This window comes from Elaeis guineensis, chromosome 10 (assembly GCF_000442705.2).
Source record: "Elaeis guineensis isolate ETL-2024a chromosome 10, EG11, whole genome shotgun sequence".
NCBI classification, from domain to species: Eukaryota; Viridiplantae; Streptophyta; class Magnoliopsida; order Arecales; family Arecaceae; genus Elaeis; species Elaeis guineensis.
Window position 1 is genome coordinate 29,439,715 of NC_026002.2, and position 66,495 is coordinate 29,506,209.

Genomic DNA, 66,495 nt, shown 5'->3' on the forward strand with positions numbered 1-66,495 from the left:
TAAAAGTCTTTGATCGACTTATATTTAAACTCGATTTTTGATCTATCTCAAGATGTTAAAAATCTTTGATCGGCTTATATTTAAACTCAACCTTTGATCGGCCTCGAAATGTTAAAAGTCTTTGATCAGCTTATATTGAAACTCGACCTTTGATCAATCTCGGGATGTTAAAAGCCTTTGATCAGCTTATATTAAAACTCAATCTTTGATCGGCCTCGAGATGTTAAAAGCCTTTGATCGGTTTATATTTAAACTCGGCCTTTGATCGGCTTCGAGATGTTAAAAGCCTTTGATCGGCTTATATTTAAACTCGACCTTTGATCGATCTTGAGATGTTAAAAGTCTTTGATCAGCTCATATTGAAACTCGGCCTTTGATTGGCCTCGAGATGTTAAAAGCCTTTGATCGGCTTATATTGAAACTCGGTCTTTGATCGGCCTTAAGATATTAAAAGCCTTTGATCGACTTATATTTAAACTCGATTTTTGATTATCTTCGAGATGTTAAAAATCTTTGATCAGCTTATATTTAAACTCAGCCTTTAATCGGCCTCGAGATGTTAAAAGTCTTTGATCAGCTTATATTGAAATTCGACCTTTGATTGATCTTGAGATGTTAAAAGCCTTTGATCGACCTCAAGATGTTAAAAGCCTTTGATCGGCTTATATTAAAACTCGGCCTTTAATCGATCTTGAGATGTTAAAAATCTTTAATCGATTTATATTTAAACTTGACCTTTGATCGGCCTCGAGATGTTAAAAACTTTTGATCGGCTTATATTCAAACTCGACCTTTGATCGGCCTTGAGATGTTAAAAGTCTTTGATTGGCTTATATTTAAATTCAATCTTTGGTTGGCTTAGAAATTCTAAAAGCCCGAGATCAACTATAACTATTCCTATTCTAGTGTCGAAGGAAAAAAGAAGGTACCAGTGCATAACCTGAGAACTTAAGTCATATAGCTACTCCCTCAATCTGATTCTTAAACTTGAGAGTAGGGGGTAGCATTATGAAGATTGAAATTTTATTAAGACAAAGCTTTTATATTTTACGGCGGTCATGTGGAGTCAGTATGATTTAGAAAATGACAACATAAAAAAATATATGAACGCATAGTTGGAAAAGTTGTAACTTTATTCCAACAAGAAGCGCTTATAAAAGTCTAGTCAACTTTTTGTCTAACATTACAAGATGAAGAAAAGACAAAACAAAAAAAAAAAGTTGACTACTTGGCTGGTGGGGCATCGCTGGCTCATTGCACTTCATTGACCTCAGAAACTGCCCTTTCATCAAGATCTTCGACGCGCCACGCTCTGTGGGGAATCACGAATTCGAAAAATATGTAAGTATTCCCTCGCTTCTCGCATAGCTGCATCAAGGCATCTTTCATGTCCATTTCGAGATTGGACAGCTCTGACAAATCAAGTAGTGGGTACAAAATTCGAATTGCATTCTGACAAAAGCTGTAGCCGGAATGGTGCCCGACAGTAAAGGTTGTGTGGATCGTTGATTGAGAACTATCCATTAGCTGCTCATGATATTAGGAGAAAGAAGCTCTTTCTCCTCCTGCTGGAGATCGACCTTCTAGTTTTCGCTCTCCCAATCGAGATCTTTCATCATGGGAGACTGAAAGAAGCTTTTTTGAGCCGATGTTGGCGATGGGAGCCGTGTTAGATTTGTGTCCAAGAAGTCAATTGTTGGTTGACATATTTTATAATTTCAGAGCTTAATCTTATACTTATAATATTTTTATTATTAATAAAGGACTTTTACATTTTAATCATATTTATATGTGCATGATTTATCCTAGAAATTAACAAAGATGATTTTTGTATATTCTTAGTGTTGAGAATTTGAGACATACATTAATTAGTGATTAATTTCTGAATGCTTCTGATCAAAAGATCGTCATAGAAGACAGTAATCAATCCATTCGAAATCGATGCACAGTTCACCTCTTTTATGGGCAGATGAGTCTCAGATCTGCAGTGTAAGGATACTGGAGTGAGGGTGCGGGTGGTTGTTAGAAAATAACTTACATTGAGAGTGACCAATACAAAAAATCATTTGAATGTCTACTCACTCGTCAGTGATCTTCTCGATGCTGCAGTGGTGTGAGTGATCCTTTGACCTGCTGTGTCATTGGCTATTCGCAGTGAGGCTATTGAGTTTGACTGCACGTTCTCTTGATCTCTAGCCATTTGGGTCCTTACTGTGTATGTTAGCTACAGTAGGTTCAAGTTCGCTATTTGGAGTAGGATGCATCTAGATGGAATCTATCTATCTCGGTAGAAAAGAAGAAGTCCTATGTGATTTGCGAGATTGAGTTCAGAAAGTCTTTGGCCAAAGCAAGTATGAATGTTAGAAAAGAGTTTTCACAAGATTCACAAATGAACTCGAATCGAGCCAATCTTACATATGACTGATGACGGGATCTGACGAGTTCTTCATGACCTCTGTCAAGTTAAAACTCACGATAGAAGAATTGAATCATATGATAACTGCACCTAGAGGTTCACACTTTCATTCTATTAGATTGCCACTACATATTGCTAGGTGTCACTGATGGATTGTGGGACTCATCGGATGTCGTCTTGATGATCGATGACTCTCGAAGGATAGAGTTGAAATTGTTCCAATCCATCGAAAGGAGTTTTGATGATATTGTGATGGAAATCACAATATATTTCACTACCAGATAAAATAGAACCTATGGAGTCACACATTAAGGGATCTAATCTTGAATTTATCAATTGGGCTTATGAAGTTCTAATTGGGTTAAGATTTATTAAAATCTTATTGGGTTTAAGAGAACCATGCTAGCACATGATTAAACTTAATTCTTCTAAGGACTTCGATTGGATCAAGTCCATTGTATTGAACCTAACCTAAATCCATTAAGGTTTAGTTGGGTGCCTAATTGTGAGTCCAAGAGGATCGAATTAAGTCAATGAGTTGGCTAAATTATCTCCTTATTTATTTCTTGATATTATGTGTAGAATTATAGGAAAGAAGAGATAGCGCCATGCATCTCTTTTGAAAAGTCCAAGGGGCCCCAACCTTGGATTGGCATGAGGAAGAGAGAGGGGCCCACCCCCTCTCTTGCATTGATGTGGAAGGAGAGAGAGAGGGGCTACGCCCCCTCTCTTATGCATGAAAAATCCTAAGGGGCGCCAAGTGTTGGCGCCCCAACTATCTGCCCTCTATTATTAGGGACGTCCACTCAGTCTGTCTTATCTGACTGGGGTGCCTCATATGCTTGCCAAAAGAGGTTGAGATCTTACCAATTAAGTTTGATTTTAATAAAAAATAATCAGATTAAAAAGGTAAAAATCTTTATGAGATAAGGACTAGCCTTTTTTAAGTTAATTGGTTCTTGATTTGGATCAAGGAAGGTTCTGTATAAAGAGATAGTCTCTTAGGATTTGGAAGAATAGAATTTTGAGAAATCAAAACTCTTCTCTCTCCTCTCCATGCCTGACCCTCTCTCTCTCTTTTCTTTTCCATGCCCAAGGATTGGGTGTCCATTTTCCATATGCCAAGAAGAGGAAGGATCTCTTCTACAGTAGGGAATGTTGAGAAGAAGGCTGCAGTTCAACAGTTGAAGTTGTAGTCAAGATCATTTACTAATCAAGGTTCAAAAAGGCAAAGATTCTACTTGGAGAAAAAAGATCTACTGCGAGAAGAAAGATTCAAAGCTGATCTCAATAGATAAAGGTCGGATACGCATGCGGCTCAAGGATCTTCGAATCTGAGATCATCGGAAGCGATGTATTTCTATCCGCGCAAAGGTATTGAGATTTGATCTCATCTTTATTTTATTTTTATATTATATGCATGTATTTATTTCTGGGCTTAGGTAGGATTAGATGAGATCTAATATATGTGGGGTTAAAAGATTTAATCCGATTCATTTTTTCACTTCTCTTAAAAAGTTTTTTGAAATCCATGTATGCATCCTATCCGATTTTTTGACAAACCGTCACCTGGATACATCGCTGTTGTACGTCCTTAGGAGCGACGGTGATCTTCTTACTATTCAATGCCTTTTGCAACTTTGAAATTTTCTCTCTGATGTTGCGGAGTTCATCTTGAAGTTGCAATGTCTGCTTGGACCTCGCTCATCCAAATTCTCTATACTTGATCAGGGACTCCAAGGAGTAGATTTCTTCATGGGTAGAGTCAAGCTGATGACGATATACGATCAATTTCATCGTCACACCTCAAGACTTCTTTTTCGCTGCGTTGGATATCCTCTGTATCTCTTCGACCAATTGTGTCTTCTCGACGCTGTGTGCTACAACTCCCCGTCGAACCTCTCGTTGAAGTCTACTGACTTCTTTTTTGACCTCATCAAGTTTCTTTTGAGCCTTTTGAAGTCTCTTTCTCTGATCGACGGTCTTTTCTTCAAAGAATTTAAGTTTCTTCTCCAGGCTCTTAATATGACCTTTAATATTAACCGCTATTATCGGAGGAAGAAGAGTGACCAGTAAAAGAGCAGCAGCTATCAGGCCGACGTCGCAAGCATCATTCGCCAACTATGCAAACAATTGAAAGCGATAAATTCAAAAAGCTCATAATTTCATTTCATTAAATAAAAGTTTCTTACAGAGATTAAAAAAAAAAGAAAGGAGGTAAAAAGTACAAGCATTCAATCCCCAACCTTCTCTTGGGAAGTTATATCCGAAGGAGGCTCGGAGGGACCTGCATCAGCAGTTGAAGAGGAGGGCGGTTCAGTAACATTCTCCTTCTCGAAAATGGAGAGCTCGGAGGCAGTGTGAACTTCCTCGCCATCTTCATCTTCATCTTCATAGTCCAAGAAGGCGAGATCAAGCTCCGGATGCTCCTCCTTTATCGACTTTCGGCAGTCGACTCAATCTTCTTTATGAGCCTGATGAAAAATCTTCTCGCTGAAGACCAGATGACTGTCGTGGTATTCTTCAGATGCCTTGAAAATCTCAACCGCTCGAGCCATCTCCTCAGCGAAGGTAGGTGATGCCTTGAATTCCTCAATGGAAGAGTGCTTGGCATCTTGAATGCGCTCCTTAGTCCTTCTCTCCGCCTCTTTCTCCTTCTCCAGGACGAGGGCGAGATCGGACTCCACTTGCCCGAGGGCCCCCTGGAGATTCTTGGCCTCAGCCTCTAGTTCTTTAATTTTCGTCCGAGCTATCTAGGCGTCCATCTCGACTTTCTTCTCAACCTTTCGTGCCTGTGCCTCTTTGACCAAGCGGTCTGACAAATTGACAAGAACATGGAGTAGCTACATTTCAAATCGATTGAGTTAGAAGAAATATGATGATTAAAAAAGGAGGCATGACAGGATAAATGTTATACCTAGTGAACCATGGTCAAAGACAGTTTCCTCAGATTGAAAATGCTCATTCTGTTTATCTGCTCCAACTTTGCTGGAATTATGGAGTTTTCGATAGTTTTTTGGACTGCCTTCCAGTCTTGAAAAAATAGACTATCCAAAATATTATCGAAAAGGACCTCATCATCGTCAGCCTCCTTAGAAGACCCGATCCAAGTAGAGGTCTTAGAAGGCTGAGCTCGCACGACGATCCCTTCTCGAAAGTCGGCAATCAGGGTTGGAGTAGGTGTGGGGGTTGCCAAAACTACTTCGACCTCCGAAGAGACTGCTTGATCGACAGTGATAGGCTCTTGACCGAGTTCAGTAAATTTTAGCTTTTTCTTCCTCTCGATTCCAGCAGCCCGAGTCTTCCTCTTTTGTGGAAGAGAGGCCTTCAATTTCACAATATCCTTTGCCGAGGATTTTATTTCTATAATTGTTCAACAAATGTCAGGTTGAAGATATATATATATATATAAGTATAAACAACCCCACTCACTCCTGGGTCGCTAGTGGAAAGCTCTGCAAAAAAAAAAGATTCATCGGATAAAAGCTCATCCAGATAAGGAGATCCCTAAGCCCTTTCTTTTCCTTGACACTCAACTCTACGGGCTTCAAGGATGAAGCTTCGATCCGACCCCCGTCTGAAAGCCCCCAGTCATCTATTAAAGCATAAGAAACAAAAAAAAATTGGCTCTTCCATTTATGAATGGACGAAGGAGCGCTAGAGACCAGAAAAGAGACACTCCTCTGAGAGAAAACATACAGCCAGTCGGCGTATGGGTGTTTTTTCAATTTGAAGAAAGCTTGAAAAAGAAGAATTGAAGGTCGGACTTCCGTCCGAGAGTAAAGTACAAGAAATCCTATGATGTATCTAAAGGAGTTTGGAGATACAGCACAGAGAGCAATCCCATAGAACCTAAAAAGCTCAAAGATGAAGGAAAAAATAGGAAATCTAAGACTTGCCCGAAGATTTTCCTCGTACACTGTTAATCGGCTTGGAGGTGGACTGTGAACTCGAGCAACAGAATCAGGAAGTTCAAGATGGAATTCATCCGGAATAGAGTATTGATTTCGAAGCAACTCCAGGTCACCCAAGGTCAACTCGATTTGGATCTCTCCAGGTCCGACCAAAGGATTGATTTTAGACCTAGGGTTTTTCGGATCCTTCACTTTCTCTCGCATGGGACTCTCGCTCACGGAGTTTTTGGAACCCACCATGAAAATAGAAACCTTAGGAGAAATGAAAGGAAGAAAAAATCAAGAAGAAGGTAAGAGGGACTTACCTTCGAGTAAGAAATCAAAAGAAAGCAACTATCTTTTGAGAGCTCTTCACACGGTGGAGAAAGAAGAAAATCTGTCTGTGGGAGCTTTGGAGCAAGAAAAATGATAAAAGGAGAAAAGATTTTACCAAAATCAGCACAAGAGGAAATAAAACAAAGAAAGCCATCCCTTTAAATAGAGGGATGCACGTCTTTCGAAGGACATCAAGTTGGTACGAATTCCTAAAACAGACCACGCATTAGGCCTTCGTTAGCTCAAAACTGGCCGATGGTCTCCACATTTAATGCGTCTTAGCAGAGAAGAGTGGCATCTGCGTAGATTTCAAAAATTTCATTATTAGTTCGATAACTTTTTCGTCTGAAAAATCATGTGCAGATATTTGATTTAAAAAGAGCTCTTCACATCTCCGACCATTCAGAATACCAAGATAAGTACTCCCATAGTCCGATCAGAGCTCGGATTAGAGAGTAGGGGGATATCTGTTAGGAGTAATTTGCAATGGGCCGATGATGTATGAAAATTCAAATCCATTATGATCCATCGGATCCATATTAGAGCCTCTCAAGTGGCATAATTGTTGTGGCTCATCCGACCCTTAGTCAACGTGTGCCCGGTCCGACCCTTGATCTATCATTTTTTGATTCGAGCTCTAGTCGGATAGCTCTTTACTCAAATCCAGAACGAAAAAGATTTGGTTCGACCCTTGATCAAAGAATTTGCTGGTCGATCTCCAGTCGAATCCGATCCCTACACAGCTTGCATATCAGAAAAATCTCTGATCAGCATAACAACTGCGAGTCGGTTAGTCTTTCGGATCAATCCATCTAACCGAGCTTTGATCGAAAAACTATCAGTCCCAACTCTTAGTCGGCATGCCATACTCTCTGATCTTTCCTCGGAAGCAGATTGATCAGTTTCAGATTCAAAAGGTAGATACCAATTGGCCATAGCTGTTAATACTATTTGGCCTTAGCTGTCAATACTATCTGGGTGTAACTGTCTGATCCTGAGAATCTTTCAGATGTAACAACATGATCCTGAGAATCATAACTAAATAATCACATCAAATTCGGCCAGTCTGTCTACTAAAAATGGTTACACAGTCGTCTCCTCTATAAATACTCAAATCCCGAGGATCCAGATAAGTAATCCATCTCAGAGAGCTAAAATTCTGCTTCTTTGTTTGCGCATTCTGACTTGAGCGTCAGAGGGTCCTCACCAGAGCACAATCCTCCATTTAGGACTTTTTTACAGGTTGCTTCAGTGCTGTGTTTCCTTGTCTTCCGGCGTCAATCAGAAACAAGCCGCAACACTACTAGTGCACAAGGAATCTCAAGTATATGCACATGTGAATTTTCTATTCAAACTACACACACATATATATATATATGTGTGTGTGTGTGTGTGTGTGTGTGTGTGTTATTTTTGTAAACCATTTACTCATTAGGGCCTTGCATTGATCTTGAACACAGTTGTTGAATAAATTGGGAGAGATACTGTGCTGACCCATTTGAGCATCCCAGCTGCTTGTTTCACCCACCCTGAGATTAGTAATGTTGGCATGACAGAGGTATATTCATGTCTCTAATATGAAGTTTAGAAAAGGAACTTCTCCCTTGATGTTGCGTGTATTTCCAGACTAGTCTATTTATTATGGATGTTCCGATGAGAACAAAGTCACAAACCCCTCTGCAAATGGGCATGCATTTGTTGAGGAGTCTTACTTATTGGAACATTGCTCATCTAATTTCTCTGAGGCATTCAGGATTGAGATTGCTCGGATGTTTACTTTTTTCTATTTTTTAATTTGAAGTTAATCATTTGGCATTACATAGCGAGCTCTGCCATTTCTTGATATGCATGTGATCCCAGACTTAAGAAATTATCTTGCCATGAATCTCAAACGCTTTATATTCTTTTGTTCTGATGATTGAAACATTCTCAGAGGAGTGTCCTGAACCAAGTCTTTCTAGAATGCTATTGAATATACTTTTGGAGTAATATTTAACTTCAGTTTGGTCACAATCAGATAAGCCATGCAGATTCACAAGTTTTGTCACACTCTCTTTGGTACTTGAATCATGTTGTTTGGTGAGTTACGATTTAAGTATTCTTTTCCCAATAAATATGTCAGCCCCGAGAGTAGAGTATAGAACAAGGTTTTGCATCATCAAATTTTCATAAAAAGAATGACAATCTATTTTTTCATCAATTTAATGATATCTAGGCATTTAAATCCTTGACAATGCATCTTTTTACCTACCGAAAGTATTGTGTGATTGTTTTGAGGTATCATATCTGAGCTTATATTGCAGGCGCAAGCAAGGGAGAAGGCTCAGCTGGAGGAATTTGAAGTATTTGTTGCTAAGACAAGTTTTAAGGCTAATAGAAAAGCTCTAGCAGAAAATGAAGGAGAGGGGCTTGCTAAGGTGACATTTCAACTCCCGTCTATGTGCATTTTTGTTATATGTGATGCTAAATTTAGAGCTCACCATGCCTTCTATGTGAAGCTTTGCATTAGAAAACAAATATTTTAAACCAGATTCCTTCAGCTTTATTTGTTCTTTGCAATTCTTTTCATGTATTTTGCATGTCCCCTTAAATCATGTGTTGAATTTTCCTATCATCATTATGCGTATTTAGAAACATGTGGTTTTGACCCAAAGAGTTCTTTTAAGATTTTCAAGAGTGAATAAATTCTTGCATCAGTTTGCAGGGAAAATAACAATGAAGATATAATATTAATGTGTAATTATTTAATAGGTTCAAGAATTCTTAAATTTGTAAGCAAGGATTACTAATTGTGCCAAATCAATTCTTGAATTGTGTCGCAACATTCATTTGCACCTTATGCCACTTTAGACCATAAACAGGATCTTACTTGCTGCAGCATCAGCTCCTGCTTTTGCTTTTAGATCCTCATGTCTGAGCACATCAAGTTCCACTGTCATCATCATGGTCATTATATGACATCATTATCATTTACTCAAGCATCAAATATGAGAGTCATATTTGCTAGTTTAGTTCTCAACTGCAAATGCATCTCTAGCTATATCTTTACTAAGTGGTCCATATTGCATTTGATAACTGCCTCTCCTAAACATAAAATTTGGACTACTTTCATAAATTCATCATTGGTGATGCAGGAGGATTACAAATTTGATCCCTGAACTGAAGTTAATGCAATCAAATTCCAGATTCCCTGATTTTCCCCCAAAGAAAACAGGCTCCAGCAAATAGTAGTTAGTTCCAGTAAATAGCTTCAACGCTTGAAGATCCATATCAAGGTATATTATTTGCTACTTTGAGTCCAGAGGACAAGTGGCTACTGATGTAGCAAAAAGTAACAAGTTCATGATGATACAATGTGCTTATTTTTTCTCTTTTAATTCAGCCAAAGTAATCTGCAAGAATTACATTTGTAGGTGTAGGAAGGAAAACAAAAAGGAAAATACATCTACAAGCTGAGTATAATTTATCCTCTTCATGGATTTCTAACAAAACTTTATGATTGAGTTACATGAGCTTACAAGAAAAATGGCATCTTAGATTGATGTAACTACTGCAGCTGAAAATAATAAAATAGAAGCAAGTTTTTAACCTATAGGCTTGTGGGACCATTGTCACGTAACTGATACAAGGAACCTCATCATTGCACAGCTGCATGTATGACTGTATTTTCGTAGTCTTTTTTGAGCGCCAAATTAAGGTGAAACCTCCAAAGTATGTTTGCTTGCTCTTCTAGGGATTCTCTCTTTTTAACTCCTCTTGGGTTTCTTGAAGAAAAAAACTTCCTTAGGTGTTTGGTTTGGACCCTGGCTGTAGTATTCCCACCATTTTTCTGAAAAAGAAGTCCATAAGAATTATAGGTGAGGTCAAGGTCTTGTGCTATGATATATGCATAACTATAGAACACACTGGCAACATAAGTTGCAAAGAACTTTTCACCAGAGATCACATGCATGATTGTAGGATCCAATATATTATTCTCCAACTTCGACTTTTCTCTTACCATATGTAGCAGCCCAGTTACTTGGGCCTGTAGTCCAGACGGCCCAACAGCAGAAAAAAAAAAATAATAAAAATAAAAAAAATCAGAGGAGGAGGAAGACTCCTAGCCGGAGTCTTCTTCCTTCATGATTCCGGCAAAATCGGACTCAAAGAGTCCGGCTAGGGTAGGAAACCTCCTGTATAAAGATCCCCCGTCCTCTCTTAGGAAATTACAACCAAAAATTTTGAGGAAAAATCGAGGGATTTGAGAAACTTTCTCAAAGGTTACCGTGGGGGGTTGATCGGAAGAAAGGGGAGTCGTCGGAGCTTTCTTTGGACGACGGAACAAGGTATTTCCTCTTCTCCTTGTTATTCTCCAGTCACCGGTGTTTTTGGAAGCCGGCGAGGTGCCGGTTCGGGCTCAAACAGGGATATCCTGTTTTTGTGATTTTCTTCCTTCTCTGCCGCCGGCAACAAGGAGGGTGACACTGCTGCCGACACGGTAGCATCGCCGGCGTCGGGACGTTGCCGGGGAAGGTGGCTGGGGGTGCTCTTTGGGTCGGGATGTGGGGAGAGGTTCGGATGGGGGCTCGGGTCCCTGTTTTCGAACGTGAGGAAGAGAAGAAGAAGAAGCCTCTTCTCTCTTCTCTAATTAAAAAAAATAATAATAAATAAATAATATATATATATATATATATATATATATATATATATATATATATATATATATATATAAAGGGGGGAACATGGGTATGAGTCAGATGACCTCAAAATATATAGAAAATTTATTTGGTTAAAATAATTTATTTTTGTTTGATAGGAGAACAGTCCAATGACCAGGGGGACAATGAGTAGGGTTTGATTTTCTGACTATAAGGCTGTGAATTTGAATTCTCAATTATCAATGTAAGAATCCTGTACATGATCATCGCTAAATTTATGTTATTTATTTGTTAGTTTTATATGTTGAATTTGCAATATCGAAATTATAATCAATGAATTTTCTATGCTTGAGACATTGAGATATGGCTTATATGAATATTTTTTTTTAAATATGAGTATATTATGAAAGGATTTTTTTTTATGATTGATGGTATGAATCTTATGGACATGATTTATCAACTTATTCATTCTGTAATTTGAAATAATTCGATAAAATCAAGAATTAAAGGAAAAACGGTTTGTTTTGGACTAACCTCGACATGTTAATCAGCCGGCCAGGAGCTAATGCCTGGGACAACCCGCCAGGAGCTTATGCCTGGGACAGCCCCCACTGGCTTACAGGTGGATCAGCCGGCCAGGAGCTCATGCCTGGGACAGTCCGCCAGGAGCTTATGCCTGGGACAGCCTCTCACGGACTTTCGTACGTGGGACAGCCGGCCAGGAGCTCATCCTGAGACAGCCTTGAAAGGCTTTTATGAAAGAATAATTGGATTGGAAAGAGATTGAGGTATGGTCTGGGTTAGTCCAAAGCCAAAAAGGGATAAAATATTGACAGATCGAAAATGTGAGAAGACATAATATTTAATATGAAATTTAACAATGAATGAAGATTTTCACCTGATGATGTATGATGATACATATGCATATTTGTGACATTATTCCAGTTATTGTATACCTAGGAGTTTTCTCAATTGCATTGGTTTTAGAAATATTAATTCTATTTACTGGCTTGATGTACATGTGCAGTGATTCTTACTGAGCTGAAGAAGCTCATATTTTCTTCTTACTTTTTTTCAGACTCACGGGATGCTTAGTTGGATGGTATGGGCGAGAGCAAATGAGAACTGAAGCCTTTAGTAATTTAGTTAGTTTAAATTCTCTGATGCCAATGAACATTTGAATAATTGTATTGAATAAGTTTTCATTCGATTTGAAGTTATGACATCGGTTGATTGATTTGGTATTTAATTGGTTATTTAAAGTTTTAAAGTGTTGAATTTTACGCCTTACATGATCCTAGGGTGCTGCTCTAGGGTTTGTGTGGCCGTGTCATGTACCCAACTCAGGTGCTGGGTTTGGTGCGTGACAGAGTGGTATCAGAGCCTAGGTTTAGGAATCCTAAGGTTTATTTTGAGAGAGAGTATATGGGTAGACTTTTAGATGAAAATTGACTAATATGAAATATTATTCTTAAATTTTTGACTAAAGTGAAACTGTGTAGGTTGTCATGGCAAGAGGGACTGAGCGTGGGCGAAATCGGAGACCTACTCGTTTTGCGGATGGCTCTAGTGCTTGGGAGCCAGCTACACCACAAGAAAATGCTCCACCCTCATCGGATGATGAAGCACCACAACAAGAACATCCTACTGAGCCTGCAGAGGTCACTCCCGAGGAAGAAACTCCAGGAGAACCTGAAATTCAACCTGGGGAACAAATTACTGCAGCTCAGTTAATGTAAGTACTGGTTCAACAACAAGTGGCTGCAAGGGAAGATATGAGGAGGATATTGGAGGTGCAACAGGGACAATAATAATAGATCATACAACAAATACTTCAGGAGCGACAGTCCCAGCAGCAACAAAGAGCTGAAAATCAGTATGAACGTCAGATCAATTTATTAGACTTCAAAAAATATGCACCACCGGCATTCTCAGGGACCTCAGATCCTATGAAAGCTGAAAGCTGGCTAAAAGCAATAGAGAAAGTTTTCCATGCTTTGAGATGTCCTGCTGAAGACAAGGTCACTTTTGCCACGTTTATGTTACAAGGTGAGGCAGCCGATTGGTGGGAGATGAAAATTGGAAAGCTAGGGCCAAATGATGTACCTTTTACATGGGAAGAATTTAGAAAGATTTTCTATGAGAAGTATTTTTCTCAGAGTATCTGACTCCAAAAATTTTGAGAGTTCGATCGTCTGGTGCAGGGCCACATGACATTTGCTCAATATGCAGCCAAATTTGAAGAATTGTCGAGATATGCCCCTGCATTGATAGCTGAGGAAAATATTCGAGTCAGAAAATTTGAGAATAGATTAAGAGATAGAATCCTACAGTTGGTGACTGTTTTTGAGCTGCCCACTTATAAAGAAGTCGTAAACAAATGCTTAATAATAGAAAAAGGACTCAATGATGCTCAGGTAGCAAGAGAGAAAAGTTTGAAGAAAAGAAATCGAGCAATTGATTTTCAAGGTCAAAGTAGCAGAGCCTTCAAACCAAAGATCCCAAAACCAAGCCAGACTGCAGTTGAAAGTAAAACTCAGTATCAGGGGAGCATTATATGTTATAGATGTGGAGGACCCCATCTTAAACGAGATTGCACATGGCCTGGGGGACAATGTTACAAATGTGGACGAGATGGCCACAAAGCAGTTGTATGCCGCAATGGAGGAGAATCACAGAGACAACAGATGCCTCAAAATTATCGGAATACCCCCGCAAATCGAGCACCCCAAGATGTACAAAGACAAGATGCGGGACAACAAAAATCAAAGACCCAAGGACGAGTCTATGCACTTACACAACAGGATGCAAATGCTTCTAACTCAATGGTGACAGGTACTGAATCGATCTTCTAAAAGTTCTTTTACATATATGTCATGAAATATTTTATGCTTAGATATATAAAGACATATAGCCCTGAATGATAAGTGAATATATGACAGGTATGATCAAAATTGCATCCAACAATATCTATGCTCTATTTGATCCTGGAGCTACTCACTCTTTTATAGCAACTAGTTTTATTAAGAAGACCAATGAGATGTCTCCTACACCTTTAGAAAATAATCTCTGTGTCTGCACACCAAGTGGAGAGGTGATCTTGGTTAATTCAATTTGCAAAGATTGTGTACTGAGTATTGAGGATAGGGAGATGAAAGCAGACTTATTAGTCTTAGAGATGAAGGACTTTGATCTAATCTTGGGGATGGATTGGTTAGCAGCATATCATGCTACAGTTGACTGCTTCCAAAAGACAATAATGTTTCAAATTCCAGATCAGTCAGAGTTTAGTTTTAAGAGTACTAGACCCTTCTTCCACCAGAAGTTCCTTTCAGCTATTCATGCTCAGAAATTTCTTAGAAAAGGATGTGAAGGATTTCTAGCTACTGTATTAGATACTCAGAATGAGAAACTCAAGTTAGAGGATATCCCTATTGTGAAAGAATTTCCTGATATTTTTTCGAATGACCTGCCTGGACTACCTCCGGATCGAGAGATTGAGTTTACTATCGACTTGATTCCTGGTACGAGTTTAGTTTCTAAAGCCTCTTATCGAATGGCTCCAGCAGAATTAAAAGAATTACAAAAGCAATTACAAGAGTTGTTGGACAAAGGATTCATTAGGCCAAGTGTGTCACCTTGGGGAGCTCCAGTACTTTTTGTGAAGAAAAAAGATGGTAGCCTCCGGCTTTGCATAGACTATCGAGAATTAAACAAGGTAACAGTGCGAAACAAATATCCTTTACCACGAATCGATGATTTATTTGATCAGTTGCAAGGGGCTCAGGTCTTCTCAAAAATTGATCTTCGTTCTGGCTACCATCAGTTGAAGATACAGCCTGGAGACATATCAAAAATAGCCTTTCGGACTAGATATGGGCATTATGAGTTTTTGGTCATACCATTTGGTCTGACCAATGCACCGGCAGCCTTTATGGATCTTATGAATCGAGTGTTTGCATCATACTTGGATCGATTTGTAGTTGTATTTATTGATGATATTTTAATTTACTCGAAAAGTTCACTCGAACATGAAGAACATCTAAGGATGGTATTACAAACTTTGAGGGAAAAGAAGCTGTATGCAAAGCTACAAAAATGTAAATTTTGGATAAACAGTGTTACTTTTCTTGGGCATGTTATCTCCAAGGAGGGTATCTCAGTTGATCCAAAGAAAGTGGAGGTAGTAGTTGACCGGAGCCGACCTACTAACGTATCAGAGATACGCAGCTTTTTGGGATTAGCTGGCTATTATCGAAGGTTTGTGGAAGGTTTCTCTAGCATTGCCATGCCTCTATCTCGTCTAACACAGAAACAAGTAAAGTTTGAATGGACAGACGAATGTGAGCAAAGCTTCCAAGAGTTAAAGAGATGATTAGTGACTGCTCCAATCTTAACCATTCCATCCGGGACAGAAGGTTTCACTATCTATAGCGATGCTTCTCGTAAAGATCTCGGTTGTGTTTTGATGCAAAAAGGAAAGGTGATAGCTTATGCTTCTAGACAATTGAAATCTTATGAGCGGAATTATCCTACTCATGACTTAGAATTAGCAGCTGTGGTCTTTGCGTTAAAAATATGAAGGTATTACTTATATGGAGAGCACTGCGAGATTTTCATAGATCATAAAAGCTTAAAATATATCTTTACTCAGAAGGAGTTAAATTTGAGACAAAGAAGGTGGTTGGAACTATTGAAGGACTATGACGTGACAATAAATTATCATCCCGGGAAGGCGAATGTTGTAGCCGATGCTCTAAGTAGAAAATTTTCTGGTGAATTGGCTGCTCTAATTACCTCTCAAAAGCCTATATTACTGGATTTGGAGAAATCAGGAATTGAAATACGACCACATGATTTTCAAGTTCAACTTGCAAATCTTGTACTACAGCCTACTTTGATTGAAAAGATTAAAGCAGCTCAAAAGGAGGATTCAGAGTTACAAAAGGTCATAGATGCAGTGAAATCCTGTATACAGACAAAATTTTGGATATATGAGGATGGGTCATTGAGATTTGATAACAGACTGTGTTCCCAAGATTTCAGAATTAAGAGATGAGATCCTAGAGGAAGCTCACTGTTCGGCTTACACTATGCATCCTGGAAGCACAAAAATGTATCAAGATTTGAGAAGAAATTTTTGGTGGTCTGGTATGAAAAAGGATATTGCACAATTTGTAGCCCAATATTTGGTATGTCAACAAGTAAAAGCTGAACATCAAAGATCAACAGGACCACTGCAGTCTCTTCTTATTCCTCAGTGGAAATGGGAGCATATTACTATGGATTTTGTGACTGGATTACCTAAAACGCTTCGAAATAATAATGCTGTATGGGTGATTGTTGATCGATTGACGAAATCAGCACATTTCTTACCCTTTCGGATTGGTCTTTCTTTAGAAAGATTGGCAGGTTTGAATATAGAGCAGATTGTACGACTGCATGGAGTACCAGTTACTATTGTGTCAGATCGAGATAGTAGATTTGTTTCTCAATTTTGGAAGAGTCTTCATAAAGCTCTTGGAACCAAGTTAAATTTTAGTACAACTTTTCATCCTCAAACTGACGGACAATCAGAACGAACCATACAGATCCTAGAGGATATGTTAAGAGCTTGTGTCATGGACCTAGGCGGAGCATGGGATAATCACTTATCATTGGTTGAATTCGCTTATAATAATAGCTACCAAGCAAGCATTCAGATGGCTCCTTTCGAGGCATTATATGGAAGAAAATGTAGATCGCCCATTTGTTGGGATGAGGTGGGAGAAAGAAAACTGTTGGGACCAGAAATAGTGCAGCAGACAGTGAAAAAAGTACACATGATCCAGGAACGACTTCGTACGGCTCAAAGCAGGCAAAAGAGTTATGTTGATAATAGAAGAAGGGAGCTGGAATTTCAGGTAGGTGATCATGTTTTACTGAGAGTTTCTCCCACTAAAGGTGTAATGAGATTTGGAGTTCGTGGTAAGTTGAGTCCAAGGTATATTGGCCCTTTTGAAATTTTAGACAGGATTGGAGAGGTTGCATATCGATTAGCATTACCGCCGGCTTTATCTGGTGTTCATGATGTGTTTCATGTATCGATGTTGAGGAAGTATATTCCAGATCCAAGTCATGTGGTGAGTTATGAACCTTTGCGTCTTCAGAAGGATATGACTTATGAAGAATATCCAGTACGGATTGTTGACAAGAAAGATCAGGTGTTACGACATCGAATTATTCCTTACGTGAAGATCCAATGGAGCAATCATAGCGAGAGAGAGGCTACATGGGAACTCGAGACAGAAATGAAGATCAAGTATCCACAACTTTTTGAAAACTCAGGTATGTAAATTTCGAGGATGAAATTTTTTAAGGGGGGGAGATTGTAGCAGCCCAGTTACTTGGGCCTGTAGTCCAGACGGCCCAACAGCACAAAAAAAAAATAAAACTAAAAAAAATCAGAGGAGGAGGAAGACTCCTAGCCGGAGTCTTCTTCCTTCACGATTCCGGCAAAATCGGACTCAAAGAGTCCGGCTAGGGTAGGAAACCTCCTGTATAAAGATCCCCCGTCCTCTCTTAGGAAATTACAACCAAAAATTTTGAGGAAAAATCGAGGGATTTGAGAAACTTTCTCAAAGGTTACCGTGGGGGGGTTGATCGGAAGAAAGGGGAGTCGTCGGAGCTTTCTTTAAACGGCGGAACAAGGTATTTCCTCTTCTCCTTGTTATTCTCCGGTCACCGGTGTTTTTGGAAGCCGGCGAGGTGCCGGTTCGGGCTCAAACAGGGATACCCTGTTTTTGTGATTTTCTTCCTTCTCTGCTGCCGGCAACAAGGAGGGTGACACTGCCGCCGACACGGTAGCATCGCCGGCGTCGGGATGTTGCCGGGGAAGGTGGCTGGGGGTGCTCTCTGGGTCGGGATGTGGGGAGAGGTTCGGATGGGGGCTCGGGTCCCTGTTTTCGAACGTGAGGAAGAGAAGAAGAAGAAGAAGCCTCTTCTTTCTTCTCTAATTAAAAAATATATATATAATAAATAAATAATATATATATATATATATATAAAGGGGGAACATGGGTATGAGCCAGATGACCTCAAAATATATAGAAAATTTATTTGGTTAAAATAAATTATTTTTGTTTGATAGGAGAACAGTCCAACGATCAGGGGGACAACGAGTAGGGTTTGATTTTCTGACTATAAGGCTGTGAATTTGAATTCTCAATTATCAAGGTAAGAATCCTGTACATGATCATCGCTAAATTTATGTTATTTATTTGTTAGTTTTATATGTTGAATTTGCAATATCGAAATTATAATCAATGAATTTTCTATGCTTGAGACATTGAGATATGGCTTATATGAATATTTTTTTTTAAATATGAGTATATTATGAAAGGATTTTTTTTTATGATTGATGGTATGAATCTTATGGACATGATTTATCAACTTATTCATTCTGTAATTTGAAATAATTCGATAAAATCAAGAATTAAAGGAAAAACGGTTTGTTTTGGACTAACCTCGACATGTGAATCAGTCGGCCAGGAGCTAATGCTTGGGACAGTCCGCCAGGAGCTTATGCCTGGGACAGTCCCCACTGGCTTACAGGTGGATCGGCCGGCCAGGAGCTCATGCTTGGGACAGCCCGCCAGGAGCTTATGCCTGGGACAGCCTCTCACGGGCTTTCGTACGTGGGACAGCCGGCCAGGAGCTCATCCTGGGACAGCCTTGAAAGGCTTTTATGAAAGAATAATTGGATTGGAAAGAGATTGAGGTATGGTCTGGGTTAGTCCAAAGCCAAAAAGGGATAAAACATTGACAGATCGAAAATGTGAGAAGATATAATATTTAATATGAAATTTAACAATGAATGAAGATTTTCACCTGATGATACATATGTATATTTGTGACATTATTCCAGTTATTGTATACCTAGGAGTTTTCTCAATTGCATTGGTTTTAGAAATATTAATTCTATTTACTGGCTTGATGTACATGTGCAGTGATTCTTACTGAGCTGGAGAAGCTCATATTTTCTTCTTATTTTTTTCAGACTCACGGGATGCTTAGTTGGATGGTATGGGCGAGAGCAAATGAGAACTGAAGCCTTTAGTAATTTAGTTAGTTTAAATTCTCTGATGCCAATGAACATTTGAATAATTGTATTGAACAAGTTTTCATTCGATTTGAAGTTATGACATCGGTTGATTGATTTGGTATTTAATTGATTATTTAAAGTTTTGAAGTGTTGAATTTTAGGCCTTACATGATCCTAGGGTGCTGCTCTAGGGTTTGTGTGGCCGTGTCATGTACTCAACTCAGGTGCTGGGTTTGGGGCGTGACACCATATGCCTTACAAAATAAGATGCCAATCTCACAGTAAATTATAACAACATCATGCTCAAATCCACTTGAACATTGTATCAACAGGAAAATATCCAAAGCTACTTTGTGATAGTGCATCAGTACTACAATTTTTGGAAACTATGCCAACTCTCAACAACTATTTGTTGTTGAATTTGGGACCACAAAAGTCTGTTCCATGTGCGGGCATGTGGTCATCCATTGCAGATTCTTGTTGTTTGAAGGCTATGCGAACCCACTTTTAGACATTTGATTAAATGATGTTGACGACCATAAAACATAGTGCTGCTGCATATCTGAATGCTTGTATGAAAATTGTTTGCTCATTAAGTACCTGACCAATCAATTCCCTATCACAGTTATGCTAGCTCTTTGCTTCTGCTTTCGAGTGTATGTTTTTTCATCCTTCTTTTAAGGAATTCTATATCTGCTGGAATCTTTTTTTTCATGGATTTCTTCAGATTCTTTCTATTCTTTTTGCTTTTTGCTGATTTATGTTCAAAAAACTGCTTTTTAACTCTTTGATACATATTCAGATTCCTTTTGCTTTTGTTCCTTTTCCTTCCTTTTTTTTTTTTTTTTTTTGTAATGCAGTTAATATATACCTGACACAGAGGAGTTTCTTGGAGTTCACATTTTAGGGAAGCTTGCTGCAGACCTCATCCATGAGGCATTGAACGCGATAGCCTTGGAAACATGTGTTCAGGTGATTCTACAGATTCTTGTGTTTATTTATTTATTTATTTATTTAACGACAAAACTTCAGAAACATGGGGTGCTATAACACATTCTAAGTTAGTTGGCCTATGATATGCACCTAAAAGAACAATAAACAAAAATTAATAATTAATAATTATAATATTGCAACCTCAACTAGTTTGGGACTATGGCTTAGTTGAGCTGAGTTGAGTTGGGTTAAAAAACAATAAACAAGTATAATGCTTTAATTGAATAATTAATAATGAAGGTGGCATATTGTGTTTTTTAGTGCTGGAATCTTTTGTTAAAGTGAGTGTAATTTCCTTAGATTGTCGTGAGGCTTCTAGCTGCAACAAGTGAGCTCATGGAAAACTAACAAGCGAAGTTGTTTGTTACCAGAGAGAGAGACCCTGAATGAAAGTGGCCAATAATTACAAAGATTCATATAGGACATGTAATGACATTATATATGCTTTGAGAAATATAAAACAAGCTACTTATTAACTTAAGTTGTCTATTTATTCTTAACTGATCATATGTGGTAACACTTCATTTGTAGAACTCATTACTGGATATGTGATGTAGCCTTTGGAGGAGCAAGTAGGATTTTGTGCGCACTCTGACAATAATAAGTTGCCAGTGATTTATTGGATTTAAGCTTTTTGCTAAGTTGCCAGTGATTTATTGGATTTAAGCTTTTTGCTAATCAGTAATCATGGTCTCATACTCGGATCTCTCTCTCTCTCTCTCTCTCTCTCTAACTGGAGATATATTGTGGTAAATAAGAAACTCCATTAAAATCACAGGCATACCTGCATGTCAGCTGTAATACTAACTAGTGCTCTCATTAGGTAGCAGTGCCAGAACATGCTGATTCACTAATGTATCTATTGATAAAATTCTGTTGGATCGATGTTGCATGGAGGGGCAAATATGTGAAGCAATAACAACTCTGCATGCCTACTGTCTTATCAACTATCTATACCCATATGGAATACAAAGATTCATCTATTCAGCTGCTCTCTCATTTTAAATTGAAATCCTCATCTTTATTGTCAAAGATTGTGCCTGTGTAAGCTGTATCTGGAGTTGGTTAAGTTCTTTCCTGACTCTCTGTTTTTCTTGTTTCCAAAGAAATAATCTGGGCCAAATTTTTCATATTTGGTGATCTATAACCATCTCTTGTCCCTCTCTCACATTAGACCATCTTTGGTCTGAAGACATAATACTTGCTGTTCATGCACATCCAACCCTATCTGAAGTCCTAGATAAACTATTCAAATCTGCAAAGGTATGCCTCTAATTCCATGGTCAGAGTCCTGCGCTTCAGAATGTCCAGATATTACATGTGTTTGTGAACTTCATGTTATATCTGAAGAATTAGAAGCACCAGTTTTTGCGTATTGCTCATACTAGATATGCACAATTTTCCATTATAAATAAATTACTAAAAAATCAATTATCTTTTTGTTGGCTATGAGTGATAAGGTCTTCCTTTTTTTTTCTATTTGCATTATCGGAGAACTTATCAGCGAGGTATTTGCCCCAACAACTCCAGCATTTATTTTAGAAGTTTTTGGGCCTACTAACAGAGATAGATATACCAACTCCATGTTGATCATTGATTATCGAACTTTTCTTTCAATGGAACAACTGTAAATACTAAGCTTCCTTTACTCAATTTGAAATGGAGAACCTTGTCTGTTGTTAAACAATCAAGATTCTCTCCTTAGGTGGATTCCCATCTGTCATGCCTTCAACTTTGTGCTATTGCATATCAGTGCCCTTCTGTAGTACAATCTGCAAAGTTTCCCCCCTCCCTCTGTCTCTCTCTCTCTCACAGCCACATGGAGAGGAAGTCTTAATTTGTGATACCATTTCTTATGCACTTGTGCTTTTCTTTTAAACATCCTATTTTCTGCAAATTCTGGATCATTGCTTAATAACATCTCGTATTAATTCTTTTTCCTCATGTTGACTAGCATATTTTCTATTATAGAATTGTGTAATTTTTTAGCTCCATTAAATATTGGGTTTATCAACCACTGGAGGCAATATGCAGTTAACCGTCAGCAAGATTTTTTCTCTCTTTTTGACAGGTTGATACTGGTGTATCTCCTTCTGTGAATGAACCAGTTACAGTCTAAACATTATGATAGACAACATCATTATCTGGAGGAGACCTTCTCAAATATTTTAGGTATGTCTGGAGCCAGTTGATTTCCCTCAAGTAAAAAGATTGGTGCACCGATTATTATGGAATGCTTCTGCTGCCAATTTTCAAAAGAGAAGCTGCACCATTTGTTTCCTACCATTTTATGTACAAAACATTATTGAATTTTTTATCCTCTATAAACTTTTGACACTATCTGGCATAAAGGATGCTGCTGCTGCTGCATCAGTTAGGGGTTTCTTTTGGTATGCATATTTGGAGATGAACCTTGTGATGTTGTGATGCAATAATAGGCTGCATATTTGTTGTTTGTGTGTGCTTATCTAACTGTTTGTCTTTGCTATATTGTTCTCTTCCAGGCACACTAAACAGTTTTTGTCCAGCCTTTTCATAGTCTTGTATCCTCTACTCTACGAGATATGTCTATTTCCTCATTTCTTCATAGATATTTGGTCAGCATTTCCTTTTCTCACCTACATTAGCATTCTATTATAATGTGTGGGTTTGTGCAGCTATAGAATTGGCGTTTATACACATAAAATTAATTGGATGCTTCACATGAGTGCATACCTTAGATGGTCCTGCTGGTTTGATACTTTTTGAGTATATAGATAGAGAACATGCTATGGAACAGTGAGCACATCACTGCATGTTGGGCATCAAACTGAACCTTGTTGTTTGGCAAATGTTGGAGTGCCTACATATATATTGCTGAGTTTGAAAACTAGGATAAAAGCAATTTACATGTGGTTAACAATGTTTAAGATATAAGAACTTTAGATCGAAACAGTATCTTTTAGGTTAGCTTCCAAACTCTGTTGATGCTTGAGATTTTTTTGGTAATTCAAGCCTCTGTAGGGCCGCCTCAGTCTATCCTTTGGTCATGCACATTACTAATTGCATCTCGAGCATCTCAAGCAGATCATTATTCAAGGATTAACATTGAGGTTGTCTCGAAGAATAGTGAAGCTCCAAGTTTGTGTGGTTCTAGACATTCTCCACTCTGTTATCGGTTCGAAATATCAAAAATGAGCTATGTGGCTCTGCAATTTATGTAGCTCCAGAAGCTACTTTGTAAGCTTCTGTTCATTTCTTCTCTGTTCAACATTCTTATTGTGCCACATGGAGAACAGAACATGGCTGGGGCTGCAAGTTAGGTTTGGTTAGGTTAAAGGCCAATAGAAGTCCATCCCAGACAACAAAGATAAGGAATGCACTAACTCCCAGACAAACAAGGTTGGGGAATGAACTAACAAACACAAATGTAAGCTGGACCTTCATTAAGTTGTTCTGCATAAATCTAGTAGCTCTGGTTGTATCTCTATAAAATCTTGAAAATGTATCTACAATTTCATTGAGTTTTGCACTAGGTCAAATTTGAGGCCTTAGCTTGTTGATATGCTTATATTTGTTTTGGACTAAGACCTTTAAATTAGCCTAATATGACTTAAAATTTGGGGTGACAATGTGTCAATTTGAGTTTAGGGTTGGATTAAGTAAGGAGAATGATATACAAACACTGGACTCATCTATCGTGACCTGCGAACAGGTCATGACCTTGACCCATGCCTACCCAGTGACTATTTCATGTCACCACTTGACTCTAACCTAATTATGTTTCCAAGACTTAAATATATATTCTTAACCTATCAAATCTAACTTTCAAATTATTTAGATAGCTAATACTAAAAAAGAGATTAACTATTAAAAAAAAAGTCTTGTTCAAAATTAATACTTGATCCGATTTAGATTATTTTGATACGAATAAAGCACTATTTTTGTGATCGAAAAAATTTGGCCCATTTCTAATCCCAGCTAAGGAAATCCAAACTCAACCTTAGTAGGATCGGGTTGGATCAACTTTTGCCACTTCGACTTTAAATTAGATCAATTTATCTAATTTAGGTTCAAACTTTTTTTTAATTTTTTAAAACAAAGATGTGTTTGTTTACTGCTTCATTTGGATAAAAATGCTAAAAAGTGTAGGTATTTATTTTTCTGAAACGTGTTGGAATGCTTCTGGCTGAACGGTCCACATGATCCACCGTTGCTTCTGCCAAATTACGGGTCAATTCCGGTATACTCAAATCGGCTTGGTTGGCAGTCCAACCAAAAAACCACAGCCGATCTGGAAACCATCAACCGCCGGATCCTTGATGGACGCGTCAGATTCATCCGATTCCACCAAACCTCCCGGCTCTCCTCTTTTAGCGGTCGAGGCCGGGCAACCGGAATCTCCCGGTCCACCAACCGGTCACCCTCCCAACGTCTCGGCACGCCTCCCCACCAAACCCCCCATCCGTTACCGGCCGATGCAGTCACCCGGTTCCAGCTCACCTAGTATACGACGCCACAAGGTCCACAACCCTCCCTCCCCATATAAATACCGAAAGCCCCCTGAACGGACACGTAGTCTTTTTCCCTCTCTCTCTATTACTTTAGGGTTTGCGTGATCTCGCGATCTGTCGGTGTGGTTTGATCCAATATCCGGCGAACAGATCGGGGGGTGAGGGTCGAGAAGCGGGCCGATCGCCGGATCCGATCTTCTGCGGCCGGATTCCGGCGAGATCTCGACCGATCCGATCATTTCGGGGACGAATTGAGGCTCTGGTAGCTATGTTCCTCGTAGATTGGTTCTATGGCGTTCTTGCCTCGCTCGGGCTCTGGCAGAAGGAGGCCAAGATCTTGTTTCTCGGTCTCGATAATGCTGGAAAGACCACGCTGCTTCATATGCTGAAAGATGAGGTTCGATTATCTGCTTTGGTTCTTCGATTTTTTGATTAGTTTACGTCTGACGGATTGATTTGTTTTTCTTATGTAATATTTTTTTTTTTTGGTGATGCGTTTCTTTTGTAAAATTGGGTTGGATTTTGTGTGAGTAGAGATTGGTTCAGCACCAGCCGACGCAGTACCCCACGTCGGAGGAACTGAGCATCGGGAAGATCAAGTTCAAGGCGTTTGATTTGGGAGGCCATCAGATCGCCCGCCGTGTCTGGAAGGATTACTATGCCAAGGTCGAATTCTCCCTTTTAAGTTTTAAGTTTGAAATTATTTATTGCTGATTTCTTTTGGGAGAAACTTATCCATAAATAGGACGATAGGTTCCTTCTTCACAGCTTTCTGTGTCTTTTCCTTTTTTTATCAATTAGTGTATCATCTTATTGCTTTGATTTTTGAGAATGTTAGAGCCACCCTCGTTTTCTTTCTTTCTTTTTTTTTTTTTGGCCTTTTCTTAATTTGAGTAGCTATGGTCCCCTGAACGTGGATGGTTATTTAGTTTAAGAATTGCTGTTGTCTGTCCAATAGATTGATTTCAGCTCCGACTTCTTAATAGAAAGAAACCCTTTGTTGTCGTCCATTGAATTGTATAGGCCCTATGTTAGTGGCAGCAATTTTAACCCTTTTGTCATGATAGGGACTTTGGGTGGAGGTTGTTGGAAGATAATTTTCTTGTTATTTATTTCATGTCGTTTGAATTTGTAAACCAGAAAATTGTAGTTTGTCATTTTTATACTTTGCTTTGCTATGTGGTAGTTGCATCTGATTTTGGACAAATATTCATGAAATATGCTTGGTCCATAATTGTACTTGAATGCTGCAATTTAGTCATAATTTTTCAAATACTTGGGATTATTTTCTCCCTGGAGGGGATTAAGTACCCTAAGATGGGGTATTTGGAAACTGACACCACCGACCCTTTTTCTCTACTCATCCTGACTGAGAAGTTAAAGGCTGCTGCACCAAATTGAGGGTTCCCATAGGTGGTAGCCTCTGCCTGAAGGGTGGCCCCTTTAATTCATTTTTTGTGGAGTCCTATTTATTCCATATTATGTTTCAGCAAAATCTGGAGCAGACACGAACTAGAAAATTTAACTCTTGAGAACTTTATTTACAATTTTGCTACTTTCCTGATTTCTTTTTTCTTTAAAAAAAATTTTGGAATTACACCTAATTTCTTGTCTTCCTATATTGTACCACTGTGAATAAAATGCTTGTTAGATATCTATATGCCATCTTATTTTCTCCTTGAATATGTAACTGAGCTCATTTTACAATTGAAAGATATTCTTATTTTGTTTTTACTAATACTGCATTTGAGGAAAGGATACTGCTGGCTTTAGATTTACTCATTATTGTTCTTTTTGCCTCCTCCTCTTCTTCCTTCTATGTCTAAATAGACTCTGGCTGGAATTTTTTACGCTTGCAGTATTCTTGTCCTCCTAGGTTTAAATAGTATGTGGCTGAAATTGTCTGTGCAGGATCTTGATATCCTTTTACAGTTTTACTTCCTGCCTCGGGGGTGCTTTCGTTTGCTATTTCTGTTTTCAGTTGCCTGTTTTTTATCTTATTGTGGGGAAATGTCTTAGAAATGTAGATATGGTTTTCTTTGGGTCAAATTTTGGTTGTGCATCACTTTGGCAGTTTCAGTTTGAGTTTGGGATTTCAGCCAAAACATAATCGAATATATATATATATATATATATATATATAACAACCACCCAAGCAACTAAATTGGATATCATTATGCACACCCCCCTCCCAAAAAAAAGAAAAATAAGGACCAAAGCCACATCCCAGAAAAAAAGGGATCAAATTTTGGTATGAGACTGAGATATTTATATGTCAGTTGAGTCTGTGAACCTTGTTCATATTAGTTGAACTTGCAGGCCTCAACTTGCGAATTCATTTAAAGGTTTTCACCTTTCGGTTCCCCCTCATTCACTAGTTCAAGTTATGAACTTGCTGCTGGTCCATGTTTTTCCTTCAGAGTGGCAATTTTAATATACAGTTAGACTTGCTTTTATTAGGTGACCAACAAATTTTAGGAGTCATTTTCTCCCGATACTTAACCAGTAACATTATCCACCATACTACAAAAGCACTCTAGACCTAAGTTTTATTGCTTTCAACAGAGAACTTCCACTTCAGTTGACATCTTTTTTTTATGGAGAATCTATCGGCCAGAAAATCTTCTTATGACTTATAGCAAGGGATATAAAATATGTGTGTGAGATTCTGCTTGTTATAACGCTAAAAAAAGTTTAGCATGTCCTGGTTTTCTCTGCCTCTTTCCTGGAATTCGCACAACACTTCTGTGAAATAGAATAGTTAATGTCTCCTGAGTCCATATGCTGCTTTTAAAAGCATGCTGTGGCAGTACAGGTAACAATGCAAGCATGGAATGTGATTAGTAAGTAAGCAAACTGTAGTTCTGCGTAAACAATTATTTAAATATAATTTTCAAGTGTCATGAGCTAATGATGTGAAGAAAGATTATGCCAACAGCATGTGCTGCCGCTAGTAATATTTGAAAAGAGACATTATTTTCTCATCTTTTGGGGGGTATTTCTTCATTATCATATATTAGTTCAATAACTAAAATAAAAACCAAACCTGCAAAAATTTATAAAGAACAACTAAAGATCGCCATGGATAAAATAATACTGATCAGATGACTAAATACTTAAAATATTCTCAAATTAGAATTTTCTTTTCTTTGACTTGAAATCCTGTATACATGTTTATCCATGTCCGAGCACCTTTATATTTATGCCATTGTGGATTTTCGCTAGCCACTGATCCAATGACTAGATATGGAGTATGTCTGCCCACATTAAGCTAAAAGTTGAGCATAACCCTGTAGTTACTGTAGACACGATATGTTATGTTAGATTTGATATATCAACATGCATGTCAGGTACATTTTAGATTCCTCTTACTTGGCACTTTTATTGTTTAACATGCTTGTCAAAGTATGGATGTCATTTGTAATTCATCTGTGGGTCTGCATATGGTGATAAGTTGATAGTATATCGATTAAATAATATTTGTCACTCTATAAGACCAATTTCTAGTCAAGAAACTTTGTTTTCCAGCACATGATGGTTGGGGTTCCACTAGGGGTGGCAATTGGGTTGGATCGGGTCGGATACGGATCGGGTCAACGTGGGTTGAGTCAAAAAATCGTCAATCCAAACCCAAACTGTTTATTAAATAGATCAAAAATTCAAATATGAATCCAACTTGTTTATTAAATAAGTAATTCGATCCGAGCCATCTAACCCATTTATTAAACATGTTAAATTAGGTTAAATGGGTTAAATGAATTAAACAGATTAAATGGATTAAACGGATTTGGTTAAATAGTTTAGAAATAGGTTAAGTGGTTTTAAACAGGTCTTAAACGGTCAGTTTAAATGGATCAGAAATAGGTTAAATAGGTTTTAAATAGATTAAACCGGTTAAATGTGTTAAATGGATTATTTGACTAAATTCGATCTGAATATTAAATGGGTTAAACAGATCAGATATTTAAAATCCAAATTCGACCTAAATATTAAATAGGTTAAATGGATTGACCTATGATCCAAATCCATTTAGTCTAATCCAAACTTATTTATGGCGAGTCGAATATGGGTCGGGTTGGTGGATCGGATCATATTTTGTCGGCTCTAGGTTTCATAGATGCATGATCAACTCAAATGCAGGTCAAACCACTTGTGAGTTCCGTGTGACATTGTGCATTTTGGAGCTTGTGCCATGCCACTTCATCCATTTGTGCTCTGCATTTTGCTGCGGGTTTTAATGGTTCATTAAAATGTTTATCGCGTGTACCAACATATCAAGCTAGACTTGTGCTTGTTGTTTCTCATGTTGTATCTCCGCCCAGCTGTAGCTCAATTTTTTAGGACGTTACTTCCAATGGTTACCTTAGGCTGGTCTTCACGTCTGCTTTATTATTGCCTAGATCTTTATTGGTTCTGGTGCTATGAATTTTCTGTGTTCTTCAAGTGTCGTGTATGACTGCTTGCATTTGTTGTTTCTGCTTTTACTCTTGTATGGATGACTATAGGTGTTGGCAATTTGAGAAGGTTCATATATGTTTGAAAGGTTTATGATGCTAAATTGTTCCACCAACAGGTGGATGCGGTGGTGTACCTAGTTGACGCTTTTGATAAGGAGAGGTTTGCAGAGTCAAAGAAGGAGCTGGATGCACTTCTGTCGGATGATGCCTTGGCAAATGTCCCATTCCTCATTCTTGGGAACAAGATTGACATCCCATATGCTGCATCCGAGGAGGAGCTGCGCTACCACCTGGGCCTTAGCAATTTTACCACCGGCAAGGGCAAGGTTAACCTCGGCGACTCCAACGTGCGCCCTCTTGAGGTCTTCATGTGCAGCATCGTGAGGAAGATGGGCTATGGTGAAGGCTTCAAGTGGCTCTCCCAGTACATCAAGTAGGGTGTAGTGTTTTTGGTACCTTTGAAGACCGATGGACACAGCTCACAGCTTTGAAATGCCTCCCGTGATCCTTCTTGGTGGGTGGTAGTTGAAACTTTTTTTTGTTCTCTATTGAATTGTTTGGTCATGGATACAGCGCAAAGTGTGGGAATGTAATGCTAAAATCTGGTTGAATCCATGCACTCCAGCCCGCACATGCCCTTTTTTCCCGTTGATACCCATTTTTTTCCCACAAGTATTTATAGCAGACAGGATGGGTGGTTCTCTATCATGTTTATTTAGCATGGCTTCTGACATGATTACCAGTTCCAGTCATGTGCTGTGTTTGTACTTCAGCGATGTTGAAGGGGAGTAATTTGATGGATTGCCGCGGTTCCTTCAATTATGAATTTTGGTGTTCATTTGCTCTCGTAGACTGGGGGTGCATATGGATGGCAAAAGTATGACTCACAAGGTACATTCTACAAAATTGTATGTGGACGACAAAAGTATCTCACCAGGTGCATTTTGGTGATGCACCCGAAATTGTAGGCATACTGCTAGCGTGCCTCAGAATTTGTTTGACAGCTTAATGGACATGGTTCCGCGGAATCCTCAGTATAATATTGTGGGCGTGCGCCATTTATTAGTACATGCGATTAAAGGTGACAATTTTTAACATGATACGGTACGAAATTTTCGTGTGAATGTTGGATTTATATAGATTCATGTTGAAATCATGAAGAATTTTGTACAAAGAATTTCGTATAATGTTGTGTGTCAATATGTGAGTCCGCTTATGGTACATTTAATTTATATATATATAAAATATATAATTTAATAATTTTTTTATAAAATCAATAATTATTTTTATTTTATTATTAAAAATTTTAAAATAAAATTAAAAAAAATATCAATCCACACACGGTCACGGAATCAACTCTCTTTCATTTTAAAAATATATATTTTATATAAAATAAATTATTCATATTAAATATATCATATAAATATGTTAACTTGATATGTTGAATAATCATATTAAACAGGTAACACTCGATATGTTTAATAATCATATTAAACAGATAATATGTTTAATAAATAAATTTATTTATATATTAAAAAATTTTGATATATCTATTAAGCATATCATGTTTGTATTCTTCGTAATCATGTTCGTGCCGAAGTGGACACGATTACGGTACGCAAACACGAACTGCCATCCTTGCACATAATAGGAGGCATTGGAACAAATAGAATGCGTTATTGGATGTTGCTGTTATCTGCGCACGTTCTATCGGGCTTCTGTTCTCTTTTTTGAGACGATGGTGATACCATAAAATCGTTCAACCAATCTCTGATATTATTATATTAAAATAATTTATTTTCTTTCTATCCATCTTATGATAGAATCTGATATTAGTATATCTAAATCAATTATTTATTCATTCCTGTGATGATGATAGAGTCTGAGGCAGACCTATACTCAGCCATGCTTGGTGGTTGCCACAAGGTGGTTGCCCGCCTCCATAAACTGAGAGACTTGTCTAGATGGAAGCTTGAGGTGGTAACACAGATAATGGAAATCTGGCCTCGTTTATCTGACTAATGAGAACTTGTCAGGGTCTAAACTCTTGACCTCTAATCATATGGGATCATGCTTGCAGATTAGAAAATGTATACTTCACCCCAGGAAAGTAGACAGAAAAGTGAAATGCACATCTCACATCAAGGTAGCCCATCAGTGAGGGAATACAGGTTTTGGAAGTTTTTGATCTATATTGACATGTTTTCCGAAGTACCTATGATTTATAAAAAGTGACATCCAAGCAAGAGACAGCAACAACGCATCATTAGCGTTTTGATGGTTTTCCTGTTCTATTGCATAACAGTTCAATAACACCCTCCACCACCACTCAGCCCTCCATCTGGTTAATGACTTCGACCTCAATTAACAACTAAGGGCCAAGGTGGATTTGAAAAAAGATTATCCAAGAAAAGTTGTCATAGATTGAAACTTTGAAACTAATGATCTATAAAATCAGGAGTTGATGAGACTTAAGAGCACCATTCTTTGTCCAACTGTTCCTTTTCAAGATACTGGGCAGAGAAACAGACGTAACTCTGTGCCAGTAAAAAATTCTAATGGTAGATGGATACAACCAAAACACATACAAGAAATCTGCAACTCTATACTGTCAGAAATGTCTAAATATCTGAATGTCACAGGCCTAAATATTTCAATGGTGTTCCTAATCCACAAAAGATATTGGTTGATATTTATTGAGTTTCTATAGAAGCTGAGAGACACAGTCCCAACATAAAAACTTTCAGTTAACATTTCAGGTCCCAGCAGCACCTGTCCAACTCTATCTTGGTTTGAGCTCTGCAGAAAATTTGTTAAATCTTTAGGTCTGATATACTTGGAAAAAAAATATTGTAATCAAAGCAGCTCCAGCAATATATAGAAGGAAACGGAAGAAGAATTCTACACTAGTTTAACCCTGGGCTTAATTCTCTGTTATAAAACCTGACACACAGCCACCTATTTGGTGGGCACAGCATTGTGATGCATGAATATAGAAGCCATGGCTGTAAAAAGATCAAAATTTTACAAATAGTGCCGCATTGCCATGGTATCTTATTCTTGTTTCCAAAATCTTTATGCACTTCCATCCCTTTAGTTGAGTTTCCTTTTCTTCCCACCTTCTTGACTTACATGTTTTCAGTCATATTCTTTTTCATCACAATCAATTACAGTTTGATTTGAGTCAGCATACATAATATGAATATATTGTTTCTTCCATTGAACAGCCCCAATGCTCTTAACTACAGGATTTCAGCAAAGTTCAAACTTCCAATCTTCCAGCTAGCCCCAACTGTTTGGGACTACGCATTTGCACATCAAGATTGAACTCTTCCAGCAAACAGCTGACTAGGGTAAGCTATAAAAATTGGCCGAACTTGTAGGGGACTTGGTTTGACAGTGTACTAAAACATGCTCGATTTTCTCGAAGCCATACCAACTTTAATTTGCTCTCCTGAAGCTCATACATTGATGGTAAAGAGCCTTGATTCTTGCAAACTATTGTCGTCATACATTTTAGGAATGGAAAACTCAAACATAAATACAGGGTTCTGCAACAAAAATATGCTGTATAAGGGTCCTGGAAATGCAGGATGAGGCAACACCTTTTCATGTACCAGTGATGCTGAAACCAAGTATAGGTAAAAACTTACTGTGCCTACTTGCTAATGAACAGGGTGACATACTGCCAGCTAGCCTCTTAATGGAGTTTACTTATGATAATATAGGCATGCAATGCATTTTAATCATTTGTTCAAAACAAATCTTCAGGCAAAAACTCAAGATGCATGACATGTACAACATAATTGACTTTTTTTTTTTTTCTAACTTCAATCTATAGCAAATGGCACTAAAACTTTTTTGAAACAAAGACTTATAAGAACTCAACAGGCATTCTGTTGCTTAAAAAAAAAAAAGTAAACAGTTTAGCTTGAGGACACAGTTACCCAAGACCTACTTGTCAATATCAATTATCCTAAGATATAAACCTAAATCATTATTATATCAACATAAGATTTAGGTTAATATTAAACAATACATGTAAGGAAAGACAATATAATGAGGAAAAAATATGGGACAAAAAATGAATCCACTTGGTTTCCGACTTGGTACAATTCAAATTCATGATTTCTTTTAGTTTAAACATCGACTCCAAAGGGAAGCCTCTATCTTGGAAGATACGAACGGTCTCCCTACTAAGCATATGTTTTTCATCTAACATGGCTTTTCTAATAGCTTTGTATGTATAGACGAGATCAAATATGAACTTACCTTCAACAAATTATTTATAAGTTGTCTTCTCCTGTCACATTTTTAAAAAATGAATTGGATATGGTTGCACTCATTTATTTCCATGGTTTTGTTAAGTGTTTATGTTTCATAAAATATTCAAGGAGACTGAATATTTCCTGTGCTCAACCATGTCAAAGTTGTTCCCAAAGAAAATCATGTGTTAGCATATAGAATAAAACCATCTTCATAATAACAGAAACAAGCATGTGCATTGAAAATATAAGAAACCAAATGCTGCTGTCCAAGACTGTCCCAAGAAGTCAACTATTACCACTTTCAGGATGATCAGTCTGGTTTCTTCAAGTTCAAACAGTTGTCTGCAGCCTGATGAAACAACGCCTGAACTTGCTTCAATTCCTGTTCTGTAAGAGCAATGACAACATCAAAGTCAAATTGCAAGGAAAGTTTTCATTGATAATGTCCACTAACTCTTATTATTCTTTTTTCTTGTTTCTAGTCTTCATGGTAAATGATGTTCAGCAGGACACATTTTTCTATTATTGAATTAATATTGGATTTTGGAACATTTTTCCTTATTTTATATTCTTCTAAATTAAGTTCTATTTTGTGTATATAATTTTCCAAGTCTTTTCAATCTAGCAATCATCTCCACCTTGAGCATGCTTGCAGCCATATGCCATGATGATGACAACGAAACAAGCGAAAGTTGGCACATTTTATTGGTTTGTGATGTTCAGGAAACTCCAAAATCAATGCAGTGGTCATGTAAGTAGAGAAGAAATTGACAATTCTTCAGGAGTTTCTGCAATGGTTTCATCAACATTTGTGTCCATATCATCATAGTGTCTGACGCGCATGTCTAGCATGTTTGTGTTTGGGTTAATTAATTTAATTCCTTATATGCCCCAAGTACTGCTGTATTTATATTTCAGAAGTTTGCCGTAATGGAAAGCTGTGTTCATATAACCATGTTATGATATGTCTGTGTTGAGTCTGTTGACCATATCAGATTTTTGTGACTGTAATAATTCGTTGAAAGAAGGCATATGGCTTCTCTTTTCTATTTTTTTCTGCTTAATTTCTGATTTGCGCAAAACAACTTGGTTTTATGTGAACCACTATTACTTTCAACCTTTGGTATAAGTTCAGCTGCATGTCATGATAATGACAGCTCAGATGAAGCTGGCGAAATTCATCACTTAGTAGATGCGAGCAAGTCTTCAATCAACAAACCAACCATCATACAAGCAGGAGAACATACTTCATGTTTGGGAACAGGATCATGTAAAAACATCATGAATCAATCGAATCTTCTCAAGAAAAGTTTCACAGAAAAATACCCGCAGCCTTGAGTTGTTTTTCAAGTTCCAGACCTACAGCTTCATTCTCTGCCTGGACATTTAAGTGTGGCACTCAATTTAAAAAATACTTGTCATCCAATTAACAAAGAAAAACTAGTTTCATGATGCCATTGATGGATGAAGCCTATTTTCATTATAAGCTAAGCTATCCCACTTCAACAGATGAGGTCAAAGACTAGATCAAGATTAGTCACTTTACCTGGAGTTCTGCAATTTTTTTCAACTGAGCTTCTTCTCCCGACAACGGCAAGGCAGAAACAAGTGCATCGAACTGCAAAAGAAGGATGTTTGTCACAAGGGTAAGACTCAAATTTCCTGAGAGAATATGTGAATTAAAAAATAAAATAAAGAATGGATGCGGCATTTCAGACCATGACTCGAAATTTATATTTGCAATTAACTAATGGTATATGAAAATGCACAAACAGAAAACAGTCAAGAAAAGTCACTACAAAAATTAGCTTCAAGCGAACGGAGTACATGTTATATTAACCCAAACAGAATACTTAGGACCAAAGCATGTAAGCCAACTACTGCATGCAAATTCTCAAAGGGAAATCAAAAGCCGTAAGCAACAAAATTGAACAGACTGAATGCCATGTATTGTTACCAAGCGGCTCACATATTAAAACTTTTAAAATATTCAACTTTAATAAATTATGCAGTCAGGTATCTAAAAGATGTTCAAAAACTTTATTCACCTTTTTTGCAGCATCAACTAGAGCTGCACTCATTGCCTTGGGATGCTCTGCAATGTTGATTGTCTCCTCGGAGGGCTTACTGGTTGGTTCAGGATAATTTGGCGAAAGTCGGACTGGTGGGGCATCTCTTTGCAGTGTTCCAAACGTATTCAAAGCAAGAAGAGCAATTGTATTGACTTGTTCTTGTAGCTGAGATATTATGTCCATAACTAAAAACCTCCAACAGAATTACTCCTGAAGAAAAAGGAAAATAAATAATCAGCTTCAAAGGGTCTTCATATATTTGTATCTTTGGAAAGACTTCCACGTTTAAACTTTAACTCTACTATCATGGAACTCACATTTGATAGCAAAAAGTATTCCTCAAGCATTCAGGAAGATAAATAATATTACTGGGTTTATAAGTTCTCAATTTCTAAATCATTCTCTGAGGGATGTTGTCAGATATGATTCTTAAGCCACAAGGTCACGCTACGGCAAGTTGATGCACTTTCTTCAACAATAGATGAAATGTTCTGTTTGCTGCTACAGCCTCATAAAGAAAGACAGGTAGAAGAATCCTTGAGAACAAAGAAAATCTAGAATTTAGAATGCCAATTTAAAGATTATAAGTGAATGGTGCATCATTCACTTTGTGCTCAATACGGAGATCACTTCAAATAATTATTGGGAATGTGGAAAATAGAATGGTGATCACCTTTCAATAAATTAAGATATGGTACATTAATATGCAAAAGAGAAGGCTGATCACAAAGTTGTATCCACATAAACATGGCATCAAGATATCTTGCTGATATAAGTGTAAAGTTGTGGAGCATCTATCTTAGAAACTTGGTTTCTCTTGGATACATTGTTGGGAAGTGAACATGTTGGCTTAGAACTTGCAATACACAATATTGAACATACATAATGAAATGACTAACATATATATTTTTTTAAAAAAACAAGCATAGATTGAACTTTTGGATTAAATGACCTGCATATTGAATTGTATGTGTAAAAGAAGTTTAAGTAAAACAAATCTAATATCATGCCAATATGTTCATCAGTTTGCTTTGACTCTAATTCTTCTATTAACATTTTGGAACCTTTTCACTGTGCAAATTTATCATCAAAGAGATCATGAACTGTATTATTAACCATGCCATTTTTTTAACCTCTTGAGATTTTTATAAAGAATTTCAACTAGCCCTTAGCGTGAAGAAAGAGCAAAAACAAACACACAACAGACAAACAAGATAGTCACTAAACCTATCAATATAAAGTTAATGCCAACTTTTGATTCATCTATACCCTACAAATAAACAAAATGGGCTGTAAGAACAACTATTCCTTTGCCTTTATTCACTATAGATCAACAAACTATCACGGAAAAGAAAAAAGCCATGAGCTTTCATATTACTCTTTCATTCCTATAAAGAACAAGGAAAACACAGAAGGAAATAGGTGGCATCTAATTACTTTTATATTCTACCAAAATGGAAAAATCCCAATGTAATCAAAACCACATTTGTACCTCAATAGCCCTCCATTCAACTCTAATCTATCAAAGACACATCCCATTGCAACAACTCGAAGAATTTCAACATCTAAATTTCCCAATTTTTAGTAAACCAACGTATGATTTGCGAGTACCTCACCTGATTCCAAGGGAAAACTGCATTTTTTGGCTGCTCGATCAATGGAGCTTTCTGCGAACCAGATCAAATTAGGGTTTACAGAGCAGATCACCAGAAATCAGAAGCTGCCAACGACTCTTGGCTCCCCTCCTCACCATTCTTAGTGCATTTTTCCCGCTTTCCTTTTTTTCCCTTTCTGCCCCAGCCACTGATGACTCTAGAGGCTCCACCACCCAAGCTGTCCCGCAACTTCTCTTCCTAGAAACTTTCTTGGTCTCATATGCGTAGGATTTTTTTTATTTTAAACTATAAAAATGTAATTATAGGTAAAATTTATATGTTGACTTCAAAGGTTTCAATCCTTCAAATTGGTTGAATAGTCCTTCTCCTACTTTTTTTAAAAAAAATAAATTCTCTGTTTTTTTTTCTGAAATTAAATAGCATTGAGAGGAACTAAGTTCCTATCATCTTACTACTAAGGCGTCGATTTTTTTGCATGGTCTAGATGGACAATCAAAAAGAGAAGTTCAACATCACTCATCTCAAGTCTTATGCTATGATTTTGGGATATCTGTCTCAACAAAATAGCCAATTCAAAACATGAAGCAGTTCAAACTCATCAACAAATTGTGGAGATGGAGTTACTTCCAAATATGTTCTCAACAAGTTGCAACATTTAGCATGATTTTAGATAATGTTTTGGAACTAGTAGCCATCATGGTCTTAGAGGAGGTCATGATAGAAATCATTATGATGGTTGCAATGGTCGTGATTATTGTCCAGTTAACCATAATAAGCAATGTGATGTGTTTATGGAGATCAATATTATCCTTAATGAAGGTAGTGTCGGCAATGACTTGAATTGATGGATTTTGCCAGCCAAGAATTTTTCTTTTTCTTTTTTTTTTTTTTTTGGCTTTCACTAAAATCCGACTCAATGAAAAGTTGAGATTGCTTCCATCAATTTTGAAGATGATGCCATCTGGTGGCGATTAGCTTGAATCAAGCCACGGAATATTTACTTGGGAGGAACTTGCTGATAGTCTTTTGTTATACTTTGATCCAATTCAATATGGGAATGTGATTGGTGAGCTTACCAAAATTCCATAAACAACTAATGTGCTGCAATATCAAAGTCCATTCAAGCAGCTCTTCGATCACAACGTGATTGGTCCCAACGAAACTTTTAGGGACATTGATTGAAGGACTTCATTTGGACATCTATCATAAAGTTAAGATGAAGAAACCAGAAGCTTTTGCTCCCTCCAATTAATGTCAAAAAAAAAAAAAAAGGATGAACAAGCATAAAAGTAATTTAGTAGGGGGACCCTGTCAGATGCAAAGCCAATGATGAAAAATTAAAGTAATCTAGGGGATAAAAATAAAAGTAAATGGTGCTGCCCAGGTTCAAACTGGGGACTTTTAGTGTGTAGGACTAACATGATCACTGTTTAAGGTTTGGCTCTGGAAATGTTTTTAATATGCCAACAATAATCACAGCATGCTAAAATTAAAAAGTACATACACCACAGCACCAGATAAACTAATTTTTTGGAAATAATCTTACATCTAGGTAACATTAATGATTAATCAGTATAGCTTGTCAAATAACAACCACTGGTCTATAATTTGGATCAAACCATCATTACTGACCAAGCCAGGCCAATATACGCCAAGCATGGGGGTGCACATGGATTGAGACCAACCCAACAACCAAACAGATAGATTCTTTCTGTTTTCATGAGGAGGTGGCATCATATTATCATCAAATAAATTAAAGCCTGATTAAATTTATTTTTATCCATCATAAACTATGAGTGACTTGGATTAACCATTATTTTAATAAATTGCTAATTATTGTTGTTGTAATTTATAAAGTATATTTTAGATATATGGTTTGGATTTTTTTTTAAAAAAAAAAATCATGAGATTCCTTCAAATATGCTATCAATTGACTCATATAATTGACATTCTATTCTTAATGTTTGATTTTATCTAAAGTTAATACTTTGTTTTTTTATTGCTTTTGATTTTATGAGTAGTCCAAGAACTGACCAAACCCAATTTAATTTTGATTGGTTTGAGTTAGGTTAGAACAAAAAATGGATACTTATTTTTTGTATATGTTTAATATCTGTATTTGTTGAAAAATATAAATACAAATATGATTATCCTAGTATCCAACTCGTATCTAATTCATTTTCAGCTCGATGCCTTCTATCACTAATTTTCTGTATGAATTGGAATTCCTCCGGCCTTTTTTTTGTTACATTTTCTTTGCAGCACGTCGCATACACTTTACATGTAATATTCTAGCAAGAGAAAACAGAAAATTTTACACTAAATTAGTATGACAAAAATGATATCTACACACTACATTAAAGGGGAGTCCAGAGGACTCCCAATCCGCCAAGTCTCGAACTCCCATTGTGCGACTTTTTTTCTTCTTTTTTTTCTTTTACCTCCTAAGCCTTCTCGAACTCTCGATCGCGCGATTTTTTTTTCGAGGTATGATGCCCTCACCCAACCTGTGCCCCTCTCTCATCGAGTATGGATCGGCTTCCCCTGTGCCTCTGTCCACCCTTTTTCCCTCCCTCTGTTGAACTCTACAAATCGAAATTTTTGTAGCCAAAGAAGAATCCTTTCGATGTAAAATCTCCAAACCCTCCAAAATATCTTGCTTCTACCAAGATTAAGCTCTCAAAACCTCAAGGGATCAACTCATACCGCCACAACTCGCACAAAACCCCATATACTTGAGAAAAAACCCCAACCGGAACCTAAGAAACCCCTCCGATCTCCCTCAGTGCTCTCCTTCCCACGATCTCCGAAAAAGATAAAGAAATGAAAAGAAAATTAAGCCAAAAGAAAAAAAAAAAAATCAATTTATGTGGGAAAAGGTCTTACCTTTTAATTTTTTTTCCGTGTTTCCTTTGTGTTTTTTTGCTGATTTTTCCTACGTTTTCTTCCGGTGCTTCCTCTCTCTTTTCCAAGTCTCATGAGAGGATTGGAGCAGCCGAATAGGGAAGTTTAAACGATGGAAAAGGCCTTACCTTTTAATTTTTTCCATCTTTCCTTCCTCTATTTTTTCCGTTCAGGGATCTCGGGTGGGAGGCTTGGAGCGGCCCGACAGGGAATTTTAGACGATGGCCAAGGTTTTGTGTTGGGTCTTGCGTACGAGAGTTTAAATATAATTATCAATTAATTTATTAAATAAAGCAGTGGTCAGTCCATCAGGGATGTTTTTAGAGGTCGGATTCTCTCGCCCTTCAATTTTATATATATATTAACTTAAAATCTCGTGCATTGCATAATATATATTTATTTTTTTAAATAATATTTTTATAAATTAAAAATTTAATATAATATAAAAAATATTATAAATAATATTAAATATTTTAAATAAAAATATTAAATTAAATTTTTAAATAATATGATAGTAAAAAATAATATAATTATTTTTATTTTTTATTAATAAAAAATTATTTTTTTAATTAATATTTTTAACATCAATTATTTCAAAATTTTCATCGTTAAGCAAAATATAATTACTTATTTGCACCTTATGTATTTTTTTTATAAAAAAATAAAAAAAAATAAAGATTAGAATTTGAAAATATTGTTAATATATAAAAAAAATTACATGTCTCTATTTTTTTTTATAAAAATATAGTCATTATAAACACATGAAGAGAGAGAAAGAGGGTGAGAAAAAAAATAGAAAAGAAGACGAAAGATAATAAGTAGATATATCATTAGAATGATAATAACTTGCCATATATTTCTATATTATATATATATATTTATTTATTTATTTATTAAAATAGATACATCAGCTCTCATCTATGATGTATTTAATTTTTTTTCTCCAATGAAAGATCTTACCTTCGTGGAGTAGCAGAGTTTTGAATGTGACAACTAATATATTTAATACATACCATATATATATATATATATATATATATATATATATATATATATTTTCAAACCTTCTCTCTACCCCTCTATCCCCTCCTCTTGTTCTCCGTAATCCCATCACCCTCCCTCTCTTGCGAGAGGTGCGAGATCGTAGGAGTAGGGTTGCCATAGTATATATATATATATATTTTCTTTCAAACCTTCTCTCTACCCTTCTATCCCCTCCTCTTGTTCTCCGTAATCCCATCCCCCTCCCTCTCTTGCAAGAGGTGTGAGATCGTAGGAGAGCAACGACCTCGGCGCCGTCCTCACCCTTGGCCTCCCCACTGCCCCGTTTCCCCTTTTTGCTTGTGGAGTTGGGACGTGAGACCGAAGGTGGGGTGATGGAAGAAGACGATTTTGAGATTTAGCGATGCATGCTCGAAGAAGCTTTCGAAGAATCCTTAGATGACCATGGTCCAACTTGTTCGGCCATTAATCCCTCCCTATTGGTTCATGGATCTTTTTCCTTCTTCTTTTTTTCCTTCCCATCGTCGATGGAGCGCTGTTCAGGTGAAAAGACTTTGTGAACAGGGAAGCCACAGCAAAATAGTTCCACCTGAACAAGACTCAGAACAAAACAAATCTCACGATTTCACTCCCTCTCTTGATCCAACCGTTGAGAGATCTCTATTTTATATTATAACTTAAAACCTCATACCATAGAATACGCTTTTTTAAATAATATTTAATTTTATTTATTTATTTTATATATATATTAAAAATAATAAAAATTTATTTTTAAATTTATTTTTAAATAATTTGTGATTCATAGTGAAGGATTCTAAATCTAGGACGGAAAGAATTCTTCTATGATGGCTCTGGAGTTATTTGTTGAGCAAATACATATCTCCACTCCTCCATTTGCAAGCATAATATTTCTATCCTTTTGAGTAACCAATTAATCCAAAAGAATATTACATTCAGGTTGATCGCAATAAATATAAGAACAGCTTTAACCAAAGCTTGCCCATCAAATTATAAAATTAGATGACACTCAAGCAAAATGGTTAATTTGCACTACAATTGGATTACCCACATTACCCATGTTCTGTAATTTTTCCTGATAAAATAAAAGAATAGTATCATCTTGATCAATTCAACACATAAAGAAAAGAAAAGAAAAGAAAAAGAACGAAAAGAGAAGAAAAATTTTAACATGATATTGACCGCAATGACAGTTAAGATGCCAAGGGAGTAAATATGGTTAAATTATGTGCACTTGACCTGTTCTTGCCCAACTGACCAAATCAGAGCCATCAAAGTAGCATCAAAGGTCTTGGCCTGAATCGGGAACAGCGATTCAATCCCCCGCGACTTTAAAGGTCTTGGAGATCCTAAACTTATACACTGCATTGGGACCTCATCCTTTAGTTCATCATTCTTCTCCACCAGCATCAGCTTCTTCAAAGCCGATTCATTTGCCACATACTGGTGACTGATCGGCTCTCCTATATTAGAGCTAGTGTTACGGCTCTGCTCGTCCCTCTTCTCCTTCTCCTTCTTCTTGTCCTTCTTCTCGCAGCTGTTCTTTTCCTTCTCCGGCTCCTCGCCATCGGTAATAAATCCATTCTCTGATTCTATCTTTTTGTTGTGCTCCAGCTCCTTCCCTTCGATCCACTTCTGCAGGTGCTTACCCCCCATTTCCCCTTTTTGCTTGTGGAGTTGGGGCGTAGGACCGAAGGTGGGGCGATGAAAGAAGACGACACCGAGATTTAACGATGCGTGCTCGAAGAAGCTTTTGCAGAATCCTTAGATGACGACGGTCCAACCCGTTCGGCCGTTAATCCCTCCCTCTCGGTTCATGGATCCTTTTGCCTCTCTTTTTTTTCCCTCTCATCATCGGCGGAGCACTGTTCGGGTGAAAAGGCTTTGTGAACGGGGAAGCCACGGACGAAACAGTTCCATCCGAATGAGACTCAGAATGAAAAAAATCTCACGGTTTCACTCCCTCTCCGAACTAACTCTACGTGTTTTTTTTTTTCTCTAATACTTCACGTGTCACATGGAGACTTCTCCCTCAAGATTCATTTTATATTATATATATTAAATATATATATATATATATATATATATAATATTTTTATTTTTAAAAAATTAAATAAAAATAATTTTTATTATTTGAAATAAATAAAAAAAATTTAGTTATATGTAAGTTTTCTTCAGAAAAAATCTTAAATTTCTCCATTATTGTGATGGCTTCAAAAAATCCAACAGAGATAATGATTGGGTTTGATTGCTTCTAACAAATGATAGAGATATTATAATTTAGCAAAAAAATATAATATTAAAGATATAGCAATGAATTTTACAAAAAAAGTGTCTCCATACCTTAATTCTAACTAGCATGTCTACCATATTATTTGCTAATGTGAAGGAGATGTATAAGAACCATATCTTTACCATAAGAATATCCTAAGCTCTTAACTCATATAAGTGATGTAGTAGGGCTATATTCACTAATATGAGAGGGATGGTGCTAACTTTTATTAATAAATGCAAAATTAATTTTTTTTAATATTATGGTTAATGCATTATCTTAACAAAGTACTTGAAAACTATGTTCTTGGATATGCATATGAATGCAAATATTTGTAAGTAAGCAAGAATGTATGTATGTATATATATAAAGAGAGAGAGCCAGGCTAGAATTAGGTTGATCAGATTTGGATTTAGATCTGTTCAGATTAAAACTTTATAATAGGGATTCTACATCAATGATCTAAACCGTTGAATGTGACATACTATCTCAAAACTACTTACATAAAAAAAATCATATGATTTGGATGTTGGAAAATGTGTCCTAAAATCAATCGTATGACGATTGAGTTCCTTTTGTATATGAATTATTGATTGATAAATAAAAATTATTTTGACATTATTCATCACAAAGTTGTATCTTTCTTGGAGAACTCTTGTGTTGTGATGAAGTCTTTAGAATTATATTAGTAATCGATAAAGAGAGGATTTATTGTATAGTTCTTAAACATGTTCGCAACCAAATGATACGTCATTACAAAATGATGACGTTTATCGAGTGGAGGTTGTTGTGTGTCATATGAGTTGGTTGTTCTCTTACCAAAGAGTGTGGTGATACTGGTATGGCATACAGGTGAAATGTAGAAGTACATCATCACTGAACAGGTAACTCACATGTTGAGCATTCTACTGTCAAGAGCTACTCGCGAAGCGTATGGACATAAGTGTCCTTTAGACCTGAGATCACCATAGTGACTTGCAAGCAACTCACTGTGCTTTGGTGCCGGACTATCTGAATTTTTAATGCAGTGACGGAAGGCTGCTAAGTACAGTCAAGTACTTACGAAGTCTGTGTGTGGATCAAGATGGGATTGATCCCTCTGGATTATAGGAACTAATGTATCGCTGTATTTTAATTTAGTAAAATCTTGACTAGGATAATCTATGAGATATATTTGAAAGATTGAAATACAATGTGGATAAAATACTCAGGGTTGACAGTTAAGCCCTAGATCATCCTAGAGGATTCATGGTCAAAAAGATGAATTATGCGGTAACCATATGCATAGGTTCTGAAATATTTCTTTGCGATTATTCGACATATCCGGATGTCGGAAACTATTGCTAGATGGTAGCTTCGATTAGTACAGAAAATAGTTCCTGTGCTACCGACTTAGTGTTCGAACTTATAGAGTACGCACACAAGTCAGAGGACGTAAGAAAGTATTGATCTATATTTATATGTCTAATTTGAAAGTACTTGACTTGATTGAATATATAGACTAACTTGATTGAGAATTAAATTGTGGGTCAAATGCGATTGAAGAGTTGATTATATCTAGCTAGCACTACACATGAGGTTCAGGTTTAATCCCGAAGATGAACATTTTTGATCTGTGATCCAAAGAGCCTATGAGAGATTGAATTTAAGTGCTAATTAATTTCAGATTAGATCTAAATTAATTAGATTTAATTGGGTTCAAAATTTCAAGTTAGATTTGGTCCTAAAATCCTAAACAGTTTAGGATGTATAGTCTTTCGAAATTATTTCGAACCAGCTTCGAATTGGATTCGAATTGAATCAATTTTGGATGAGATCCTTAGAGCCCAATTTCACTGGGACTCTCTCACTTTCATGACCGACTAGCATCTGGTATGGTGCTGGTTGTGGGCCATCCCATATGGGTGTGGACGTGGGTACAAAGTAGGCGCCATATAAGGCGCCAATCCTTTCTCATGTAGGAGTCCTTCTTTGATAAGTTGTGGATTGATTCAAAGTTTGTTTGAATTAGAAGTACTATACTTATTAGATCATAGAAATCATCTATAAATAGAGAGGGTCTCTACCTATGGATGCATAAAAATCAGATTGTGAGAAAGAGAGAAGGAGAGAGAGAGAGGTGTAAGAGCTTATGGGTGTCCAACCCTTTAGCGTGTCCTCCTTACCGCCCCTCTTCCTCTTGGCGTGGGTCCTCCTTGGGTGTCTCCTTAGCTGGTGTGACGCATCACACTAGCACCTCTCTTTCCTTCTTTAGTGATCTTGCGAAGGTGCATCAATCCAGAGATTCATCTCACTTTCCTACATTGTCTGACGTACGCGTGAAGTAGAGGGCCTACAGTTTCAGGCCTACACGAAGGTTGAATTCAGATTTTAAAGATTTGATCCATATTTCATTGTAATCCAAATAAAGATTTGATTTTTATTCAATTAAATATATAAAAAAAAATTTAGATGGAATCCTGATTATCTGCGAGAAACAGGTTTCTTTCCCTTCATTTGGTATCAGAGCCAGGCTTTGATACATGGATGCATAACTAAATTTTTTTGAATTATTTACATAATATATATAATTAAAATTTTATATTAGATATTAAATATGATTTAAATTTATTTAAATAAAATTTATGATCTGATTTTGATTGGATTATAAGAACCTAATCAATGGTTGGTTAAGGCTTGTTATAAGTTTGTTATAATAAAATTTTATTGTTGCTGAATTTTGTTGGAATAATAATCTGATTTAAAATTTATTTAAAATTTATTTTAATAAAATTTTAATATTATTATTTCAGTTATGAAGTTAGACTTGTTTCAGATCTAAATTAAATTTGTTTTGACAGATTTTTAGATTTGATTTCTAACAAAATTTTATACTATATCAAAACAGATTTAACCAAAAATTTAATCTTTATGCATTCATATTTGCATCTAATTAATTTTCTTTATGATACCAGATCTGAAATTGATGTTTTATAATCAGTATAAGATGCGTTTTAGATCTGATATGATGTATATGATGCATCAAATCTAATTAGATTAGATGAAGAACATGATTGATGAGATCAAAGATATATTCATGATATAAACTGGTTTATCAAAATTGCATGTTGATATGATTACATATGAAATTAGATTTTAGATCTTAGTAGCTCAGTATTCGGATTGATGAGATCATCAGACCATCCGATCATAAGAGATTGAAGAGATTAATCTCTCTCTATCTTGTCCATTCGATGGGTTCTCTTATGACGTGTAGGGGTATCATTGTGATCCGATTTTATGAAAAAAAAATGAATAAATTTTTATGAATTATTTTAATCATAAATATATTTAGATTAGATCTAAAATGATTGATGATTTATTCTAGGAAGATAAATTCAGATATAAAATTATTTTAGAATCTAAATAGCATGTTACATTAGATGTAATCGGTATTGATCTAAAAGTTGTTATGATGCATGTGATGTATGTATGAAATTTAGATCATACCTATGCTTGTTTAATTATGAAACATATTATGAAAATTTATTTTCATGAGTTGAAATATATGGTATGCTTCATCTGAAATCCTGGTAGAATAGTTCTACAAACTGAAACATACGTTTTACACACTTAATTTTGAATTAAGTTTAAACGATCTAGATTTAAGAATTGAAGATCATTAAGACATTACATAAAATGATGGGCTATGAGTTAGCATGAATAAGGTCCTTCTAATGGATTAGACCTAGGGTTAGAAACAAATATAGATCAAGTAGAGAAATTGGTTAAATCTAATCAAGTGTTGAATTGGATTAGGTCAGAATTTTTCTAGATCAACCCCAATAGTTGAAGTTTGATCAAGTCCATATTTTTGACCTTCATAAATGGACCATGATCATGGCTCCGTGGTTGAGTCCGAATCTTCTGGTGGATCAAATTGAAACTAATTAACCAGATGGTGTCTAAGGTAAGTCTGGCAGATTCAATCAAGTGATTTTTAATTGGGAGCTACTCACCTAGATGCGTCTAAGATGAGTTAATGGCACATCCCTCCCATCGATCTCACTTATCTAGCCAACATGGTGGATTGTGTTTTGATTAGGTCACTAGTCGATTCGAGCTAATCCATACCAACAAGGTTAATCAGTATGATTGATTTAGTTGTCTTTAGACCAACTTGTGTCTAATTCTCTACATGACTTGGTAAAGTCAGTGGGAGGATTTACGACTTGCAGGTCAACATCTTCTCTTATTTTCAAGTTTGTGAAATCAAATCTTCTAAATTATTAGGTCCTTAAAATGATACAGTTATGGAGATAACTTATTCATAGCCTCCCATTAAGGTGTGTGATAATGAGTTCAATATTATAAATAGGTATTGGAGGCACCACACGCTTTGTGTCTATTACGTATTAAAATTATCATCCATCATATGACTATCTTGTTGTACCTTCAGATCAATACTCAGGTTGGTCAAACCGCACTCGGGCTTGGACATCCGTTTGTTGGATACACTTGGTATTGTCATGTTAATGGTTGGACCTAATCAGAATTTTCAGTAGAGGTGCCACACGCCTACTGAAGAGATGTCTGGGGCAAAATTTAATTGCTAGAAGTTGCTTGGAGAAACAATTGATTATGAACCTACCCATGAATGCACTAGGGTTGGCTGAGCCACATCGAGTCTGAATGCAATCTGTGTGGATTCTAGTACCTGCTAAAGAATTAATGTAATTTCTTGAGTTGGAGGTAGAGGCTACCAATTCGTACAAAATAGTAGGAAAATTTTTAGACTAAAGTCCATGTCTGTGAGATTAAAAGTAATTCAATACTAATAGGCTTTTATTTTTTCTTTTAGCTATGGCCAATGTACCATCCTTTCATTTGCTGTTGGACAGCGACAAGCTCACTAGACCCAACTTCGATAGTTGGTATCAAAAGTTGAAGATCATCTTGGAGCACAAAAGGATTCTGTACATCCTTACAGATGAGGCATCTGAAGAACTTATTGCCAATGCTTCTCGTGCCGTGAGAGACACTTATCTGAAGTGGCTCAATAACCGCACGACTGTGCGTTGTGTGATGAGGGCAGTGATGAATGATGAACTTAGCTGTAAGTTCGAGAATACGCAGCCAGAGGAGATTATTTAAATGTTGAATGAGTCCTTCGACACCCCTTAGGATATGAAGAGACACAAAATCTCCTACATAATGTTCAATACCCGTATGCGAGAGGAGGCTTCAGTCATCGATCATGTACTGTACATGATTGAGCAGATTGAATGCCTGAGCAAACTTAGCTTTTTGTTGCATGAATAGTTAGATAAAGATGCTATCCTCAATTTGTTACCAAAATTCTACCTATCTTTTCTCAGTCATTACAGAATGATGAAGCCTATAATGAATGACCATAGTTTGCTAGGGTTACTGTAGACTTTTGAGAAGGACCACCAGCTCTAGAAGGAGCCGGTGCATGTTGCGGGAGGTTCATCTGCATGTCGTCGATCCTCTACAAGAGAAAAGAAGAAGAAGGTACAACAAACTCGTGTCGTCGATCCTAAGTAGATCAAAACATCAAAAGTCGACAAGAGCCAGACGGAATGTTTCTTTTATAAAAAGTTGGATCATTGAAAAAGGAATTGTCCTACTTTCATGGCCACCTTTGACCCAAATAGATCTAAGAATAAGAAAAAGAAGCAAACGGTTGCTTCGCAAGATACTTATATGATAACTTCTTGTAATTTTTCTATTTGTGATACTACTACCTAGGTATTGGATATCGAAAATTTAATTAATATATGCAATTCATTGCAAAGACTGCGGTAAGTAGGAAGTTTCGAGAGGACGAGCAGTTTCTGAACGTTGAAGATGGAAGTTTTATTCTAGTTCTGGCTTTGAAAACTTTGCAGCTTATCTTCGAATCCAGTAGTGTCATGTTAGATGATTATCATTGTTGTCTTTCTTTTCTGATAAATATCATCTCTGTAGGCTTTTTAGCCAAATTGGATTATAAGTTTATAATAAAGGATGATTTTTGTGATATCATTATGAATGATACTGTAATTATATGAGGATAATTAAGATATGGCATATACACAATATCACGGTCTGTTGGTATAATGTACACATCCAGTAAACGTCCTAAATTAGATAATGTCAGTGAATTCTATCTTTGGCATTGTAGGTTTGGTTATATGAACAAGAATAAGATCGACAGGTTAATCAAGGAGCGTATCCTTGAAATAGATGATTGTGAATCATTACTTATCTATGAATCTTGTCTGCTTAGTAAGATGACTAAGTCATCTTTTAAGAGAAAAGGTGTAAGAGCCAACGATGTCTTAGGTCTAATACATATTGATGTATGTAGACCTATGAATATAAGTATCAGAGGAGGATACTACTATTTTATTATGTTTACAGACGACCTATCGAGGTATGGATATGTCTATCTTATGAAGTATAAATCAGAATCATTTAAAATATTCAAACGATTTCGTACTGAAGTAGAGAAACAGACTGGAAAGAGTATTAAGATCCTTCAGTCAGATCGAGGAGGTGAATACCTTATCAGTGACTTCCTGACATATCTAGAAGAGAATGAAATTCTCTCACAGTAGACCCCTCTTGAAACACCACAATATAACGGAATGTCAGAAAGGAGGAATCGAATCTTGTTAGATATGGTCTGATCTCTAATGGACTTTACGAGTCTATCAATCTCCTTTTGAGAATATGCTTTAGAAACTGTCTGCTATATTCTGAATAAGATGTCGAGCAAGTCTGTCGATAAAACTCTGTATGGGATATAAATTAGACGTAAGCCGATGCTCTCACACCTTAGGGTCTGAGGGTGTCTAGTTTATATTAAGCATTTAAAGACAGATAAGTTTGGACCTAAGTTCGATAAATGCTTGTTTATAGGGTACCCAAAAGAAATTAAATGGTACTACTTCTACCTCGTTGCAGAGCAAGAGGTGTTTGTCAATAGCAGGTCAATCTTTTTGGAAAAGGAGTTCCTTAAAAAAAAACCTAATGCCTGTAAAATTGAATCTGGTGAAGTTCAAGAGGTGGAAGGACTGACACATATAGAATTAAATTTGATTGGAGAATCGAATCCAGAGTCAGTAGAGGTGCCATTGAGGAGATCCAGTAGAGTATCGCGTCAGTCGGATAGATACTATGATTTTTTGGTCTAGGATGGTGATCCCATCGAACTTGATAAGAATAATGAGGATCTGATCACCTATATGGAAGCCATGCAAAAGTCTGACTTACAGAAATGGCTTGAGGCCATGAAGTCCGAGATGGAGTCCGTGGAGATCAATAGTGTATGAATACTAGTTGATATGTCCGAAGGGATAAAATCTATAGGGTGCGAGTAGATTTTCAAGAGGAAAAGAAGAACAAATGGGAAGATAGAGACCTATAAAGCCCGTCTAGTTGTCAAGAGTTACTGTCAGCATTATGGTATTGACCATGACAAGTCGTTCTCTCTTGTAGTAATGCTTAAGTCCATTCAGATTATGCTTACTATAGCTACACACTTAGATTATGAGATCTGACAAATAAATGTCAAAATTACTTTTCTTAATGGGGAGCTGAAAAAAGAGGTGTATATGATACAACCTGAAGGGTTCACATCCACAGAAGAATCGAAAGTGTGCAAGCTAAATAAGTCTATTTATGGACTTAAGCAGGCGTCTAAGAGTTGGAACATACGTTTTGATAAAGTGATCAAAATGTATGGCTTCGTTAGGAATGGAGAAGAGTCTTGCATTTACAAGTGGATATTGATTCTGTAGTCATCTTCCTTATACTGTATGTGGATGACATACTGTTAATAGAAAATGACATCCCAATTTGCAGAGTGTGAAGCTGTGGTTATCATCACAGTTCTCCATGAAAGACTTAGGAGAAATATCCTACATCCTAGAGATGAAGATTTATAGGAATAGATCTAGAAGGTTGCTTGGATTGTTCCAATCTACGTACATCGATATCATATTGAAACGATTCAACATAGAGAATTTCAAGAAAGGCTATCTTTCGATAGACCATAAAATTACTCTCTCCAAGAAGGATTGTCCGACAATCCTTGAGGAGAGAGAGCGTATGAGTAGAATATCATATACTTTGACAGTGGGATCTATCATGTACATCATGACGTGTATGAGGTCGGATGTGGCCTATTCACTAAGGATAGTGAGTAGGTACCAGTCTAATCTGGGTGAAAACCATTAGAAGGTTGTGAAGATAACCTTTAAGTATTTAAGAAATACCAAAGATCAATGGCTTATCTATGGAGATACTGATATGAAACTTATGGGATATACTGATTTCAATTTTCAATTAGATTATGATGATAGTAGAAGCATATTGGGCTATGTATTTATCTTGAATGGAGGAACTGTTTGTTGAAAGAGTTTCAAGCAACATACTGTGGCCGATTCTGTATGCGAAGTGAAATAAATTGCTACATCGGATGCTACAAAGGAGGCAGTGTGGTTGTGAAAATTCATCACCGAGCTGGGAGTTACACCTTTTATTGATGGCCCTGTCTTGCTGTATTGTGACAGCTCTGGTGCCATAGCTCAGGTAAAAGAATCAAAATTACACCAGCACACCAAGCATATTCTGTGCCACTATCATCTGGTACGAAAGATCGTGGATCGAGATAACGTCGAGCTTCAGAAGATTGACGGAAAAGAGAACCTAGCCGACCCCTTCACTAAAGCTCTCAGGATCAAAGAGTTCGATGATTTCAAATAGAAAATGGGTATAAGATATTGTCCCGATTGGCTTTAGTCTAAGTGGGAGTTGTTGAAAAATATATTCTAAAACCAATCGTATGACAATTGAATTTTTTTTGTATATAAATTATTGATTGATAAATAAAAGTTATTTTGGTATTTTTTATCATAAAGTTGTATCTTCCTTGTAGAACTCTTGTATTGTGATGAGTCCTTATAACTATGTTAGTAATCGATAAAGAGAGGATTTATCATATAGTTCTTAAACATATTCGCAACCAAATGATATATCATTACAGGATAGTGATGTTTATCGAGTGGAGGTCGTTGTGTGCCATATGGGTTGGTTATTTTCGTGACATTGATATGGCATGTAGGTAAGATGCAGGAGTACATCGTCACTGAACAGATGACTCACCTACTGAGCATTCTGCTGTCAAAAACTGCTCGCGAAGTGTATAGGCATAAGTGTCCCTCAGACTTGAGATCACCATAGTAACTTGCAAGCAATTCACTATACTTTGATGTCGGACTATCTTGATTTATAATGTAGTAACGGAAAGCTACTAGATACAATCAAGTACTTGCAAAGTCTGTGTGTGGATCAAGATGGGATTGATCCCTTCGAATTATAGGAGCTGATGTATCGCTGTATTTCAATTTAGTAAAATCTTGATCAGGATAATCCATGAGATGGATTTGAAAGGTTGAAATACAATATGGATAAAATACTCAGGGTTGACAGTTAAACCGTAGATTATCCTAGAGTATTCAGGGTCAAAAGGATGAATTATGCGGTAACCATATACATAGGTTCTAGAATATTCCTTTGCGATTATTCGACCTATCCAGATGTTGGGAATCATTGTTAGATGTAGCTTCGATTAGTACAGAAAATGGTTTCTGTGTTACTGACTTAGTGTTCGAACCTATGGAGTCACACACACAAGTCAGAGGATGTAGGAAAGTATTGGTCTATGTTTATATGTTCAATTTAGAAGTACTTGATTTGATTGAATATATAGACTAACTTGATTGAGAATTAAGTTGTGGATCAAATGTGATTGAAGAGTGGACTATATCTAGCTAGCACTACATATAAGGTTCAGATTTAATCTCGGAGATGAACAATTTTTGATCTATGATCCAAGGAGCCTATGAGAGATTGGATTTAAGTGTTAATTAATTTCAGATTAGATCTAAATTAATTAAACTTAATTGGATTCAAAATTCTAAGTTAGACTTGGTCTTAAAGTCCTAAACAGTTTAGGATTGACAGCCTTTCAAAATTATTTCGAATCAGCTTCGAATTAGATTCGAATTGAATCAATTTTGGATAAGATCCTTGGAGCCCAATTTTACTGAGACTTTCTCACCTTCATGGCCGACCAGCACCTAGTATGGTGTTGGTTATGGGCCGTCCCATATGGGTGTGGGCATGGGTGCAAAGTAGGCGCCAATCTTTCTCATGTAGGAGTCCTTCTTTGATAAGTTGTGGATTAATTCAAAGCTTGTTTGAATTAGGAGTCCTATACTTATTGGATTATAGAAATTATCTATAAATAGTGAGGGTCTTTACCTATGGATGCATAGAAATCAGATTATGAGAAAGAGAAAAAGAGAGAAAGAGAGAGAGAGGCGCGAGAGCTTGTGGGCGTCCAACCTTTTGGCATGTCCTCCTCCTTGCCGCCCCTCTTCCTCTTGGCATGGGCCCTCTTTGGGTGTCCCTTTGCTGGTGTGAGGCGTCACACCAACATCTCTCTTCTCTCCTTTGGTGGCCTTGCGAAGATGCATCATTTAAAGATTCATCCCACTTTTCTGCATTGCCCGATGTGCACGCGAAATAAAGGGCCTGCAGTTTCAAGCCTATACGAAGGTTGAATCCAGGTTCTGGAGATTTAATTCATATTCCGCTGCAATCCAGATAAAGATTGGATCTTTATTCAGTTAAATATATAAAAAAATTTTAGATGCAACCTAGTTATCCGCGAGAAACAGATTTATTTTCCTTCATTGGAGATCCTTAGCCTATGCATCAAGTAGTCAAAAATTGGATAGTCTAAATAAAATTGAATTAGATATATTTTTTGATCACTTGATGCAAAGGCTAGGGATTTTCAAATTATATGATTTTTGGTGTGTAAGTAGTTTTGAGGTAGAAGATTACATCTAACAGCTTAGATCATGATGTATGACCTCTATTGTTCAATTTTGACTTGATCGCATCTGAGCTTAAAGTCAGTTGACTTTTCTCAAATCTACCTACATATATATAAGTGTATTTGCTTATTTATGTGAGATAGATGGTCCTAATTTTATTAATACACTCAATTTTAATCTTTTTGGATACTATAGTTAATTTATTCCTTTAATAGAGTACATGAAAACTAATATATATATATATGAGTGCATAGTGACATGATAGAGGATAGAAAAATATTATCATGAAGCTTAGGTTACAAGCTGTGTTCATATGAATTTCTAGATATATAGTTATAAGTTAATAATTATAAATATTATTCAAAGTGATTAAGAGAATCGTTACTTTGGTTTAGCTAAATAGATGATCATACTAGATTGCACTCTATCCTAGTGGTACAATGAGAGAAATGTTATTAATTTCATATCATTTTTAAAAAATAAGTGTATATTCTGTGTATGTGACTATGCACTTTTATCTAGAATTCTTAAGCAAATTTATCTTCCAAAGTATTTGTTGAATTTGACTCTTTATTTCTATGTTGATAAAAAAAAATTATAATATTTTTTATTTTATTTTTTAAAAATCTATGTTGTCATATTACTTGTTAGGTTGATTTAGTGGTTTGTTTTTCCATATCTTTGAACCCATGTAAGGGTTTGCTATTTTTTTCTGGTTATCATGAGATTTTTTATTTAGGCCAGAGGGAGAGAGATAAGCAAAGCTTATAGTTTTATTAATATATAAAAAGTTATATTTGATTTTTTTTTCTTATTGTGCTTGAGGAGAGTGCTGCAATCTTTACTTTTATTTTGCTTCATTCGCATCTTTCTTGAGTGGATTTTTTTTACAAACTTAGAAAGGCTATATGGAGCTTTACACAAGGGCTTTATTTATAAAGGTTTTATATTTTGCTTTCCATTTACATGGCTCCATGAAATTTATTCAATAGCATGGAGTTTTCTATTTTTGTAAATAAAAAAACTATAATTTGGCTTATCTTTATCTCTTTATTATTTTTCTACTCAATTCTTCATATAGTTTGTAGCCTTGCTGCACACCATGGTATCCACCCTAACTTTTTCTCCTCTCTTATTTACATAAAATAAAAAAAAAGCTTCCATCAAATTTATTTATTTATTTTTATTAATGCTTATAATTTTTTTCACCTCCGGCAATGTTGAGATAAAAAAATAAAATAGAAGTGAAGATTATAGTATTCTTCTTGATTAAGGTTAAAAAAAAATATAATTTCTCATATGAAAATTTTTAATTATAATTATATTTTTGTAAAAAGATTATATTGACGTGCCATCTGAATCTTAATATAATAGTGATTTTTTCATAAAATAATCAACTCGGATAAATATATCAAAATTTTGTACAATATCTAATAGTTAAAACAACTATAACTTTATTTATCTCTATATTTTTATTATATTTTTATTATTTAATTAAATTTTGTTGCCTAGCGTGGATTACTGGCAACAATGTGGGTTGGAAAGTTGCGAAAACTGAAAAAATTACAGCTGTAATATGAATCAAGTGGATAACATGTGACTCATGGAGAGCCGAGTGGAAACGCATGGAACCCACCCAACGGTACAGATCTCGTGGCTCTATAAACCATGGTCTCACCTCTGCGAGAATCAAAAATTGGGATTCTCTCTCCTTTACCCTTTTTTTCTCCTTTTTTGGGTTGGAGATATAACCTTGGATCGCGGCCACAGATCTGATCCATGGCCTCACCGAATTCGTTGAGGTGGGATCGTTCCATTCTTCTCCTCTGGAAAACCTAATCATGGTAAAATCCCATTTGTTCCCAATTTCTTCATTGGAACTGATGGTTCTTGACGTGATTTCGTTGCCTGGAGCTATTTTCATTCCGCTTAGTTTTGATTACAAGCTATAGCATTTGTTTATGGTTTTTATTATTTTAATTATCAATTTCATCTTTTGGAGTATGATATTATGATGGAACTACGAAAAGCGAGTGATGGAGTTTGTTTTGGATTTTAATGTGCGATTTTTTCTGGATTGATTGTGTTTTTTAAAAAAGATAGAATATAACACTGGATGTTAGAAAAGTTTTATTTTGTTTATCTTTAGATGGATAAGAAGACGATTTCCTGATAACTTTAATTATCGATTCCGTTGTGTGGGGCTATTTTCGTTTCGCTTAGTTTTGATTACAAGCTATAGTATTTATTCATAGTTTTTATTATTTTAATTATCAATTTCACCTTTTGGAGCATGATATCATGATTGAACTACGAAAAGCGAGTGATGGAGTTTATTTTGGATTTTAATGTGCGACTTTTTCTGGATTGATTGTTTTTTTAAAAAAAGATTGAATATAACACTGGATGTTAGAAGGGTTTTATTTTGTTTATCTTTAGATGGATAAGAAGGCGATTTCCTGATAACTTTAATTATTGATTCCATTGTCTGGGGCTATTTTCGTTCCACTTAGTTTTGATTACAAGCTATAGCATTTGGTTTGTAGTTTTTACTATTTTAATTATCGATTTCACCTTTTGGAGTATAATAAAATTATGATTGAACTACGAAAAGTGAGTGATGGAGTTTGTTTTGGATTTGAAGGTGTGACTTTTTTTGGATTGATATTTTTTAAAAAAAGATCTAATATAACGCCGGATGTTAGAAAGGTTTTATTTTGTTTATCTTTAGATGGATGAGAAGGTAATTTTCTGATAACTTTTGTCGAGAAGAGTAATAACGTAATTGTTACAAGAGTTTATTGAGGCAATCTAAACTTAAGTTGGATCGAGCATGTCATGAGCTGATATGAAAAAATTGATCAGCCATATCAAATTTTAAGGTCTGATTTTTTTTTCCTTTCTCCAAAAATTTCACTGCATCCAATGTATTAATATATATCTAGGTAGAGCGGTATATTAATTCACAATTGCTAGGTTCAGTTAAGTGCTAGGTAGCTGAAGATATGCAATACATATTTCTCAAAGTATATGCCCAGCCAAAGAGATCAAGTCAAAATGAAATGGCCATTTGCAATACCTTATTGCCACAAAAATATGTATTGTGCTCTAAGGATGAGAATTGGTTCCTTTGAAAGGATCAACACAATCTGCCTTATCAACATGTGAAATTGCAGTGGAAAATTGGATGTGTTTAATCAGGATTAGTATTAGAACTCCCAGTTTTTTTGATGTTTTGGATGTTTTGGAAGCTAAGTAATAGATGCGTCGCTAGAAGAAATAAAAAATGCATGTGTTGAATGTGGAGCCCAGTGGAATGAGCATTCTGATTTTGAAGATAAGTTACATGGTTTGATTTTTTATGCTTGTAAATCCATTAAAAGATTGCCTGACTATGCCAATTTTGAAAGAGAGCATGGCTTTCAACATAATGTTGTTGATATCATATCCCATCTGATAATTGTGCGTTGTTTGGATTCTTCAAGCAATGCCCTTTGGATATTAGTGTATTAAGGCATTGGAGGAAGAGTATTCATGCTTATTGATAGGATATTGGTTTTCCATATCCTTGGAGGTGCTGATTAAATCGTTCCTTGTGGGATGTATTGTTTTCAAATTGAGACAATATATTATTGCCCTAGAATTCACCAACTGAAATAACAAAAAAATTTGCGGGGGGGGGGGGGGGAGGGAATACGAATCATTCCAGATTGGAAGGATATGGAGCTCCGCTAAGGTATATGTTGTGTGCTCAGGCATGTTTCATCAAGAAGGAACTTACTAATGCATTTGAACCAAGGTTTGTGATCTTAGACCATACCTCCAGGTACAGGATATGCCATATTGTACTAGTAAGGTATGAAGAGTCGATACGCCCCTTGTATCGAGTGTCTATATCGAGGTTTGTATCGTACTAATACTCGGTACGGGGTTTACCAATTGGACACAGTTCTGATATTGAGATTGCAAACCTTGATTTGGACTACCTAGGGTATTAATGTCAAATTAAGATATCATTTTTGTGGTGGGCAGTGACATTGTTATTGAAGAATTGGATGATATTGCAAAACGGATACAAATGGAGGTTTTTTTTTTTTTGAGTGTAGATAAAAATGAAGGAGTTTACTTGATGATTTATAGACATTCATTACTCTTATGCAGACTCAGAATATCTACCTGAAAATTTGCATAGAATATGTAAATCTTCAAAAGTTTGATCCATATAATTAGTTTAAATTGCCTGGCTCTATTAGCTATGGTGCAATCCATATAAAATGTATGCATGTTTACAAAGAACTTTTGGTTGATGATGATTTTGGGGTTACTAGCAAGTGATGTATCATTGACATATGATGTTTTAATGTGCAAAAGCTTTAGGTGGCATTATTGATAGTTGAATGGTACAAAGTTTTAATGCTACTAGTGTACTTATAAATGACATTCTATGAAGATGAAAATTCTGATGGAACACTTCAGGACATAGAAAAGTTATTGAGCGGAATGAGAATTTCACAAGTATTTCTTGATGCTAGGTCTAAATATTCATGTTGATTCATATCCTAAATTTTGTTATTTTTACTTGGTGAATTCGAGGCAATGAAATATTATCTCAATTTGAGTGCTGTGCATCCCATAAGGATTTGATTCTTAAGTTTAGTTAGTACCTCCAAGGATATTGCAAATTAATATTCTATCTCGAAGCATGTATATATGATTGGTCTTGCTGTCTAGTTGCTCAGTTAAAATAGTTGCTCTTATATAACATGTCAAAAAGCATGTCAACTAGTTTGTTATGATTCATTTTCCTTCTCGCCATTGTTGGCTTCTTGTTACAAAACATTGCATCTTGATGTACAAGAGGAATTGGATTGATGTGCTTGTATCATTGCATTCATTTGGAGTGGGACTATTAGCTCCTTTGGTAAGACATGAGGGTTGCCAATTCTAAAGCAACAAAGAATTCCAGGCCAGAATTTAGCTTAAGAGTCTGAGAAACTGCAAAAGAATTCGGATCTTTTAAATGAACTGATTATATAAGACATGATGAAGAGAGAAAAGAATAGCCAAGTGGTGGTCAATGCATTTGCAAATGCTTGCTGTGAAGTGGTTCTACTAAAGGCAGAAAAACAGTGACCTAAAAACGAACATGTGTTAAACCATTTTGATTTTCAGCTTATTAAAAAAAAAAAATCCAGGACTTGTGGTGAATTAATGGGCATTTTCCACAGAGGCCCACTTGGCTATCTGGATTTTGTGTTTTAAGTCCAAAACTCTCCATCTTAGTCAAATTCTGTGAAAAAGGTTCATATTTGTGGGTTTTTTCATCAGTGTAGTTATAAAGGGTACCACTCCTTCGATTCATTCCTCTTCTTCCCTTCTATTTCCATGTCCCATGTTACTCTAATGCAACTTGAACCCTCTTCCTCCTAGAGTGATGTTCTCACTCATCATCTGCCCTTGTTTTTTAGGTTTCTACAGCAAAATGAGATGCAGATTTTTTTTCTTAATCCTTGTGCCTGCTGTTGTACTGATGTTGTCATGCCATTAGATGTGGATGATGCAAAATGTTCATGTTTGGCTGGGAGATGGTGGTTTATGAAAGAATGGATCAGCATTGTTTCAGGTACTGCTTCCAGAAGAAAACGAAACTGTGTCGGAGTAAATATTTGGCAAGGTGAAGCACCTAACCTCATTGAGTACAGAATTCCTTGTTGAGTTTGGCCATCACGTGTACAAAGGCTTAAAGAATTCTGCATACAAATTATAGTGAGAGATGATGAGATTTATACTCTACTGCAAGATTTGAATGAACAACGTCAGTTTTTTTTCCCTACATTCATTCCGTGCAGATCTATAACAGAGATTGTGCTTTAGCTGTATGGTGCTCTGAAGTCGACAGCTGCATGCAAAGCACTAGTTTGAGGAGATCCAGTTGCCCATCAAGGCAACCCAAAATCGGATGTAATTAATGTGCTATGATACTAGATATCTTGGCCTAGTCTTTGTGCTAGGCTTAATGGTTGCACTCTGCCTTTGGGAAAATGTACCCAATATGCATACTTTGCTTGTCAATGGAAGTTCGAACCAAGTTGTTAAGAGTTGTGCCTGCCTAAAGATCTGAAATTTCCCATGAGTTGGGGTTTGCTAGGTCAATGATGCCCTCTTCATCTTTGAGAGTAGCTCATCATGCTTTGCAAGACCGGCATCTTGATAACTTGTTCGTAGCAAGGCCAAATTGTTGGATAATTTACAGTCTTTATGATACCATCTGAATCAATAAATTGTTTGGCCTGGTGTTATTTTTGATGGCAATTGTTCGCAGAAATCCTGTAGAAATTGTCAAGAATGAGATGACAAGCATGTACAAGTAAAGAATTCTCACAGTATCTGATTTCTACTATTTTTTTTTGAACGGGACTCAAGTTTATAAAAATGGTGATACATGTATTTGTATAACCATAAAAAATTTTGAATCAGAGTTCCATATCAAATGGTGTATGATGTCGTGTATGCTATGCTTTGCATCTTTTTTGCGAACTTGGTGCGGTTCCAAATTTCCATAGCAGCTGAGAGAAACAAACATGGTAGTGATGGCTATCCATTTCACTCACCAGCTGAAGCAACAATAGGACCCAGCAGCCTGAGACAAGGTTGGCATCATGGACAGCTTTGAATCATGAGGACATCCTTTGGGTCAAATCTCTAAATCTTCTGCTCTGCTTGCAATTTGGCAACAGGTATCAAAGAAGGTAGTAATCTTCTTGTATGCTAGATCTTCTTGCCCCCCAAACTAAAATGGCATCCTGTCTTGGTGATTTCCAATGAGATTAGCTACATATGCATAACAATCTTGATACTAAAAGATGCCAGATTATCAGGGCCTCGCAATAGAGTTGCATAGCTAGTCCTTGATCTACAAGTTCCCTGGGCATCTTTGAAGGGATTGGTGTTGTATTTATGCTCGTATTGCATGAACACTCCACTTTATCAAAAAAAAAAAAAAAAGAAAGAACGAAAGAAATTGGTGCTTCCTGTGAGACATTGCATCTGCTAAGAAACTTAAAGGATAGCAATAACCATATCAGAAGGATTAAGAAGTTGGATGAGCTTGATATCCTCATCAACTACAAGTTCCAAGAGTTTTTGTAAGCTATCAGTGATATCTAATGAGATGGTGACATGATCGTTGCAGTTGATGATAATTGAGCTGTCTAACATGGTAAGGTTATTGACAAATTTGATTCTGATCAACATCGAGGGTACGGTCATTCTAATTCGACCAATTTTGATTCTGATTTCGGTCACGAATCAAATATGCCGTAAATAACTTGTATACCTTTGTAACAGAATTGCAACAGCAGCAGGCCAAGCAAAATTTTACATTTGCTTCACCAAATTTTCAGCCAAGCAGCCAGCATGCAAGCCTGAAACAATCTTTTAAAATATAACAAGAATGCCGGGATAAAGTATATCATCACTGATACACTTACAAGTCGTGTATGTACATGACGATAAAAGACAAAACATCTGATGAGCTAGAGGGAAAGTAAGAATAGAGCACTTGGGAAATATCTATTGCATAAAAAAAAGGGCTGTACTTTTGTATATTTGGGCTATACCTACATTTGGTATGCACATGCTATATGTGAGATGGTATGACTTATTTCAATTGTATAAATCTGGGTACTTCGCCAAAATCTTATTCAAAGACAATATCACAGCATTCTTCTCTTGTTACTATAATGATATGACATCCGTCGATATTAGATGTGCTCGCCCCAATACACTAAGGTGGTGTTTGGTGCATTGCATAAGTAATATTGCTGTGGTAATATGATTGCAGAGAGATTATGATTACCTGATAAAATTATAAAAAATCCTATATTGTAGTGTTTGGTATCTGCAGTAATGTTGTTGTAAAATTACCTAGAATTCTACATTGCAGTGTTTGGTATATAATTTAGATTACATAGAATGTAAGCTAATTTTTCTAAAATACCCCTATCCTTGCTTATTGATTATTGTCTATTTTCTAGAGGGACAACTTAATTTTGAGGCCAACAATTTTTCGTGACATCATCCATTATGTTTTCTTTTCTATTTTCATCAATCATGACTATCCATTATTTATGTTGATTTATTTTGATGGGGATATTTTTGTTCTGAAGTTATCTTGTTGTAAGATTGCAGGATTGTAAAATTACATGTAATCATATAGCCACCTCCCCCTAGGCAATTAGATTATCTCTTTTTGAGATAATGCTGCATTACATGTAATTCAGCATTATCTGTGAAAATAACGAAACAAACAGTGCAATTTGATTACTTGTTGCAAAATTACATATAGGTGACGTTTGGTGCATTACATAGATAATGTTGCTATGGTAATATGATTATAGAGGAAATGTGATTACCTGATAAAATTACAGGAAATCCTATATTGCAGTGTTTAGTATGTGCAAAAATGTTGTTGTAAAATTACAGAAAATCCTACGTTGCAGTGTTTGGTATATAATTTAGATTACATGAAATATAAAATAATTTTTTTAAAGTACTTCCATCCTTACTTATTGATTATTGTCTATTTTCTAGAGGGATAACTTAATTTTGAGACCAATCATTTTTTGTGATATCATCCATTATATTTTTTTTTCCTATTTTCACCAACTGAGACTATCTATAATTTATTTTAATTTATTTTGATGGGGGTATTTTGATCCTGAAATTATCTTGTTACAAGATTGCAGGATTGTTAGATTATATGTAATCACATAGCCACCTTCCCTTAGACAATCAGACTACTTCTTTTTAAGGTAATGCTGCATTACATGTAATGCAGCATTAACGAAACAAACAGTGTAATTTGATTACCTATTGCAAAATTATATGTAATCCTGTGAGATTACATACTACCATACGTCCTCATAATTCTGTCAGAATTACATGCTACCAAATTTTCCTTAAGAGACTAATCACGAGAGACTGCCCATAAATTTCATGATGTTACTATTTCATCTGGACTTTGGGCATAAACCATGCATCGATGCACATCAATTTTCTACAAGAAACTAGCTCCCGTAAAATACCTAATCCCAAAACCAAAAAAATAAAAAATAAAAATGAATTTTCTAGCTCAAAACTTGAAAATGACTGGAATTTATCATATTGAGGATGTAAAATTGGCAAAAGGAAATAAGCCGGTGGCAAGGCAAGGCTCTGAGATGTCACAACCCAAGAACTTATTTAAACAGACTAGCTGAAGGATATTATTTGAATTTTTTGATCTTATATAAATATCTAAAATTTTCTTAGTAAATAATCGATGTGTGACTAAATATATGCATGCGCAGATTCATTCATAAACACTACGATTGGTCCGTAGTCAATCCCAATAAAATTTGTGCTGCAGTATCCTATAGTTCACATAGTGCATGTTTGAGAGTGCATTTGTGATTGCCAAAAATAATTTCAGATTTACAAGCAGAATTTTGGACGTTTGACTACAACCTAAAAATTATTTTAGTTCATGTTTAAAATTCATAAAAGCATGGTTTATGCAAAGCTAATCTCTTCCTACTTTCTAAAGACACGATACCGCAAGCTAAATATTATATTTCAAAAGTTTTTTTTAAAAAAAATTATGTATTATCTCTTCAATACTCTGTACTTCACTTTTTCTCACTCTCTTGCTTACGTCTCCTATCCAATAGAAAATTTTATATTCACATAATTTTAAAATTATTTTAAATATTTATTTTTTTTATTTATTTTATTACTCAAAGAAAGCTTTTGGACTGGCACTGATACCATCCGTCATAGTTTAAAAATTTATCTATGAGAATTAATTTGAAAATATTATTTAAATTTTTTTGATCATATATAAATATTTAAAAATAATTGATAGGGAATTAAATACATCCTATAAATTTTCGAAAGCATTTCGTTTTCTTCCCACTCTGTCTCTTTACTCTCTGTTTCTTCCATCCACGTCCGATCGCAAGCAGGGGTGCCTACGAATGCCGAGAAGGCCTAATACTAGTATAAAAATGTGACTAGTTACCGAACCTTCGTAATATGTTAAACCGTCTGATCTAGATCAGCTGGTTGAGTACTTGGGCTTCTTTTCGATAAAGCTTGATTAGCTGTGAGGACTCGCACTGAATCGTTTGTGGGGGTGCAATAGAATATATGGTATGGGAGAAATTCTTTGTACATCGCCTGCAGTTTAGAAAATTTGATATGAAGCACACTGCCTCGTCTGATTAAGCTACACAGCAACCACTTTTCAACATACATTTCACGTTCATAAATTTATTTTTTTATTTAAAATTTTTAATAATAATTTTTTTTAAAAAAAAAAATATATATCATGTACCGATATTATGACATCCTATATTAAAATTATAACTTCCTGTATAGGGTATCATAATTTTAATAAAAATATTTTTATTATTTAAAAATTTTATAAATTTTTTAATAATAAATTTTTTTTTCTCTTTATTACATTAAATGTAGAAAGTTATAATTTCAACGTAAGATGTCATGATAACGACCCAAAATATCATAATATTTTTAAGAGAAAAAAATATTTTTTATTTAAAATTTTAAATAAAAAAATAAAATTATGAATATTAAATATATATAAAAAAATAATGTCTATGTGGCTCTGAGGCTGTGTTCTTCATATCGGATATTCTGCACCGCGAGCGGTGCACAAAAAATTTCACTATGGTATAGATGCATATAATATTGTATGAGGGTGAATCATACCTGCCTGTATCATTACGTCGCGTTCTCTTATACGTGGCGCTGTTAATTAACGGATGTAATATGTTTACGTAGAGATATGGCTGGTGGACCGAGTGTCGCATATAAAATTGTATGCGTGTGGTGGGAAAATAGTTTTCCAAATAGTGTGCGGGAGGACAAGTGGGTGGAAGACAGAAACGGGTCGTTCGATTGCTTGAAATTTAAGTGCCAATCCCATTCTCTAATTACGTTTCAAATTTGAACTTGAAATGGTCATACGCTATGTGTGGGGATATTCTTAAGGATGGCAAAATTGATTCGATATAATGGATATGCATCCTATCCAAATTCGATCAAATTTGAAAAATAAAATTTGATTGGATTTGGATAAAATCCAAAAACTATAACACGAGTATGGATATGATATGGATAGTGCTGTTTCTATCTAAACTCGAATTCGAACCCGACTCGAACCTACGGATATGGATAATACCCGAGTCTATACCCAAATATATTTGTTTATTGTCATAGTCCGGCCCATTGGGCCTTCAACCCAGCCCGATACACAAAAAAAAAAAAAAAAATAGAGGAGAAGACTCCCTTAGGGACTCTTCTTTCTCCTGTCATCAACTCCCAATCGGAGTCGGAAAGAGGCTCCCTCCGGCTCTATTTAAGGAGGAGATCCCTCCTCTCTCTCTTCCACTGAAAATTTCGAAGTCCATCGGCGGCAATCGTCGGAAAATCATCGCGGAAGACTGACTCTATGCCCGTCCAATTTTCTCGCCGGAAAGCCTCGTCGGCGTCGAAGGTGAGCCTTCTCCCCTTCCTCTCTTCTCCTCCTTTCTTCCCATGCCCTTGTGCATGATCGTCGGCGACTGAAGTCGTCGGATTTTGTTGCGGAAGAAACCTCTATTTTTGCTCTCTTTTCTTCGATTTTTTCGACGTCGGTGGTCACCGTCGATCACCGATTTGGTCTCTCCGGGCCATGGGATCATCGTCCCCTTGTCGCCGTCCACCGTCATGACGGCTGTGGCTCTTGGTTGGCCGACTAATCGAGGGGACTGTGAGGTCCTCTGTTTCGGCCCAAGTTAAGTTGTGGGAAGAAGAAAAGAAAAAGAAGAAGAAGAAGGAAAAGAAAAGAAAAAGAAAAAAAAAGAAAAAAAAAGAAGAAAAAAAATAAAAAAATAATAAATAGACTCTCTCCTCTCTCTCTCTCCCTCTTTTTCTCTCTCTTCTTCTCTCTCTAATTTCTCTTTCTCTCTCTACTTTCTCTCTTTAGGTTATTTTTCTCTCTTAAGATTTCTAAAATTTTGAGAAGAATGATGATGAATTGAAATTGATCATAATAATGAATTTTGATCTGTGATCGTCGGACGGTATACTGGCAC

General features: G+C 36.2%; 2 protein-coding genes and 1 long non-coding RNA gene across 7 annotated transcripts; 2 read left to right on the forward strand and 1 right to left on the reverse strand.

Moving 5' to 3' along the window:
• Nucleotides 1-24,913: 24,913 nt before the first annotated feature.
• Nucleotides 24,914-30,130, forward strand: LOC105052599 (small COPII coat GTPase SAR1A). Its single transcript, XM_010933457.4, has 3 exons — nt 24,914-25,251; nt 25,389-25,520; nt 29,428-30,130. The coding sequence occupies exons 1-3, from the start codon at nt 25,123-25,125 to the stop codon at nt 29,746-29,748; spliced, it is 582 nt and encodes a 193-aa protein (XP_010931759.1). The 5' UTR covers nt 24,914-25,122; the 3' UTR covers nt 29,749-30,130.
• A 1,612-nt stretch (nt 30,131-31,742) lies between these two features.
• LOC105052600 (mediator of RNA polymerase II transcription subunit 21) lies at nt 31,743-40,420 on the reverse strand. 5 transcript variants are annotated; one of them, XM_073244334.1, is made up of 7 exons: nt 40,154-40,410; nt 35,969-36,187; nt 35,628-35,861; nt 35,126-35,197; nt 34,906-34,957; nt 33,876-33,966; nt 31,743-32,110 (listed from the first exon to the last, which is right to left on the reverse strand). In XM_073244334.1, exons 3-6 carry the CDS (start codon nt 35,832-35,834, stop codon nt 33,890-33,892), a joined length of 408 nt encoding a protein of 135 aa, XP_073100435.1. In that variant the 5' UTR covers nt 35,835-35,861; nt 35,969-36,187; nt 40,154-40,410; the 3' UTR covers nt 31,743-32,110; nt 33,876-33,889. The 5 variants fall into 5 exon arrangements, with proteins under 5 accessions (XP_073100435.1, XP_073100436.1, XP_073100433.1 ...); XM_073244335.1 differs by lacking the exon at nt 35,969-36,187 and having other exon boundaries at nt 40,300-40,420; XM_073244332.1 differs by lacking the exon at nt 35,969-36,187 and having other exon boundaries at nt 40,154-40,412.
• A 15,352-nt stretch (nt 40,421-55,772) lies between these two features.
• Nucleotides 55,773-60,670, forward strand: LOC140852133 (uncharacterized). The gene is made up of 2 exons (XR_012135059.1): nt 55,773-56,202; nt 59,827-60,670. It is a non-coding gene; the product is annotated as an uncharacterized lncRNA (long non-coding RNA).
• The last annotated feature ends 5,825 nt before the right edge of the window (nt 60,671-66,495 follow it).

Excerpts from the sequence above, each read along its gene's own strand:
- LOC105052600 (XM_073244335.1), bottom strand. The coding sequence starts at position 35,834 with ATGGACATAATATCTCAGCTACAAGAACAAGTCAATACAATTGCTCTT. Across the intron at positions 34,958-35,125 it reads AAAAAATTGCAGAACTCCAG|GCAGAGAATGAAGCTGTAGG; the intron begins GTAAAGTGACTA and ends TTAAATGTCCAG. Across the intron at positions 33,967-34,905 it reads AAAACAACTCAAGGCTGCGG|AACAGGAATTGAAGCAAGTT; the intron begins GTATTTTTCTGT and ends TTGCTCTTACAG.
- LOC105052599 (XM_010933457.4), top strand. The coding sequence starts at position 25,123 with ATGTTCCTCGTAGATTGGTTCTATGGCGTTCTTGCCTCGCTCGGGCTC. Across the intron at positions 25,252-25,388 it reads TTCATATGCTGAAAGATGAG|AGATTGGTTCAGCACCAGCC; the intron begins GTTCGATTATCT and ends TTGTGTGAGTAG. Across the intron at positions 25,521-29,427 it reads GGAAGGATTACTATGCCAAG|GTGGATGCGGTGGTGTACCT; the intron begins GTCGAATTCTCC and ends TTCCACCAACAG.